General features: G+C 35.5%; 6 protein-coding genes and 2 pseudogenes across 6 annotated transcripts; 4 read left to right on the top strand and 4 right to left on the bottom strand.

Moving 5' to 3' along the window:
- The window catches only part of LOC101681833, a 9,030-nt pseudogene extending 1,922 nt beyond the window's left edge, over nucleotides 1-7,108 (bottom strand).
- LOC101676528 (olfactory receptor 5T1-like) lies at nucleotides 4,094-5,080 on the top strand. The gene has a single exon (XM_004781668.2). It carries the CDS (start codon nucleotides 4,094-4,096, stop codon nucleotides 5,078-5,080), a length of 987 nt encoding a protein of 328 aa, XP_004781725.2.
- A 17,335-nt stretch (nucleotides 7,109-24,443) lies between the features above and the next one.
- Nucleotides 24,444-25,430, top strand: LOC101676817 (olfactory receptor 5T1-like). The gene has a single exon (XM_004781669.2). It carries the CDS (start codon nucleotides 24,444-24,446, stop codon nucleotides 25,428-25,430), a length of 987 nt encoding a protein of 328 aa, XP_004781726.2.
- Nucleotides 25,431-26,963: 1,533 nt separating this feature from the next.
- LOC101677121 lies at nucleotides 26,964-27,527 on the bottom strand (annotated as a pseudogene).
- A 12,476-nt stretch (nucleotides 27,528-40,003) lies between these two features.
- On the top strand, nucleotides 40,004-41,010 carry LOC101677407 (olfactory receptor 5T1-like). The gene is given in 2 exon segments (XM_004781670.3): nucleotides 40,004-40,382; nucleotides 40,385-41,010. Coding segments are annotated over 2 exon segments (984 nt in total). The 5' UTR covers nucleotides 40,004-40,024.
- A 7,874-nt stretch (nucleotides 41,011-48,884) lies between these two features.
- On the bottom strand, nucleotides 48,885-49,859 carry LOC101682129 (olfactory receptor 5T1-like). Its single transcript, XM_004781682.2, has one exon. It carries the CDS (start codon nucleotides 49,857-49,859, stop codon nucleotides 48,885-48,887), a length of 975 nt encoding a protein of 324 aa, XP_004781739.2.
- A 5,443-nt stretch (nucleotides 49,860-55,302) lies between these two features.
- Nucleotides 55,303-56,294, top strand: LOC101682401 (olfactory receptor 5T2-like). The gene is given in 2 exon segments (XM_013050581.2): nucleotides 55,303-56,269; nucleotides 56,272-56,294. Coding segments are annotated over 2 exon segments (930 nt in total). The 5' UTR covers nucleotides 55,303-55,362.
- Nucleotides 56,295-66,453: 10,159 nt separating this feature from the next.
- Nucleotides 66,454-67,419, bottom strand: LOC101682707 (olfactory receptor 8H1-like). The gene has a single exon (XM_004781683.2). It carries the CDS (start codon nucleotides 67,417-67,419, stop codon nucleotides 66,454-66,456), a length of 966 nt encoding a protein of 321 aa, XP_004781740.1.
- Between the last annotated feature and the right edge of the window lie 4,670 nt (nucleotides 67,420-72,089).

The raw sequence follows: 72,089 nt of genomic DNA, 5'->3' as shown, positions 1-72,089 counted from the left end.
AGAGAGAGAGAGGAAGGGAAGCAGGCTCCCTGCTGAGCAGAGAGCTCAATGTGGGGCTCGATCCCAGGACCCCGAGCCGAAGGCAGAGAGGCTTTAACCCACTGAGCTACCCAGGCGCCCCTAGATTTTTTTTTTTTGAAGATTTTATTTATTTATTTGACAGATAGAGATCACAAGTAGGTAGAGAGGCAGGCAGAGAGATGAGGAGGAAGCAGGTTCCCTGATGAGCAGAGAGCCCGATGTGGGGCTTGATCCCAGGACCCTGGGATCATGACCTGAGCTGAAGGCAGAGGCTTTAACCCACTGAGCCACCCAGGTGCCCCTGGCTGTTGTTTTTGTTTTGCTTTGTTTTGTTTCAGAGTTTTTCATACATTCTGGATACATAGTTTTTATTGGATAACTAACTGTTGAGCAAATATTTTGTGTAATGTTGTGGTTTATTTCTTCAACAATGTCTGTCAAAGCAAAAGATTTTAATTGTGTTGAAATACAATTTATCACCTTTTAATTCCATGGTTCATATATTTTGAGATTTATCTAAAAATCTGGGACTAACTCATGGTCACACAGATGCCCAAGTTTCTCTAGAAAATTATAGCAATAAGATTTCAACTGAGCCAGCCAGGTGTCCTGATGTATATAGGATTTTGAGGGAAGTAAACAGCTTATATTTCCAGAAGGAGGAAACTGGATTTCAGAGAATTTAAGTCATCAACCTACTGACATAGAGCTACTTAATATCAGAGCCAAGACTACATCTATTTCATTAGCTTTCTTTTCCACTGAGGAATCATTTTAAACCAGAGGCCAAAGTGCATTTATGTAATCATTTTCATCATGTAGTTCATTATCCAGAACTATTGACTTGCTTACAATGAGAAAAACAAATCATCTTCATAGTTTTCTGTCCCAGAAAAGAATTAGTGCATTTTCCTCTTGGGACATCACTGTGAATTTAAAGAACTCAAGATGGTATGAGTCTAAATGCATTTATATTCATAGTGTATATGAACAGATGGTTCGTTTCCACAGGTAAGAGGAAGGGTTTTTGGTAACTCACAAAATATTTTGGTTACTGGACATATGAATTTCAAACTAGAATGCATGCTTTCATACTCGTATTTAAGAAAGAAGATTCTAGTTAATTAGTTAATTCAAAATAATGATAACAATTGATCATTTGGCTTTCAGGGAATACAGCAGGGAAGGCAGAGAGTACTTCCCACATATTTTGATCATTAGAGGTGTAATAAGAAATTTGCTTTAATGTTCTTGGTGAAAGATTATGGTCAATTTAGAGATAATTGAATTAATGGGCTCTATTTAAAATTTAAGGGAAGTATTACATAGAGAAAAATTATTAACCAGCTATTGTGTATATACAACTTTGAAATCAATATTTGTTTCTGATGGAGGGATAGAAATTTTTAATTTGTTTTATTAGCAAGCTAATTGATCTAGAAGCAAATTTTTTTCATGGTTTATTCAGGCTTAATTGATTAACAACAACAACAAAAAAGAATTCCAATGTGCAAGGATGCCATCTCATGGATTCTAAGTGATCACATTTCCAGATTATGGCGTCTCACAATGGATTTGTAATATGGTCAAGTGGAAATAGAACAGAGTCTGAAATCAGAGAAAACTAGGCTTAAATCCTGAATGTCTTAGAAATTATGACCTCAGTCAAGTCATATGCCCAAATAGGGAATTTTCTCATCTATAAAATGACACTGAATTATTTGGTTTGTAGATTGCTATGTAGACTGTATCAGAAAATGTGCACAAAATTCCTAACTTCTAGTAACCAGTTAAGGATCCATGGTAGCTACAATCATAGTCTTCCTCCTTACTGAGCTGAGTGCAATACTGTTTCCATGAGTGTTTGGTACTTTATATTTTTTGACCACGAGTGCTGGGGAACTGATTTTACTTCAGTCTTCCAGATTGATCACGTTTTGTTAATAATTTAGGATCTATATATTTGTCTTGTTGGCCTCTACCAAAGTGAAACAGCAAGATATAAACACAACTAGTTCTAATTTTCCTAAATACTGCTTAATGGAAATGCCTGTTTGAAAAGCAGTTTGGATGCAGCAGCTACACTCATACTTTCTATCATGACCCAGTTTCCTATAGTAAAGTAGGTAAATGCTCTAATGGGACATGATTTGGAATAAAAAATAGCTTCATTCATAGAACACTTTCTTATTCTACAGGCGAGAGCAGAGACATCAAGGATTACCAGAGTATCATATTGAGAAGTATATCAGAAGAATTTGAGTAAACAGAGTATTATTTTAGTGGCATGCCCACAAGCAAAAAGTAGTGGCTGACATGGATTTTAAAGTTTCTTATGGCACAGAATATTGTGATTCACTGGGTTTAATCTCAATAAAACAGTATTTTAATATATATTTAGTGTGGTGTAACAAACATAAGCATAACTTTAAAAAGCACTATGATTCTGTTTGGGACCCATTAATTGCAAAATGCTTTAACTTTTAAAAAATGATTTTATAATGTCTATTCATTTTATTCAAACTAAATACAATGTGGAGGCCATATTTCATGTGTATGCATTTTCACATATAATTAACACTTCAAGTTAATACAAAAGATTTTAATGCATCAGATAGACACACACTCTGCAACCATACCATTGCAGATGTAGTTGAACAAGGTATGTCTAAAAATTGGGGTCAATCTTAGTTGTTCTTTGGAGTTACAAGAAGTAACTTTTCCAAGTTCACAATGTTACCAGGTGCAAACTCTAAGGTTGTCATATGAGGTTTTATTAATTTTTTTAAAATGTTGCCCCCATTTTTTTTTTTAAGATATGAAAGGGGCGGAGCAGAGGGAGGGGGTCAAGTCGACTCTATGATGAGCTTGGAGCCTGACTGGGGCCTGAGGGTCTTGAGATCATGACTTGAGCCAAAATAGAGAGTCAGACACTTGACTGACTGAGCCTCCCAGGAACCCCTGTAATATGAGGTTTTAGATTCCAAATATAATGTTCTTAACCTTCTACAGTTGTCTTATCTTAGGCACATTAGTTACGGAAAGGTTAGAATTGTCATGTCACTAACCCTTCTCCTGTATATATCAGCAGACGACATGTGTTTTGTTGTGGATTCCTGTGGCATACTGTCTATCGGTACATATTTTGCTGTACTTATTCTTATCTGCTTAATTCCTGGTTTGTGTCCGAGTCTCTTTAGTAAATATTTTTGTATGTATTCCATGGATTTGAAAGAAAGAGAGAGAGAGGAGAAGAAAAGTTTGGGAAAGAAAGAGAGAGAATAGAAGTTTTTTTAAAGAGCAATCTATTTTTGCTTATACCCCAAAATGCATTAATCATATTTATACTATTCATTGATCTCTTTATAAACTACTTGACTACTCTAGCAATTTATTTTAGAGAGAGAGCATGTGTGTGTGTGCGTGTGCACATGTGCAAGGCAGGGGAAGGGCAGAAAGAGAACCTTTGAGCCGACTTTCCATTAAGCCCAGAGCCCCATGCAGGGCTCCATCCCAATATCCATAAGATAATGACCTGAGCTGAAACCAAGAGTTGCTTGTTAAACCTACAGAGCCATCTACTTGCCCCTAGAATTTCTCATTAAAATCCAACACAAGCTTGTGACAGAAGTGTACTTACTCACATCTGAACAGTTGCAAATATAAAAGAAAGGACTTTCATGTCCATTGTAGCCAATTCAGAACTAAGATGTGTACTTTCCACTATAATATTTTAAGACTCAAATATTCATGTTGTTTCGTCATTGTGAATTTTAAGTTTATGTGATATGCAAAAAGACAATAAAGTATTGAACAGAAAATGATATAGACAATAAACTATTTAAGTCAACAGGTTATTTTTTAACCTGATATGTGTAATCAATGACTGATTAAAATCATTTCTTCCTTTTATTTAACAGCAAAATGCAATGACTGGGGACCAACATCTTTATTGCTGCCTATTTTTATCAGTGCCAAGGAAATCATTGTACCCTGCTAAGAAACAAATATGGGGATGTAATTAGGTAGACTATTTTCATGTTGCCTTTAGCACTTATAAATAAACAGTGAAATGCCAGGGTTTCCATCAGATTTAGATTTACACAGGATTCAGATGAAAAATGTGACTGAGGTCACCATGTTTATATTGATGGGCTTCACAGATGATTTTGAGATGCAGATCTTCCTGTTTTTTCTATTTCTAGTGATCTATCTTTTCACTCTGATAGGAAATTTGGGACTGGTTATATTGGTCATTGGGGATTCTCGGCTCCACAATCCTATGTACTATTTTCTGAGTGCGTTATCATTCCTGGATGCCTGCTATTCCTCAGTTGTCACCCCAAAAATGCTGGTCAATTTCCTAGCAGAGAATAAAGCCATTTCCTACCTTGGATGTGCAGCCCAGATGCTCCTCTTTGTTACTTTTGGGACCACAGAATGCTTCCTCTTGGCTGCCATGGCTTATGACCGCTATGTGGCAATCTACAACCCTCTCCTCTATTCCGTGAGCATGTCACCCAGAGTCTACGTGCCACTCATAGTTGCTTCCTATGTTGGTGGCATTTTGAATGCTTCTGTACACACGGTGGCCACATTCAGCCTGTCCTTCTGTGCATCCAATGAAATTAGACACATCTTTTGTGACATCCCTCCACTACTTGCCATTTCTTGTTCTGACACCCACACCAACCAGCTGTTGCTCTTCTACTTTGTGGGCGCTATTGAGCTAGTCACTATCATGATTGTTCTGATCTCCTATGGTTTCATTCTGTTGGCCATTCTGAGGATGCATTCTGCTGAGGGGAGGCGGAAAGTCTTTTCTACATGTGCTTCTCACCTAACTGGAGTGACAATTTATTATGGAACCATCTTTTTCATGTATATGAGACCAAGTTCCAGCTATGCTTTGGACCATGACATGATCGTATCGATCTTTTACACAATTGTGATTCCCATGCTGAATCCCATCATCTACAGTTTAAGGAACAAAGATGTAAAAGAGGCAATGAAGACATTATTTGTGAGAAATTGGTTCCTAAGTAAAACACATTATTAGCATTGTGTTAATCTTCAAGGAATGTTGCATAACAATTTATGTCTCTATACTCAGAAACTAAATAAAATATCTTGGTTTTAGTGAATCATACTGTCTGTATATCCTAGAATATTTCCAAATAAAGCATTCATCAGCCCTCCAACATAGTATTTTACAAATATGATCATTTGTATCATCTATATACTTTTAATTTTTTTAACTTTTTTAGTAACAAATAATTGATTATTAACCGCAGGGGTACAGGGCTGTGAATCGCCGGGTTTACACACTTCATAGCACATAGCTTCCCCAATGTCCATAACCCCACCATCCTCTCCCTATGCCCTTCCCCCTGGCAACCCTCCATTTGTTTTGTGAGATTAAGACTCTCTTACAGTTTGTCTCCCTCCCGATCCCTTCTTGTTTCATTTATTCTTTTCCTTCTCCCCAATTCCCCCACATTGTCTCTCAACTTCCTCATATCAGGGAGATCATATGATAATTGTCTTTCTCTGATTGACTTATTTCACTAAGCATGATACCCTCTAGTTCCATCCACATCGACACAAATGGCAAGATTTCATTTCTTTTGAAGGTTGCATAGTATTCCATTATATATATATATATATATATATATATATATATATATATATCTCACATCTTCTTTATTCATTCATCTGTTCATGGACATCTAGGTTCTTTCCATGTTTTGACTATTGTGGACATTGCTGCTATAAACATCCAGGTGCATGTGCCCCTTCAGATCAGTACGTTTGTATTTTTAGAGTAAATGCCCAGTAGTGCAATTGCTGGGTTCATCTATTTCCTTTTACTTGTTTCAAATTGATTCATATTAAATATTTGGTGATGCAAGTGTATTGCTATTTTCAGTCACTGTGGAATTTTCTTCACTCAGTGCTACTATAGCTTATGTATTCAGGGTTCTACAGATTGACGCATCATCACACTGTTTATAGAAAGTCATTCCCACTCGTTATGAGGTTAATTCTCCATCCTGAGTTCCCTCAGCCAGACCTCCTTAAAATTGTTTCATTTGCTCTTCATGTACTTTCAGAGTAAAATCCATCAAGGCTAATGGCCATGACTTTTTCACTATTTGGCCCAACACTATGTATTTTTTTTAATTTTTTTTTAAATTTTTTATTTTTTATAACATATATGTATTTTTATTCTACTATCAAAATCTTTCCTCATTACTACTGTTCAATCACAGAAATGGTAAGATCCATTTATGAAACTCCAAAAGTTTTACTGGTAAGTATTAGATAGAGCATTTATTGATGTACTTAAGCTCAGGAAGAACAAATAAGTTGAACTTAGAGAACTGGTTAATTATATAAATATATGTGCATAGAATATATATGCACAGTATATATACACACCATAATACCCTATATATAATACACATATGCATTATATATATGTGTGTGTGTGTCTATACATATATATATATATACATTTATATATGTATATAAATGTAGTTTGTGTGGGTGTCAGAGCAAGAAATGGCAAGTAGTGGAGGGATTTTAGAAAAGTCATGTCTAATTTCATTGGATGCACAGAAGGAGAGGCTGAATGTGGCCACCGTGTGTACAGAAGCATGCAAAATGCCACCAACGTAGGAAGCAACGATGAGTGGCACGTAGACTCTGGGTGACATGCTCACAGAATAGAGGAGAGGGTTGTAGATTGCCACGTAGTGATCGTAAGCCGTGGCAGCCAAGAGGAAGCATTCTGTGGTCCCAAAAGTAACAGCAAGAAACATCTGTGTGGCACAACCAAGGAATGAAATTACTTTATTCTTTGACACAAAACCTACTAGCATATTTGGGGTAATTACTGAAGAATAGCAGGCATCCACAGATTGTGAAGCCGAGGATCCCCAATGACCAATACAACCAGTCCTAAATTTCCCATCAGGGTAAAGAGGTAGATTGTCAGAAACAGGAAGAATAAGGCCATCTGTAGTCCAGGTTTGTCAGTAAAGCCCTTCAGTACAAATGTGGTAACTCCAGTGACATTTTTCATGTTGACACTTCAGGGAACAGACTTGAAGATGTTCATAAAATTATAATCTCTTAACTAAGAAAAACAATTTGTGACTCAATATTTTAACTCAAGGGAACAGGCAGTGTATCCTTATATTTATTTTTTGGCAATATACAATTTCCCAGTGGTGGATCAGCAGACAAGGACAAGATACTCAAGTGTTCATGCCACTTACTACAAAATCAAGGGGAAAACACAGGTGTTCACTCACTGGCTGAATTCCTTTTATTGCTAAAACTATCAGGTCAACTGGTTAATTTGCCACTGCATTTTATCATCTGTTTTCAAATTCACTGTATGATTGGCTAAAAATAATTTCCTTTGACATCTATACATGTGAAACAGTATATCAACATACAGACACTGAAATAAAATCCCAGCATTCTAGACCTTTTGGTGGTTGTGTAAAATAATCTGCTACAAACTACTTATCTGTTGAATGGAAATGTTGATATTTATTTTACAATATTGAGGCAAATATTGAAAGACAAAATATGTTAATAAGATTGAATATTTAAAATTACATTAAGTGGGAGGTATGGGTGGCTCAGTTGGTTGGTTAAACGGCTGCCTTCAGCTCAGGTCATGATCCCAGAGTCCTGGAATGGAGTCCCACATCAGGCTCCTTGCTTGGCAGGAAGCCTGCTTCTCCCTCTGCCTCTAGCCTGCCACTCTGTCTGCCTGTGCTTGTGCTCTGTCTCTCTCTCTTTAACAAATAAATAAAATCTTTTAAATAAAATAAAATTACATTAAGTATAGGATGTGTTAATTAATTTGGTTCTGCAGAGTAGCAAACTTCTGAGTGATAACATTTCATGAGCTAATCTCTAAAAGTTTTCTAACTCTGTACCATCTTGAGTGTATCTGACAAAACCAATGTTTTTTTCAGGATGATGGGATGTGATTGAATTACACAATTATATGACCACTTATATTTCACTCAGATCTATTTCTCAAATACTTAACATCCCATTGTCCTGTTTTGCTTGGATAGGTGGTCATACTTAACACTTCTGGATATCTAAATTCTATATGATTTTTGACTCCTTCAAAACTGGGGTGAAAAGGGAAAGAATTATTCTGAAAATCTGTATTTCTTTAAGTATTATTCTTGTCTAGTTATTGTTTATTACCTGGTGAAAGAACAACTATATATTTATTATCTAAGTGTTACAAGTAAGCTGTTCATTAAAAAAAAAGTAAATAAAATATAACATCAGAAGTAAACAATGTTTACACAAAGACATAAAATATTCAAGAGTAAAAAAGTAGGAAAAAATGAAAAAAAGGAACAGCAGAAATATTTCTGGATAATCCAGTTGTTAAAAAATTAGGAGTCAAATTTATACCTGAATCCAGAGTTTCAATTATTAGCCAATTATTTTCACAAGTTAGAGGGTAAATTTTGTTTTTTTTTATTTAAATTCAATTAGCCAACATATAGTATATCATTAATTTCTGATGTAGAGTTCAGTAATTCACCAGATGTGTATAGCACTCTGGGCACATAACACCATGTGCCCTCCTTAATGCCCATCATTCTGTTAACCCATCTTCCCACCCACCTCCCCTCCAGCATCCCTCAGTTTGTTTCCTAAGGTTGAGTCACTCTTCAGTTCCTTCCTTCCTTCCTTCCTTCCTTCCTTCCTTCCTTCCTTTTAGTTTTTATAACATACCCATTCATATGAAATTTAAGTCAGTCTTGAGAGCGTATGCTCTACTGAAAATAAAAATGTGTACTCTATTTAAATCCATAATGTATGTCAAACCCTTATTGCAATATATTGACATGGATCCCATCAATAAGAGAAAGTGCTGTTTGGGTTAGAAATAGTGATGGAAGCAGAAGGAGGTACAACAACCTTCTGAAAAAGACAAAATCAGGAAAGCCTAAAAAAATTGTCAGTGTCAGCAGAAAACATTTTCATCAATTACTGGAAAGATTAAAGACAAAGAAAAAAATTACTGAAATAAAACATCAAGAATACAGATTTTAGGGACACCTGGGTGGCTCAGTTGGTTAAGCGGCTGCCTTCGGCTCAGGTCATGATCCCAGCGTCCTGGGATCGAGTCCCACATCGGGCTCCTTGCTTGGCGGGGAGCCTGCTTCTCCCTCTGCCTCTAGCCTGCCACTCTGTCTGCCTGTGCTCGCTCCTTCTCTCTCCCTCTCTCTCTCTGACAAATAAATAAAATCTTTAAAAAAAAAAGAATACAGATTTTAGATGAAATCTTATGTATTAAAAATAAAAATACTGATAAATCAGAACCCACAAGCTATATGCGCTAACTGAATACTTTGAGGGGCTCTATAACAAGATTCTTTTAAATGCATACTTTAATTAAAATGTCTTAATAACTTGATTGGGAAAACCATATATTTTTTTATTCTTATTTTAAAAAGCCATAAGGAACAGCATGACCTGAGTATTAACTGAACAGAGGTTGAGACTAGTGTTTATTTAGACAAAGGTTAAAAGAGTCTATGAGGTAAAACCTACAAACAAAAGAAATGAAATACAAACTTGGAAGAATTTCAGCCCCAGTACAGTTCGTGACGTCAGTTCAACCATATATCCTGTTCAAAACAACACAAGATTTAGAATCTGAAAATGTGTGTTCATCAGCCAGACTCATGATTAAAAGACAGGTGTGATGTTAGGTTTTCTTTCTAAACTTTACTCCTCTTCAAAACAGGAATACACTTGAGTGATGAAGCAGACAAAATAATGTAATAATATACAGCTGGGCAGGCTAATTAAATGTATAAAGCAAGAAATACATAAAGCAAATATAAGATGGCCATATAATTGCATGTTTGTAATCAGATGGACTTATTTTGAAACATTAGCAAGTATCGTGTCATGAAATTAATATTTTATATCATCACTGGGAAATAAACATTTCTAGAACCCTGAGCCAGCTATTTCATTCTTCAGCTACATATGATATATTCTTTTAGTTATTTTTAATACACACAAAATCATTATTGTCTCAGGATTAAAACCAATAACTCTCATTTTAATATTTTTTTCTTACTCTTTAAGTCTGGGGATTATGCCTTAGAGAGTAAAAAAGTTTTGTGAATTGTAGGATCTGCTTATACCAAAAATGCACACACCTCACCATGATTCAGTTAGCTACATTACTGTGGGCTTAAGTTTACTTGGGTATATAAGATAGGGAAAAATGATACTTTTAAGAACTTCAGCTAGATTTCTCTTGAGACAGGGATTTCCACTAGATGTCTAAATAAAATTCACACTGGATATATGTAAGTCAATATTAGAATATCTTGAAAAGAATCAGAGTTATCTAGAGAAAATGACTATGATCCTTGAAGAATTTAATACACTTCAACTGTGAAAATTAAGGTAAAGTCACGTTTAAAGATATGACTGGAATAAGAGGGCACAAGATTCCAAATTTATTTGGCTCAACATTGAAACAGTGTTTGCAGGAGAGAGAAAAGTATCAACTATGTGTTGAACACATGTAGCAGGAAGAGACTTTGGAGTGTATTACTTTATTTCAGGCTTATCACAATTCTCACAGTCAATAATTCTCAAAACCCAGATTCACTCCCACCTGCCACACAGCATACACACACTTTTCATCATTTTCCACAATCTCTGGTTACACCATAGCTTCATCCTGTAACCGACCTCCTCACATGCCACCTCCAGTAGAAGTAAATATGATTCTCGATAAATATTTAGATAATGTCTAAACATCAAGACTAGAGAAACATTATGAATTCCAGGTGGTTTTGACCTCACAAAGCAGGCAAAATAAAAAGATAATTGATTTTCTTTCTCATTATAGCTAAATATAAGCTCCCAGGTAGTGAATAGATCCAATGCTTTCTTGCTTCTAGTGACACATTTTCTGACTGTTCTTGCTTTAAACTGCTCTGTTTTCTGTGAGGAAAATGAAAACATAGATTCAATTTGGAGCACTCTTATTTAATTCTACAAACATAAATTCATTAGTTTCTATTTTCTTTGTTGTATTCCTTCGCCTGTGCAATAGGCAACCTAAAGGGTTTAGTACTAGAGATTTCATAAGATGTTTGACCTTTGATATTTTAGAGCCCACCTCTGAAAACATTCTGCAATGGACCTGAAATTTTCTTTTATCTGTGCAAAAGCAAACTCAAGGTTAGATGCACCACAAATAGGATTAACTTAGATTGCTTATATCCACTAACTCAACTGTTGTTGAAACCACAGGAGATGCCCCAAGGGGAATATGTCCCAATTATCTTCTCTTTCAAAATAGATACATGGTGATTTACTCACTAATAAAGAAAAAAATGAGTCTGGAATAATTCACTACATGTTATTATTTATTGCATACATAGAATTTTTGGTGTCTAATTTATAATAATGTTTTAGTTTTGCGTTAATGGATGATTAGTAACATTCAGTATTTTTTTCATATTGGCCAGTTGTATGTCTTTTTTGGAGAATGTCTGTTCAACTGATGTGCAACTATTTTCTCCCATTGTGTAACCTGTCCTTTCCCTCTGTTGATTGTTTTCTTTGTTGTGCTGAAGATTTTTAATTTGATGTATTCCCACTTAACTGATTTTGTTTTGTTGCCTGAATTTATGGTGTCTTATCCATGAAATTGTTACCATGCTTGATGTCATGAAGCATCACCCTCCCATTTTCTTTTAGGAGTTTGACTTTAGTGCATTGTGTAAGACAAGTGTTGGATTTTATTCTTTTGGATGTAGTTATCCCGCTTTCCCAACACAATTAGTTGAACTGACTGTTTCCCATTGTGAAGTATTGATGCTTCTGTTGAAGATCAATTGAGTATATGTGTGCAGGTTTATTTCTGGGTTCTTCACTCTGCTGCATTCCTTTCTATGTCTGTTTTTATACCAATAACATACAGATCAGTTACTTTAGCTTTGTAATATATTTTGGAATCAGTAAGGATGCTCACTCCAGCTTTGTTCCTCTTGCTCAATATTTCTTTGCTTTTTGAGGTTTTTTTTTGGTTCCTCATGAATTTTAGAAATTTTTTTCTACTTCTTTTGGTATTTTGGTATTTTGATAAGGATTGCACTGAATCTTTGGATTTCCTCAGATAGTATGAATATTTTATCAAATGCAAATCAAAACTACAGTTGGTTATAACCTCTGACCTGTTAGGGTGGCTATTATGTAAAAAAAAAAAAAAAAAAAAAAAAGAAGAAAAATGTGAAGTAAGGGAAACTTGTGCACTGTTTATAAGGAATGGAAATTGGCATAATCATTATGGAGACCAGTATAGAGAGCCCTCAAAAAATTAAAAATAAAGCTACCATTGGATCTAGTAATCATTTAATCACTTTGTGGTATGTATCCAAAGGAACTGAAATCAGGATCAGGGAAGAACAGTCCCATGTTCACTGCAACATTAATCACAATGCCCAAGATATGGAAACAACCTTAAAATATCTATTTATGAAACAATGAATACAGAAAATGTGGTATAAAGGTACAACAGAATATTATTCAAACTTCATAATGAAGGAAATTCTGTCATTTGTAGCCATATGAATGAACCTGAAAGATGTTTGCTAAGTGGATAGATCAGACACAGAGGGACCAAGCATGATTTCACTTCTGTGAGTTATTTAAAACAGAGAAACTTGTAGAATCAGGGAATATAATGGTGGTTTCTAGGGGTTGAAGGATGGGAGAAAAGGAGCGGTTATGGTCAAAGGATGCAATGTTTTAACTACTCAAGTTAACTAAGGGTAGGCATATAATTAGCAACATTGTGTACTTAAAATCTGCCTAGAGGGTAAATCTTATTCTGTTTTTACTATGAAACGAGAGCAACAAAGGGGGCTGAGGAAACCTGAAGATGTGAGGATATGTTTATGACCTTGATAGTGGTGATATTTTCACAGGTGTAGTGAACATTAAATAATCCAACATTTTACATGTCAGTTATACCTCAATAAAGTACTAAGTCTATACATGTAATAATTGCACTCGTATATATGTGTGTTTTAGTACTACCTGAGAACTCTTGAGACATGAGACATAATTTTATATAATATCTCTGATACTGAGTTAGTATTTAATCTTCTCTGAGGCTCAGTTTCCTCATCTTGGCAATGTAACCTATTTATATAACACGAAATCAGTATGTGTGGTAAACCATAAAATGTAAAATTACACTACATTTTTTGTAAGACATAGCACATGGATTTAGATGAATCCAAATCCATCCCATTCATTATAGTTCTACTCTGTTTATATTATTAAGTGCTGTGTATAAAGAGCAAAAGATAAATTTTGGACTTATTGAAATGGTTATTATTCAAGAAATAAGAAAAAATACAAAATACCATAAGCATGCAGAATAGGAGGCATAGACATTTAAAGCTCAGTATGACTCCAGAATTCATACAATATTGTGATTCCTGAATACTAATCTATGGCATATTTAGATGGCATGGTAATATATGTATATCTATCTCTACACACACACACACACACACACACACACACATTTCCTGGAACCTAAATACAGAACTTTAACATTGATAGACAAAAGAGACGTATCAAAAATTTTATTTTTCTTCAATTCTCCAGATGCTCCTGGTGAGCAGTTGGATTGGAAACAAGAGATCTAGTGAATATTTTCTCACTGTATAGATGACCTCTGGGGTAGTAAAATGTTCATTTGTTTATCTGTTCAAGAATACATCTGAGGAGTTAGTAAGTTGGGGAGAAGCAAAAAAAAAATGATGTTGGGGATGTCTACACAAAGGCAAAACAAAACTAAGAAGGTAAAGTGGGATGTTGCAGGGTGGATTGGGAGTGTTTTAGAGGTTGTGTAGTATGTCTCTATGTTGATGTTGGAAATGAATTTGAATGAAGTGATACACATGACCTTAAGAATTCCTTTTAGTGACCTTCATGTATCAACGGACAGGCAACATAAGTTATCAGACATCTGACTACATCTTCTACTATGGAAGAGAACAAAAGAAATAAATAACAAACAGAATTAGAAATTTTGGGTTTCTAGCTCCATTGGTGAGAAGACTGGAAGACGCCACTCTGTCTTATCAGCAAGTAAAAGAGCTGAACACACACACACACACACACACACACACACACACACACACACAGGATCAGTAACTCTTGTTGGATCCTTAAAGAGAAGGAAGCACAGGGCAAGCAGCAGCCTCCGAGATTGAAATATACAGGCAAAGACTGGGAGTCAAATCTTACCTGAGCGGAAAACAGCATGGGGATGAGCACCTAGAGAAGAACACCCGAACCATAACTGAAAAATTGTTGAAGGTGGAGTGTGATCATCTCTGGGAGTTAAAAATTTCAGAGGTATCCAGACAAGGTCTCCCCACTCCAATGTTGTGAGATTTACTTTCAGGACTAGGTTCCCACGGTAAATATTGAAGAAAATATTCTTTTGCTTCCAGAAGGAGAAGAGAGAAGGAACTGTTGTCAAATAATGCCAAAGCCTGTCCTCAGGAGAAATTAGTAACCTAGTGCTTAGCCTGCTGGAGTATTATCAGAACCGAAGTAAAAGGAGGGAAGGAAATACCCAACTCCAGCCTACCCTAGTCATCTAGACCCACCTAAGGGGGAAGAAAAAGACCAAGGAACAATTGTGAAGTTTATAGTCTGGTGGCACAGCCTCACAAACAGACTGAGTTCCAATCTTGAGACTATAGAGCATGTCCGCAACTCCCATACCTCACCACATCATTGCTGATGGTCCAATTACAGCAGCTCCTTTTACCCAGTACCTTATGCCTGACTATCCAAAAAAATAGTATGTTTCATACTAAAAGGCAAAATAAAGCACTTTGAAGCACAAGCAAAACCAAGTTTGGCAGGGGCATTGGAATTAAATATCAGATTGGGAATTTAAAACAGCTATGATTAACATGCTAAGTATTCTAATGGATCATGTAGAATTCAACAAAGCACAGATGAGCAACCTAAGTAGAGAAATGGCAATCTTAAGAAAGAACCAAAAAGAAATACTAGAAGGGCAAAACTCTATAAGTGAAATGAAGAATTCCTTTAATGGGCTTCCTAGAGGACTAGTTATAGCAGAAGAGAGAATCTCTGAACTTCAGGATATCTTAATAGAAACTTCAAAAATTGAAAAACAAAAAAAAACAGAGACTGAAAAAAAAAAAAAAAAACAATATCCAAAGGTTGTAGAAAAGGAAAGAAGAAAATTTGAAACCATAATAATAAAAACTTTTCTCAAATTAGTTTCAGATACCAAACCACAGATTCAGGTCCAGAGGTTCAGAGGACACCAAGTGAGATAAATGCCATAAAATTATACAGTGATATATCATTTTCAAACTATCAAGGATACAAATAAAACATAAAAATCAAGGATACAAATAAAATCAAGGATACAAATCAAGGATACAAAGGATCCAAGGATACAAATAAAACATAAAAACGAAAAATTTCTGAAAGAAGCTAGAGAAAAACACAACTCACCTATGGAGGAATACAGGTAGGAATCCTATCCAACTTCTCAGAAAACATCCAAACAAGAAGAGAAAGTAATGAAATGATAGTAGGAACAATGTACTCGATTGTATATGCTTGTGCATATAACTTATATGTATACATGCTTATGTATGATTACATTTAAGGGAAATGTATGACCAGCAGTAACAGAGAAAGGAGGAAGGAATTAAAAAGCAAAACATGTTCTTACCATGTTATTCAGCAATCACATTCCTTGGTATTTATCCCAAAGACCCAAAAAGTAGGTTCACACAGAAACTTGCACACAGATGCTCATAGCACCTTTATTTGTAATTGTCAGAATTATATCTAGAAGCATCCAGATGTCTTGTAGTAGGTGAATGGATAAATAAACTGTGGTACTGCAGACAATGAATGATTGCACAGTGCTAAAAGAAAGAAAGAAAAAAAAGAGAGAAAAGAAAGACAGAAAGACTATCAAGCCAGGAAAAGATGAGAAGGGAACAAATGTGTTTTACTAAGTGAAAGAAGCGATTCTGAAATACTAAATGCAATATGATTCTGAAAATATGATATTGTGGAAAAGGCAAAACTCTGTGACAGTAAAATGATCAGTGATTGCCAGTGGTTTGGAAAGGGAAGGTGAAGAGGCAGGGCACAGAGGAATTTTGGAGTACTTAAAACACACTGTGTGAGACTCTAATGATGGATTCATGTTATTATACATTGTTTTGAAATTCATAGAATATACAACATCAGGATTGAACCTTAAGGTGAATGGCAGACTACAGGTAGTTATGATGTGTCCATGCATCCCTGCATGGGGATAAGGGGTATTTGGGAAATCTCTGTATTTATCTAAAGAAATCCAAACATAAGTGGACCCACATAGTCCAAACCTATGTTGTTCAAGGGTTGACTGTAGTGTGAAAGAATAATTTGTGAAGGAATAAAAATAAAGTGTTTCAAAGTTAATTAAATCAGATAATAAGGTAAGGCTAGAGAACGAGACACTAATATAATAATTTAGTATCTTAGAATAATGTTAACAATTTTTAAAAAAATAAAGCTTTATCAAAATAATAACTTATATTAATAGTTAAGACATTCAATGAAACTAAAAGGCAATGTATGGAAATGGAGAAGATATTTGCAAGTGACATAACAGACAAAGGGCTGGTATCCAAGATCTATAAAGAACTTCTCAAACTCAACACCCAAAACACAAATAATCCAGTCAAGAAGTGGGTAGAAGACATGAAAAGACACTTCTCCAAAGAAGACATCCAAATGGCTAACAGGCACATGGAAAAATTGCTCTACATCACTTGTCATCAGGGAAATACAAATCAAAACCACAAAGTCAGAATGGCTAAAATTAGCAAGTCAGATGCTGATGAGGATGTGGAAAAAGGGGAACCCTCCTACACTGTTGATGGGAATGCAAGCTGGTACAGCCACTCTGGGAAACAGTATGGAGGTCCTTCAGGAAATTAAAAATAGAGCTACTCTATCACCCAGCATTTGCTCTAATGGGTATTTACCCCAAAGATGCAGATGTGGTGCAAAGAAGGGGCTTCTGCATCCTAATGTTCATAGCAGGAATGTCCACAATAGCCAAATTGTGGAAGGAACTGAGATGTCCTTCAAAAGATGATTGACTAGGGATGCCTGGGTGGCTCAGTTGGTTAAGCGGCTGCCTTCAGCTCGGGTTATGATTCCAGCGTCCTGGGATCAAGTCCCACATTGGGCTCCTTGCTCGGTGGGGAGCCTGCTTCTCTCTCTCTTCCTGCCACTCTTTCTGTGTGTGCTCTCTCTCTCTTTCTCTGGCAAATAAATAAATAAAATCTTTAAAAATAAAGATGATTGGCTTAAGAAGATGTGGTTCATATGTACAGTGGACTATTACTGAGCCATCAGAAAGGATGAATGCCTACCATTTACATTGCATGGATGGAACTGGTGGATAGTACACTAAGTGAAATAACTCAGTCAGAGAAAGACCATTATCATCTAGTTTCAACCTATGGAATACAAGAAATAGTGCAGAGGATCATAGGGAAAGGGAGGAAAAACTGAATGGGAAGAAATCAGAGAGGGAGCCAAACCATGAAAGACTAGTAACTCCAGGAAACAAACTGAGGGTTGTGGAAGGGAAGGTGGGGGATGGGGTAGCTAGGTGATGGGCATCAAGGAGGGCATGTGATGGGATGAGCCCTGGGTGTCATATGCTAATGCATCACTGAACACTACACCAAAAACTAATCATGTACTATACGTTGACTGATTGAATTTAAATTAAAAAAAAAAAAAAGGGCAGTGCTTTTTAGGGTTGTTATCTTTCATGTTTGTCTTAATTTGATAACTTTTCAGTGATTTTATTTTAATTTTTTATTAAAAACACATAATGCCAAAATATATTATTATATTACAAATGAGAAGTCTAGATATGGGAAGATTTGAAAACATGAGTAAGAGAACCCAGAAATTAACTGGAAATTAAAAAAAAAAAAAAAAAAAAAACCAAGAACGACTTAGTAAAATACAATAGTAAGTTTATTCTATTAGCTGAATTCATGCTTTTTAAAGTTTTTCCAAGCCCAACAGGGTACTTAAACACACAACCCTGTGATCAAGTTCATCCTCTACTGACTGAGCCCGTCGGGCTTTCATAGATGTTTTATATCAAATCTCATTAAAATCTTACCGATTGGCCAAAAAATATTACTTTCTGACATCCAAACACATGATATAGTATCAGTTATTACTATACTTTAAACTTGATTCATTCTGGTAGGTATATAGCATAGGACCACATTATTGTGTTAAATTGCATTTCTTTCCCTAACATCAAATTGTGTTTAACTTTTTCAAGAGCTTAATTACCACCTATGTGTCTTCTGTGGTGAAATGTTTATTCAAATATATTGCCCTTTGGCTGTTGTTTTTGTTTTGCTTTGTTTTGTTTCAGAGTTTTTCATATATTCTGGATACATAGTTTTTATTGGATAACTGTTGAGCGAATATTTTGTATAACATTATGGTTTATTTCTTCAACAATGTCTGTCAAAGCAAAAGATTTTAATTGTGTTGAAATATAATTTATCACCTTTTACTTCCATGGTTCATATATTTTGAGATTTATCTAAAAATCTGGGACTAACTCGTGGTCACACAGATGCCCAAGTTTTCCTAGGAAATTATAGCAATAAAATTTATATTAAGGTATAAGTTTCATTTTGAGAAAAGCTTTATATATGGTGAAAATGATGAGTCAATGTTTATTTGTGGCATAAAGCTATTCTATAAATTAAACGTCACTAAAAAATCCTTCCTATATAGATTTTTCCTAGCAATTTTGACAAAAACCAATTGAGCGTTTATTGGCAAATCTATTTCTTTCTTTCTTTTCTTTTTTTAAAAGATTTTATTTATTTATTTGACAGACAGAGATCACAAGCAGGCAGAGAGAGAGGAGGAAGCAGGCTCCCTGCTGAGCAGAGAGCCCAATGTGGGGCCTGATCCCAGGACACTGGGATCATGACCTGAGCCGAAGGCAGAGGCTTTAACAGAGCCACCCAGGTGCCCCAGGCAAATCTATTTCTTAACACTGTTCTGTTCCATTGACATTGATGCCTCTTTTTAATATCTCTGATTATTTAGCTTGGCGTGTATGAATATTCCAATTTAATTCTTCTTTTCAAAAATCCTCTTTTTCTAAAAGATTTTATTTATTTTTGTTTTCTTAAATAATCCTTACACCCAATGTGGGGCTCAAACCCACAATCTTGAGATGGAGTTGCAGATTCCAACTGAGCCACCCAGGTGTCCTGATGTTTATAGGATTTTTTTTTTTTTTTTTGACAGACAGATCACAAGTAGGCAGAGAGGCAGGCAGAGAGAGAGGAGGAAGCAGGATCCCCGCTGAGCAGAGAGCCCGATGTGGGGTTCGATCCCAGGACCCTGGGATCATGACCTGAGCCAAAAGCAGAGGCTTTAACCCACCTAGCCACCCAGGTGCCCCTGTTTATAGGATTTTGAGGGAAGTAAACAGCTTATATTTCCAGAAGGAGGAAACTGGATTTCAGAGAAGTTAAGTCATCAACCTAGTGACGTAGAGTTACTCAATACTAGAGCCAAGACCACGTCTACTTCATTAGCTTTCTTTTCCACTGAGGAATCATTTTAAACCAGAGGCCAAAGTGCGTTTATGTAATCATTTTCATCATGTAGTTCATTATCCAGAACTATTGACTTGCTTACAATAAAAAAAAACAAATCATCTCATAGTTTTCTGTCCCAGAAAAGAATTAGTGCATTTTCCTCTTGGGACATCACTGTGAACTTAAAGAACTCAAGATGGTATAAGAGTCTAAATGCATTTATATTCATAGTGTACATGAACAGATGGTTCATTTCCACAGGTAAGAGGAAGGGTTTTTTGTAACTCACAAAATATTTTGGTTACTGGACATTTGAATTTCAAACTAGAATGCATGCTTTCATACTTGTATTTAAGAAAGAAGATTATAGTTAATTAGTTAACTCAAAATTATGTTAACAACTAATCATTTGGCTTTCAGGGAATACAGCAGGGAAGGTAGAGAGTACTTCCCACATATTTTGATCACTAGAGGTGTAACAGGAAATTTGCTTTATTGTTCTTGGTGAAAGATTATGGTCTAAAATTTAGAGATAGTTGAATTAACGGGCTCTATTTAAAATTTAAGGGAAGTATTACATAGAGAAAAATTATTAACCAGCTATTGTGTATATACAACTTTGAAATCGATATATTTTCTTTTCTAGTGGAGGGATAGAAATTTTTAATTTATTTTATTAGTGAGCTAATTGATCTAGAAGCAATTTTTTTCGTGGTTTATTCAAGCTTAATTGATTAAAAAAAAAAAGATTCCAATGTGCAAGGATGCCATCTCATGGATTCTAAGTGATTACATTTCCAGAATTATGGCATCTCACAATGGATTTGTAATATGGTCAAGTGGAAATAGAATAGAGTCTGAAATCAGAGAAAACTAGGCTTGAATCCTGAATGTCTTAGAAATTATGACCTCGGTCAAGTCGTATGCCCAGATAGGGAATTTACTAATCTATAAAATGACATGAATTATTTGGTTTGTAGATTGCTATGTAGATTGTATCAGAAAATGTGCACAAAATTCCTAACTTCTAGTAACCAGTTAAGGATACATGGTAGTTACAATCATAGTCTTCCTTTTTACTGAGCTGAGTGCAATACTGTTTCCATGAGTGTTTGGTACTTTATAATTTTTGACCACGAGTGCTGGGGAACTGATTTTACTTCAGTCTTCCAGATTGATCACGCTTTGTTAATAATTTAGGATCTATATATTTGTCTTGTTGGCCTCTACCAAAGTGAAACAGCAAGATATAAACACAACTAGTTCTAATTTTCCTAAATACTGCTTAATGGAAATGCCTGTTTGAAAAGCAGTTTGGATGCAGCAACTACACTCATACTTTTTCTCTATCATGATCCCAGTTTCCTATAGTAAAGTAGGTAAATGCTCTAATGGGACATGATTTGGAATAAAAAATAGCTTCATTCATAGAACACTTTCTTATTCTACAGGCGAGAGCAGAGACATCAAGGATTACTAGAGTATCATATTGAGAAGTATATCAGAAGTATTTGAGTAAACAGAGTATTATTTTAGTGGCATGCCCACAAGCAAAAAGTAGTGGCTGACATGGATTTTAAAGTTTCTTACGGCACAGAATATTGGGATTCACTGGGTTTAATCTCAATAGAATAGTTATTTTAATATATATTTAGTGTGGTGTAATAAATATATGTATAACTTAAAGAAGTACTTTGATTCTGTTTGAGACCCATTAATTGCAAAATACTTTTACTTTAAAAAATGATTTTATAATGTCTATTCATTTTATTCAAACTAAATACAATGTGGAGGCCATATTTCATGTGTATGCATTTTCACATATAATTAACACTTCAAGTTAATACAAAAGATTTAATGCATCAGATAGATACACACTTTGCAACCATACCATTGCAGATTTAATTGAACAAGGTATGCCTAAAAATTGGGGTCAATCTTAGTTATTCTTTGGAGTTACAAGGAGAAGTAACTTTTCCAAGTTCACATTGTTACCAGGTGCAAACTCTAAGGTTGTCATATGAGGTTTTATTAATTTTTTAAAATGTTGCCCCCATTTTTTTTTTTTTTTTTAAGATTTGAAAGGGGCGGAGCAGAGGGACGGGGTCAAGTAGACTCTATGATGAGCTTGGAGCCTGACTGGGGCCTGAGGGTCTTGAGATCATGACTTGAGCCAAAATAAAGAGTCAGACACTTGACTGACTGAGCCTCCCAGGAACCCCTGTAATATGAGGTTTTAGATTCCAAATATAATGTTCTTAACCTTCTACAGTTGTCTTATCTTAGGCACATTAGTTACAGAAAGGTTAGAATTGTCATGTCACTAACCCTTCTCCTGTATATATCAGCAGACGACATGTGTTTTGTTGTGGATTCCTGTGGCATACTGTCTATCGGTACATATTTCAAAATATGCTTGCATGTTCTGTTTTTGCTGTACTTATTCTTATCTGCTTAATTCCTGTTTTGTGTCCGAGTCTCTTTAGTAAATATTTTTGTATGTATTCCATGGATTTGAAAGAAAGAGAGAAAGAGGAGAAGAAAAGTTTGGGAAAGAAAGAGAGAGAATAGAAGTTTTTTTAAAGATCAATCTATTTTTGCTTATACCCCAAAATGCATTAATCATATTTATACTATTCATTGATCTCTTTATAAACTACTTGACTACTCTAGCAATTCAAACTTAACTATACATTATTTTAAGGTATATGTGTGTGTTCTCATCAGAGTTATGCAAGCTATCTGGGTTTATTAAAAATTAGATTTTAAAATAATTGCATTTTATATTTGTTAACTAACAAGTTTCCTAAGAATCAAATGAGAATTTTTAAGTTTTGCAGACTCACATTTATGAAACTTCTCTATGCATTTGAAATATCTTCCATAGGAATCTCTGGAACATTTCTGGGAATATAAAGACATATGGTTTTCTTTTCTTTCTAACAGTAGCCTTACTTATTTTTTTATCTATTGATGTGTAGGTGTCTCAATATAACAAAAGTGTAGCATATTTCACTTCATGAATATAAATCATTTGTGAGTAAATTCAGCCTGGCCTTAGGTACTGTGGATTTTTTTAAACTCTTTTTAAACACATGTTGGTTATAAAATGCCAAAGGAAAGACAAAAGTCAACATGCTGAAACCTGCCCCTTAAATAGGATTGATCCAGTAATTAATTGTGTTTCAGTAACTGAGATTTCAGTCCAGATACAGGTGCCTCTTTAACATTTTTAAAATTTCCTTTATTCACACTTTACTTAATGAGAAACAGTAAGATGACATCAAGAAAACAAAAAACAGAAATCATTTTGACACAAATATAATGATTTTACTCTCAGCAAAATCTTCAGAAACCATTTCATTATTTACTATCAGGTGATGTTAATTTTACCATTTTTTGAGAAACTGTGAAATTTCTATTAAGAAACTCCATAAGCAGCTATGATTTTTTTTTTAATATCCAGGATTTCTGTTTGAGAGAAATATACTTCACAGGGAAATAAACAAAAACAAAAACAAAACAAAACAAAAGAAATTCAAGGATTTTGTAGGAATAACCACATAAATTAAAAAACACCTCACATAGTCATTAAAATAAAATTTGGAAAAACAATAATAGTATGATAGGATGTAGAGGCCAAAATGAACAACTTAATGATATATATTTTGAAGAAAAAGATTAATATCTGAAGAAAAAGAGATTTCTTTTTTTATGTTTGCAAATAAGGTGCATCTCTCTCCAGAATATTCTCTCCTATTCTATCCACCACCTCTGTAGATGGAAACTAATGGAACAGGATAAATGCTAGGAAAAAAATGATGTAAATGTTTATGGTGGAAAAGGTGGCATTGTATGATAAGTTGAGTAGTCTAACATCCCATTTTCTAGTCTTCTGGAAACGTTAAAATTAAATACTTCCACAGTATTTCTCATTTATATTTTAAAGACATATTTATTTTAGAGAGAGAGTGTGTGTGTGTGTTTGTGTGTGTGTGTGTGTGCACATGTGGAAGGCAGGGGAAGGGCAGAAAGAGAACCTTCAAGCTGACTTTCCATTGAGCCCAGAGCCCCATGCAGGGCTCCATCCCAATATCCATGAGATCACGACCTGAGCCGAAGCCAAGAGTTGCTTGTTCAACCTACAGAGCCACCTTGTCTCCACTAGAATTTCTCATTAAAATCCAACACAAGCTTGTGACAGAAGTGTACTTACTCCCATTTGAACAGTTGCAAATATTAAAGAAAGGACTTTCATGTCCATTGTAGCCAATCCAGAACTAGTATTCAGATGTGTACTTTCCACTGTAATATTTTAAGACTTAAATATTCACTTGTTTATTCATCATTGTGTATTTTAAGTTTATGTGATATGCAAAAAGACAATAAAGAATTGAACAGAAAATGATATAGACAATAAACTATTTAAGTCAACAGGTTATTTTTTAACCTGATATGTGTAATCAATGACTGATTAAAATCATTTCTTCCTTTTATTTAACAGCAAAATGCAATGACTGGGGACCAACATCTTTATTGCTGCCTATTTTTATCAGTGCCAAGGAAATCATTGTATCCTGCTAAGAAACAAATATGGGGATGGAATTAGGTAGACTATTTTCATGTTGCCTTTAGCACTTATAAATAAACAGTGAAATGCCAGGGTTTCCATCAGATTTAGATTTACACAGGATTCAGATGAAAAATGTGACTGAGGTCACCATGTTTATATTGATGGGCTTCACAGATGATTTTGAGATGCAGGTTCTCCTGTTTATTCTATTTCTAGTGATCTATCTTTTCACTCTGATAGGAAATTTGGGACTGGTTATATTGGTCATTGGGGATTCTCGGCTCCACAATCCCATGTACTATTTTCTGAGTGCGTTATCATTCCTGGATGCCTGCTATTCCTCAGTTGTCACCCCAAAAATGCTGGTCAATTTCCTAGCAGAGAATAAAGCCATTTCCTACCTTGGATGTGCAGCCCAGATGCTCCTCTTTGTGACTTTTGGGACCACAGAATGCTTCCTCTTGGCTGCCATGGCTTATGATCGCTATGTGGCTATCTACAACCCTCTCCTCTATTCCGTGAGCATGTCACCCAGAGTCTACGTGCCACTCATAGTTGCTTCCTATGTTGGTGGCATTTTGCATGCTTCTGTACACACGGTGGCCACATTCAGCCTGTCCTTCTGTGCATCCAATGAAATTAGACACGTCTTTTGTGACATCCCTCCACTACTTGCCATTTCTTGTTCTGACACCCACACCAACCAGCTGTTGCTCTTCTACTTTGTGGGCACTATTGAGCTAGTCACTATCATGATTGTTCTGATCTCCTATGGTTTCATTCTGTTGGCCATTCTGAGGATGCATTCTGCTGAGGGGAGGCGGAAAGTCTTTTCTACATGTGCTTCTCACCTAACTGGAGTGACAATTTATTATGGAACCATCTTTTTCATGTATATGAGACCAAGTTCCAGCTATGCTTTGGACCATGACATGATCGTGTCGATCTTTTACACAATTGTGATTCCCATGCTGAATCCCATCATCTACAGTTTAAGGAACAAAGATGTAAAAGAGGCGATGAAGACATTATTTGTGAGAAATTGGTTCCTAAGTAAAACACATTATTAGCATTGTGTTAATCTTCAAGGAATGTTGCATAACAATTTATGTCTCTATACTCAGAAACTAAATAAAATATCTTGGTTTTAGTGAATCATACTGTCTGTATATCCTAGAATATTTCCAAATAAAGCATTCATCAGCCCTCCAACATAGTATTTTACAAATATGATCATTTGTATCATCTATATACTTTTAATTTTCTTAAGTTTTTTAGTAACAAATAATTTATTATTAACCGCAGGGGTACAGGTCTGTGAATCACCAGTTTTACACATTTCATAGCACATACCTTCCCCAATGTCCATAACCCCACCACCCTCTCCCTATGCCCCTCCCCCGCAACCCTCCATTTGTTTTGTGAGATTAAGAGTCTCTTACAGTTTGTCTCCCTCCTGATCCCATCTTGTTTCATTTATTCTTTTGCTACCCCCTAAGCCCCCCACATTGCCTCTCAACTTCCTCATATCAGAGAGATCATATAATAATTGTCTTTCTCTGATTGACTTATTTCGCTAAGCATGATACCCTCTAGTTCCATCCATGTCGTCAAAAATGGCAAGATTTCATTTCTTTGATGGTGGCATAGTATTCCATACCACATCTTCTTTAACCATTCATCTGTGGATGGACATCTAGGTTCTTTCTATTTGTGGAAAGAACAAATAGCCATTTGGCTATTGTGGACATTGCTGCTATAAACATCTGGGTGCATGGGCCCCTTTGGATCACTACATTAGTATCTTTAGGGTAAATGGCCAGTAGTGCAATGCTGGGTTCATCTATATACTTTTACTATAGACCTCTACATACTTTTATACTTTAGTTTTCAAATTGATTCATGTTAAATATTGGTCGATGCAAGTGTATTGCTTTTGTCAGTCACTGTGGAATTTTCTTCACTCAGTGCTACTATAGCTTCTGTACTCAGGGTTCTACAGATTGACGCATCATCACACTGTTTATAGAAAGTCATTCCCACTCATTATGAGGTTACTTCTCCATCCTGAGTTCCCTCAGCCAGACCTCCTTAAAATTGTTTCATTTGCTCTTCATGTACTTTCAGAGTAAGATCCATCAAGGCTAATGGCCATGACTTTTTCACTATTTGCCATTTTTGAATATTTTTATTCCACTATCAAAATCTTTCCTTATTACTACTGTCCAATAAAAGAAATGGTAAGATCCATTTATGAAACTCCAAAAGTTTTACTAGTAAGTATTAGATAGAGCATTTATTGATGTACTTAAGCTTAGGAAGAACAAATAAGTCGAACTTAGAGAAAAGCAACAACTGGTTATTATATAAATATATGTGCATAGAATATATATGCAGACTATATATACACACCATATTACCCTATATATAATACACATATGCATTGTATATATATGTATGTATATATACTACATAAACTACATAAACATATACATAAACTACATACATATTATATATAATATATATAAACTATATAAATACTACATAAACTATAAACTACATAAACATATACATCAACTACATATATATATGCATATAGATAGATAGATAAATATAAATATGTAGTTTTTGTGGGTATCAGAACAAGAAATCTAAGTGGTGGAGGGATCTTGCACAAGACATGCCTAATTTCATTGGATGCACAGAAGAACAGACTGAACGTGGCCACTGTGTGTACAGAAGCATGCAAAATGTCACCAAGGTGGGAAGCAATGATGAGTGGCCCATAGACCCTGAGCGACATGCCCACGGATTAGAGTAGAGGGTTGTACATTGCCATGTAGCAGTCCTAATCCATGGAAGCCAAGAGGAAGCATTCTGTGGTCCCAAAGTAACAGCAAGAAACATCTGTGTGGCACAACCGAGGAACGAAATTACTTTATTCTTTGACACAAAATCTACTAGCATATTTGGGGTAATTACTGAAGAATAGCAGGCATCCACAGATTGTGAAGCCAAGGATCCCCAATGACCAATACAACCAGTCCTAAATTTCCCATCAGGGTAAAGAGGTAGATTGTCAGAAACAGGAAGAATAAGGCCAACCATCCAGGTTTGTCGGTAAAGCCCTTCAGTACAAATGTGGTAACTTCAGTGACGTTTTTCATGTTGACACTTCAGGGAACAGACTTGAAGATGTTAAAAAAATAATAATCTCTTAACTAGAAAAAGATAAAAAAACAATATATGACTCTATATTTTAACTCAAGGGAACATACAGTACAGTGTATCCTTATATTTATTTTTTGGCAATATAAAATTTCCCAGTTGTGGATCAGCAGACAAGGACAAGATACTCAAGTGTTCATGCCACTTACTGCAAAATCAAGGGGAAAATACAGGTGTTCACTCAGTGGCTGAATTCCTTTTATTGCTAAAACTATCAGGTCAACTGGTTAATTTGCCACTGCATTTTATTAGCTGTTTTCAAAGTCACTGTATAATTGGCTAAAAAATAATTTCTTTTGACATCTACACACGTGAAACAGTATATCAACGCACAGAACCTGGAATAAAATCTCAGCATTCTAGACCTTTTGGTAGTTGTGTAAAATAATCTGCTACAAACTACTCACCTGTAGAATGGAAATGTTGATATTTATTTTTCAATATTGGGACAAATATTGATACAAAATTTGGGTATTCATCCTTTCTGATGGAGGCATAATACTCCATAGTGTATATGGATCACATCTTCCTTATCCATTTATCCATTGAAGGACATCTTGGTTATTTCCACACTTTGGCAACCATGGCCATTGCTGCTATGAACATTGGTGTACAGATGGCCCTTCTTTTCACTACATCTGTATCTTTGGGGTAAATACCCAGTAGTGTAATTGCAGGGTAATAGGGAAGTTCTATTTTTAATTTCTTAAGGAATCTCCACTTGTTTTCCAAAGTGGCTGCACCAACTTGCATTCCCACCAACAGTGTAAGAGGGTTCCCCTTTCTCCACATCCTCTCCAACACACGTTGTTTCCTGTCTTGCTAATTTTAGCCATTCTAACTGGTGTAAGATGGTATCTCAATGTGGTTTTAATTTGAGTCTTCCAGATGGCAAGTGATGATGAACATTTTTTCATGTGTCTGATAGCCATTTGTATGTCTTCATTGGAGAAGCGTCTGTTCGTATCTTCTGTCCATTTTTTGACATGATTACCTGTTTTCTGTGTTGAGTTTAAGATGGGGCAACTATTGAAAGACAAAATATATTAATAAGATTGACTATTTAAAATTAAATTAAATATAGGATGTGTTACTTAGTTTGGTTCTAAGAGTAGCAACATTCTGAGTGGTAACATTTCGTGAGCTGATCTCCCAAAATTTTCTAACTCTGTAAGATCTTGAGTGTATCTGACAAAACCAATGTTTTTTTTTAAGGATGATGGGATGTAATTGAATTACACAATTATATGACCACTTATATTACACTCAGATCTATTTCTCAAATACTTAACATCCCATTGTCCTGTTTTGCTTGGATAGGTGGTCATACTTAACACTTCTGGACACCTAAATTCTATATGATTTTTGACTCCTTCAAAAACTGGGGTGAAAAGGGAAAGAATTATTCTGAAAATCTGTATGATTTTTAGGTCTTATTCTTGTCTAGTTATTGTTTAGTACCTGGTGAAAGAAAAACTGTATATTTATTATCTAAGAGTTACAAGTAAGCTGTTCATTAAAAAAAAAAAGTAAATAAAATATAACACCAGAAGTGAACAATGCTTACACGAAGACATAAAATATTCAAGAGCAAAAAATTAGGAAAAAATGAAAAAAAGGAATAGCATAAATCTTTCCTGGATAATCCAATGTTAAAAATTAGGAGTCAAACTTATACCTGAATCCAGAGTTTTAATTATTAGCCAATTATATTCACAAGTTAGAAGATAAGTTTTTTTTAATTTAAATTCAATTAGCCAACATATAGTATATCATTAATTTCTGATGTAGAGTTCAGTAATTCACCAGTTGTGTATAACACCCTGGGCACATAACACCATGTGCCCTCCTTAATGCCCATCATTCTCTTTTTTTTTTTTTTTTAAGATTTTATTTATTTATTTGACAGAGAGAGATTACAAGTAGACAGAGAGGCAGGCAGAGAGAGAGGAGGAAGCAGGCTCCCTGCTGAGCAGAGAGCCCGATGCGGGACTCGATCCCAGGACCTTGAGATCATGACCTGAGCCGAAGGCAGCGGCTTAACCCACTGAGCCACCCAGGCGCCCCCCCATCATTCTCTTAACCCATCTCCCCACTCACATCCACTCGTGTAACCTTCAGCTTGTTTCCTACAGTTGAGTCACTCTTTAGTTCCTTCCTTCCTTCCTTTCTTTTAGTTTTTATAACATACCCATTCATACGAAATTTAAGTCAGTCTTGAGAACATATGTTCTACTAAAAATAAAAATTTGTACTCTATTTAAATTCATAATGTATATCAAACCCTTATTTCAATATATAGACATGGATCCTGTGAGTAAGAGAAAGGGCCATTTGGATTAGAAATAGTGATGGAAGCAGAAGGAGGCACAACAGTCTTCTGAAAAAGACAAAATGAGGAATGCCTAAAAAAATAGTCAGTGTCAGCAGAAAACATTTTCATAGAATTACTGGAAAGATTAAAGACAAAGAAAACAAAACAAAACAAAAAAAAAACTCAAATAAAACATCAAGAATACAGATTTTAGATAAAATATTATGTATTAAAAATAAAAATACTGATAAAACAAATCAGAACCCACAAGCTATATTCTCTAACTGAATATTGTTGAGGGGCTCTAATATAAGATTCTTTTAAATGTATACTTTAATTAAAATGTCTTAATAACTTAATTGGTAAAACCAGTATTGTGAGATTTACCTTTAGGACCAGGTTCCCAGAGTAAATATTGAAGAAAATATCCTTATGCTTCCAGAAGGAGAAGAGAGAAGGAACTGTTGTCAAATAATGCCAAAGCCTCAGGAGAAATTAGGAACCTAGTGCATAGCCTGCTGGAGTATTATCAGAACCTAAGTAGCAAGGAGGGAAGGATATACCCAACTCTAGCCTACCCTAGCCATCTAGACCCACCTAAGGGGGAAGAAAAAGACCAAGGAACAATTGTGAAGTTTATAGTCTGGTGGCACAGCCTCACAAACAGACTGAGTTCCAATCTTGAGACTATAGAGCATGTCTGCAACTCCCATACCTCACCACATCATCGCTGATGGTCCATTTACAGCAACTCCTTTTGCCCAATACCTTATGCCTGACTATCCAAAAAAATAGTATGTTTCATACTAAAAGGCAAAATAAAGCACTTTGAAGGCACAAGCAGAACCAAGCTTGGCAGGGGCATTGGAATTAAATATCAGATTAGGAATTTAAAACAGCTATGATTAACATGTTAAGTATCCTAGTGGATCAAGCAGAATTCACCAAAGCACAGATGAGCAACCTAAGTAGAGAAATGGCAATCTTAAGAAAGAACCAAAAAGAAATACTAGAAGGGCAAAACACTGTAAGTGAAATGAAGAATTCCTTTAATGGACTTCCTAGAGGACTAGTTATAGCAGAAGAGAGAATCTCTGACTTGAAGATATCTCAATAGAAACTTTAGAAATTGAAAAACAAAGAGAACAGAGACTGAAAACAAACCAAAAAACAAAACAAAACAAAACAAAAAACCCAGAATATCCAAAGGTTGTAGAAAAGGAAAGAAGAAATATTTGAAACCATAATAATAAAAATTTTTCTCAAATTAGTTTCAGGTACCAAACCACAGATTCAGGTCCAGAGGTTTAGAGGACACCAAGCAAGGTAAATGCCATAAAAATTATACAGTGATACATCATTTTCAAACTACAGAAAATCAAGGATACAAATAAAACAAAAACGAAAAATTTCTGAAAGAACCTAGAGAAAAACACAACTCCCCTATGGAGGAATACAGGTAGGAATCCTATCCAACTTCTCAGAAAACATCCAACAAGAAGAGAAAGTAATGAAATGATAATAGGAACAATGTACTCGATCATATATGCTTGTGTATGTAACTTATATGTATACGTGCTTATGTATGATTACATATAAGGGAAATGTATGATCAGCAGTAACAGAGAAAGGAGGAAGGAATTAAAAAGCAAAACATGTTCTTACCATGTGATTGAGCAAGCACATTCCTTGGTATTTATCCCAAAGAGCCAAAAACGTAGGTTCACACAGAAACTTGCACACAGATACTCATAGCAGCTTTATTTGTAATTGTCAGAATTATATCTAGAAGCATCCAGATGTCTTGTAGTAGGTGAATGGATAAATAAACTGTGGTACTGCAGACAATGAATGATTGTACAGTGCTAAAAGAAAGAAAAAAGACAGAAAGACTATCAAGCCAGGAAAAGATGGGAGGGGAATAAATGTGTTTTACTAAGTGAAAGAAGCCAATCTGAAATGCTAAATGCAATATGATTCTGAAAATATGATATTGTGGAAAAGGCAAAACTCTACGACAGTAAAATGATCAGTGATTGCCAGTGGTTTGGAGAGGGAAGGTGAAGAGGCAGGACACAGAGGAATTTTGGAGTACTAAAAACACACTGTATGAGACTCTAATGATGGATTCATGTTATTATACATTGCTTTCAAGTTCACAGAATGTACAACATCAGGATTGAACCCTAAGTTGAATGGCAGACTACAGGTAGTTATGAAGTGTCCATGCATCCATGCATGGGGACAATGGGTATTTGGGAAATCTCTGTATCTATCTAAAGAAATCCAAACATAAGTGGACCCACATAGTCCAAACCATGTTGTTCAAGGGTCAACTATAGTATGAAAGAATAATTTGTGGAGGAATAAAAATAAAGTGTTTCAAAGTTAATTAAATCAGATAATAAGGTAAGGCTATAGAACAAGACACTAATATAATAATTTAGTATCTTAGAATAATGTTAACAATTTTTAAAAAATAAAGCTTTATCAAAATAATAACTTATATTGATAGGTGAGACAGTCAATGAAAGGAAAAGGCAACCTATGGAAATGGAGAAGATATTTGCAAATGACATAACAAAGGGCTGGTATCCAAGATCTATAAAGAACTTCTCAAACTAAACACCGCAAAAAACAAATAATCCAGTCATGAAGTGGGTAGAAGACATGAAAAGACACTTCTCCAAAGAAGACATCCAAATGGCTAACAGGCACATGGAAAAAATGCTCTACATCACTTGTCATCAGGGAAATACAAATCAAAACCACAAAGTCAGAATGGCTAAAATAAGCAAGTCAGATGCTGATGAGGATGTGGAAAAAAGGGAACCCTCCTACACTGTTGATCGGAATGCAAGCTGGTACAGCCACTCTGGGAAACAGTATGGAGGTACTTCAGGAAATTAAAAATAGAGCTACTCTATGACCCAGCAATTGCACTAGTGGGTATTTACCCCAAAGATGCAGATGTAGTGAAAACAAGGGGTTTCTGCATCCTAAGTTCATACCAGGAATGTCCACAATAGCCAAATTGTGAAAGGAACTGAGATGTCCTTCAAAAGATGATTGGCTAAAGAAGATGTGGTTCATATGTACAGTGGACTATTACTGAGCCATCAGAAAGGATGAATGCCTACCATTTACATTGCATGGATGGAACTGGTGGATAGTACACTAAGTGAAATAACTCAGAGAAAGACCATTATCATCTAGTTTCAACCTATGGAATACAAGAAATAGTGCAGAGGATCATAGGGAAAGGGAGGAAAAACTGAATGGGAAGAAATCAGAGAGGGAGCCAAACCATGAAAGACTAGTAACTCCAGGAAACAAACTGAGGGTTGTGGAAGGGAAGGTGGGGGATGGGGTAGTTGGGTGATGGGCATCAAGGAGGGCATGTGATGGGATGAGCCCTGGGTGTCATATGCTAATGCATCACTGAACACTACACCAAAAACTAATGATGTACTATACGTTGACTGATTGAATTTAAATTAAAAAAAAAAAAAGGGCAGTGCTTTTTGGGGTTGTTATCTTTCATGTTTGTCTTAATTTGATAACTTTTCAGTGATTTTATTTTAATTTTTTATTAAAAACACATAATGCCAAAATATATTATTATATTACAAATGAGAAGTCTAGATATGGGAAGATTTGAAAACATGAGTAAGAGAACCCAGAAATTAACTGGAAATAAAAAAATAAATAAATCAAGAATGACTTAGTAACATACAATAGTAAGTATATTCTATTTGCTGTATTTGTGCTTTTTAAAATTTTTCCAAGCCCAACAGGGGACTTGAATTCACAACCCTGTGATCAAATTCATCCTCTACTGACTGAGCCAGTCAGGCTCTCCTAGGTGTTTCATATCAAATCCCATTAAAACCTTACTGACTGGCCAAACAGTATTACTTTCTGACATTTGAATACATGACATAGTATCAGTTATTATTATACTTTAAACGACTCATTCTGGTATGTATATAGTATAGGGCCACATTATTGTGTTAAATTGCATTTCTTTCCCTAACATCAAATTGTGTTTAACTTTTTCAAGAGCTTAATTACCACCTGTGTGTCTTCTGCGGTGAAATGTTTATTAAAATATATTGTTCTTTGGCAGTTGTTTTTGTTTTCTTTTGTTTCAGAATTTCTCATATATTCTGGATACATAGTTTTTATTGGGTAACTGTTGAGCAAATATTTTCTATAACATTGTGGTTTATTTCTACAACAATGTCTGTCAAAGCAAAAGATTTTAATTGTGATGAAATACAATTTACACTTTTTTCTTCCATAGTTCATGTATTTTGAGATTTATCTAAAAATCTAGGACTAACTCATGGTCACACAGATTCCCAAGTTTACCTAGAAAATTATAGCAATATGATTTAAGATTTAAGATTTAAGCAATAAGCAATAAAATTATAGAAATAAGATTTACATTAAGGTATACGTATCACTCTGAGAAAAGTTTTATATACGGTGTAAATAAGGAGTCAATGTTTATTTGTGGCATAAAGCTATTCTACATATTAAACATCATTTAAAAAGTACTATCCTTCCTCCATAGTTTTTCTTAGCAATTTAGACAAAAACCAAATGAGCATTCTATTTGTTTTGTTTTGTTTTGTTTTGTTTTGTTAATGTTTTTTTTAATTTTTTATTTTTTATAAACATATATTTTTATCCCCAGGGGTACAGGTCTGTGAATCACCAGGTTTACACACTTCACAGCACTCACCAAAGCACATACCCTCCCCAATGTCCATAATTCCACCCCCTTCTCCCAAACCCCCTCCCCCCAGCAACCCTCAGTTTGTTTTGTGAGATTAAGAGTCACTTATGGTTTGTCTCCCTCCCAATCCCATCTTGTTTCATTTATTCTTCTCCTACCCACTTAACACTGTTCTGTTCCATTGATAATGATATCTCTTTTCAGTATCTCTGATTATTTAGCTGGCTGTGTATAAATATTCCAATTTAATTCTTCTTTTCAAAATTCTTATCTCTTTTTCTAAAAGACTTTATTTTTGTTTTCTTAAATAATCTTTACACCCAATGTGGGGCTCAACCCACAATCTTGAGATCGAGTTGTAGATTCCAACTGAGCCAGCCAGGTGTCCTGTTGTTTATAGGTTTTTGAGGGAAGTAAAGAGCTTATATTTCCGGAAGGAGGAAACTGGATTTCAGAGAAGTTAAGTCATCAATCTACTGACATGGAGTTACTTAATATCAGAGCCAAGACTACAGTTATTTCATTAGCTTTCTTTTCCACTGAGGAATCATTTTAAACTAGAGGCCAAAGTACACTTATGTAATCATTTTCATCATATAGTTCATTATCCAGAACTATTGACTTGCTTACAATGAAAAAAACAAAACAAAACAAAAACAAATCATCTTCATACTTTTCTGTCCCAGAAAAGAATTAGTGCATTTTCCTCTTGGGACATCACTGTGAACTTAAAGAACTCAAGATGGTATAAGAGTCTAAATGCATTTATATTCATAGTGTACATGAACAGATGGTTCATTTCCACAGGTAAGAGGAAAGGTTTTTTGGAACTTACAAAATATTTTGGTTGCTGGACATGTGAATTTCAAACTAGAATGCATGCTTTCATACTCGTATTTAAGAAAGAAGATTCTAGTTAATTAGTTAATTCAAAATTATGATAACAATTGATCATTTGGCTTTCAGGGAATACAGCAGGGAAGGTAGAGAGTACTTCCCACATATTTTGATCATTAGAGGTGTAATAAGAAATTTGCTTTAATGTTCTTGGTGAAAGATTATGGTCAATTTAGAGATAATTGAATTAACGGGCTCTTTAAAATTTAAGGGAAGTATTAAATAGAGAAAAATTATTAACCAGCTATTGTGTATATACAACTTTGAAATCAATATTTGTTTCTGATGGACGAATAAAAATTTTTAATTTGTTTTATTAGCAAGCTAATTGATCTAGAAGCAAAAAATTTTTTCATGATTTATTCAGGCTTAATTGAATAAAAAAAAAAAAAAAGATTCCAATGTGCAAGGTTGCCATCTCATGGGTTCTAAGTGATTACATTTCCAGAATTGTGGCATCTCAAAATGGATTTGTAATATGGTCAAGTGGAAATAGAACAGAGTCTGAAATCAGAGAAAACTAGGCTTAAATCCTGAATGTCTTAGAAATTATGACCTCAGTCAAGTCATATGCCCAGATAGGGAATTTTCTCATCTATAAAATGACACTGAATTATTTGGTTTGTAGATTGCTATGTAGACTGTATCAGAAAATGTGCACAAAATTCCTAACTTCTAGTAACCAGTTAAGGATCCATGGTAGCTACAATCATAGTCTTCCTCCTTACTGAGCTGAGTGCAGTACTGTTTCCATGAGTGTTTGGTACTTTATAATTTTTGACCACGAGTGCTGGGGAACTGATTTTATTTCAGTCTTCCAGATTGATCACGTTTTGTTAATAATTTAGGATCTATATATTTGTCTTGTTGGCCTCTACCAAAGTGAAACAGCAAGATATAAACACAACTAGTTCTAATTTTCCTAAATACTGCTTAATGGAAATGCCTGTTTGAAAAGCAGTTTGGATGCAGCAGCTACACTCATACTTTCTCTCTATCATGACCCAGTTTCCTATAGTAAAGTAGGTAAATGCTCTAATGGGACATGATTTGGAATAAAACCTAGTTTCATTCATGGAACACTTTCTTATTCTACAGGCGAGAGCAGAGACATCAAGGATTACTAGATTATCATATTGAGAAGTATATCAGGAGAATTTGAGTAAATAGAGTATTATTTTAGTGGCATGCCCACAAGCTGAATGTAGTGACTGACATGGATTTTAAAGTTTTTTTATGGCACAGAATATTGGGATTCACTGGGTTTAATCTCAATAGAACAGTATTTTAATATATATTTAGTGCCATGTAACAAATATATGTATAACTTAAAGAAGTACTTTGATTCTGTTTGGGACCCATTAATTGCAAAATGTTTTTATTTTTAAAAATTAATTTTATAATGTCTATTCATTTTATTCAAACTAAATACAATGTGGAGGCCATATTTCATGTGTATTTTCACATATAATTAACACTTCAAGTTAATACAAAAGATTTTAATGCATCAGATAGATACACACTCTGCAACCATACCATTGCAGATTTAGTTGAACAAGGTATGCCTAAAAATTGGGGTCAATCTTAGTTATTCTTTGGAGTTACAAGGAGAAGTAACTTTTCCAAGTTCACATTGTTACCGGGTACTAACTCTGAGGTTGTCATATGAGGTTTTATTAATTTTTTTAAAATGTTGCCCCCATTGTTTTGAAGATTTAAAAGAATGGATCAGAGGGAGAGAGACAAGCAGACTCCATGATGAGCTTGGAGCCTGACTAGGGACACAGGGTCTTGAGATCCTGACTTGAGCCAAAATAAAGAGTCAGACACTTGACTGACTGAGCCTCCCAGGCACCCCTGTAATTTACATTCCAAATGTAATGTTCTTAATCTCCTACAGTTGACTTGTCCTAGGTACATTAGTTACAGAAACATTATAATTGTCATGTCACTGATCCTTCTCCTGTATATATCAGCCGACATGTGTTTTGTTGTGGATGCCTGTGGCATACTGCCTGTCGGTACATATTTCAAAATGTGCTTGCATGTTCTGTTTTTACTGCACTTACTCTTATCTGCTTAATTCCTGTTTTGTATCTGAGTCTTTTTAGTAAATATTTTTGTATGTATTCCATGGATTTCAAGGAAAGAGAGAGAGAGGAGAAGAAAAGGTTGGGAAAGAAAGAGATTAAGAGAGGTTTTTGGGGGGGGTTGTTTTGTTTTTGTTTTTGTTTTTTGGGTTTTTTTTAAAAGATTTTATTTATTTATTTATTTGACAGAAAGAGATCACAAGTAGGAAGTGAGGCAGGCGGGGTTAGGGGTCGGGAAGCAGACCCCCTGCTGAGTAGACTGCCCAATGAGGGGCTCAATCCCAGGATCCTGGGACCATGCCAGGAACCAAAGGCTGAGGCTTTAACCCGCTCTGCCACCCAGGCACCCTAAAAGAAAAAGAGTTTTTTAAAGAGCAATCTATTTTTAGTTATACTCCAAAATGCATTAATCATATTTATACTATTCATTGATCTCTTTATAAACTACTTTACTACTATAGCAATTCAAACTTAACTATGCATTATTTTAAGGTATATATGTGTGTTCTCATCAGAGTTATGCAAGCTATCTGGGTTTATAAGAAATCAGATTTTAAAATAATTGCATTTTTTATTTGTTAACTAACAATTTTCCTAAGAATCAAATGGGCATTTTTAGGTTTTGTAGACTCACATTTATGAAACTACTCTGTGCATTTGAAATATCTTCCATGGGGATATCTGGAACACATCTGAGAATATAAAGACATATGGTTTTCTTTTCTTTCTAACAGTGGCCTTATTTCTTTATTATCTACTGATGTGTAGGTGTCTCAATATAACAAAAGTGTAGCATATTTCACTTCATGAATATAAATCATTTGTGAGTTAATTCAGCCTGGCCTTAGGTACTGTGGATTTTTTTAAACTCTTTTTAAACACATGTTGGTTATAAAAAGCCAAAGGAACAACAAAAATCAACATGCTGAAATCTGCCTCTTAAATATGATTGATCCAGTAATCAATTGTGTTTCAATAACTGAGATTTACAGGTGCCTCTTTAACATTTTTAAAATTTCCTTTATTCACACTCCACTTAATGAGAAACAGTAAGATGACATCAAGAAAACAAAAGACAGAAATCATTTTGAGACAAATATAGTGATTTTACTCTCAGCAAAAAATTCAGAAACCATTTTATTATCTACTATCAGGTGATGTTAATTTCACAGTTATTTGAGAAACTGACTTTTCTATTAAGAAACTCCATAAGCAGCTATAATTAAAAAAAAAAAAATCCAGGATTTCTATTTGAGAGAAATATATCTAAAAAAATAATGCAAGGATTTTGTAAGAATAATCACATAAGTTGAAAAACACTTGACATTGTCATTAAGATAAAATTTGGGGAAAAAAAAGGTATGGTAAGATGCAAAGGCCAAAATGAACAACTTAATGATATGTATTTTGAAGAAAAAGAAAAAAAAATCTGAAGAAAAAGACATTTCATTTTTTATGCTTGCTAATAAGGTGCATCTCTCCCCAGAATATTCTCTGCTATCCTATTCACCACTTCTGTAGATGGAAACTAATGGAACAGGATAATTGCCAGGAAAAAAAAATGAAGTAAATGTTTTTGGTGGAAAAGGTGGCATTGTATGATGAGATGAGATGTCTAATTTATTCCATTTCCTAGTCTTCTGGAAACACATTAAAATTAAATAATTTCAACAGTATTTGTCCTTTATTTTTTAAAGATTTATTTATTTTAGAGAGAGAAGAGTGTGTGTCTGTGTGTGTGTGTGTGCGCACGCTCCCTAGTGCAAGGAAGGGAAAGGGCAGAAAGAGAACCTTTGAGTCGACTTTCCATTGAGCCCAGAGCCCCATGCAGGGCTCCATCCCAATATCCATGAGATCATGACCTGAGCCAAAGCCCAAGAGTTGGGCCACCTTGTTGCCCCTAGAATTTCTCATTAAAATCCAACACAAGCTTGTGACAGAAGTGTACTTACTCCCACTTGAACGGTTGCAAATATTAAAGAAAGGACTTTCATGTCCATTGTAGCCAATCCAGAACTAGTATTCAGATGTGTACTTTCCACGATAATATTTTAAGACTCAAATATTCCCTTGTTTATTCATCATTGTGCATTTTAAGTTTATGTGATATGCAAAAAGACAATAAAGAATTGAACAGAAAATGATATAGACAATAAACTATTTAAGTCAACAGGTTATTTTTTAACCTGATATGTGTAATCAATGACTGATTAAAATCATTTCTTCCTTTTATTAAACAGCAAAATGCAATGACTGGGGACCAACATCTTTATTGCTGCCTATATTTTCAGTGCCAAGGAAATCATTATACCCTGCTAAGAAACAAATATGGGGATGTAATTAGGTAGACTATTTTCATGTTGCCTTTGGCACTTATAAATAAACAGTGAAATGCCAGGGTTTCCATCAGATTTAGATTTATATAGGATTCAGATGAAAAACGTGACTGAGGTCACCATGTTTATATTGATGGGCTTCACAGATGATTTTGAGATGCAGATCTTCCTGTTTTTTCTATTTCTAGCAATCTATCTTTTCACTCTGATAGGAAATTTGGGACTGGTTGTATTGGTCATTGGGGATTCTCGCCTCCACAATCCCATGTACTATTTTCTGAGTGTGTTATCATTCCTGGATGCCTGCTATTCCTCAGTTGTCACCCCAAAAATGCTGGTCAATTTCCTAGCAGAGAATAAAGCCATTTCCTACCTTGGATGTGCAGCCCAGATGCTTCTCTTTGTTACTTTTGGGACACAGAATGCTTCCTCTTGGCTGCCATGGCTTATGATCGCTATGTGGCAATCTACAACCCTCTCCTCTATTCCGTGAGCATGTCACCCAGAGTCTACGTGCCACTCATCGTTGCTTCCTACGTTGGTGGCATTTTGCATGCTTCTGTACACACGGTGGCCACATTCAGCCTGTCCTTCTGTGCATCCAATGAAATTAGACACGTCTTTTGTGACATCCCTCCACTACTTGCCATTTCTTGTTCTGACACCCACACCAACCAGCTGTTGCTCTTCTACTTTGTGGGCGCTATTGAGCTAGTCACTATCATGATTGTTCTGATCTCCTATGGTTTCATTCTGTTGGCCATTCTGAGGATGCATTCTGCTGAGGGGAGGCGGAAAGTCTTTTCTACATGTGGTTCTCACCTAACTGGAGTGACAATTTATCATGGAACCATCCTTTTCATATATATGAGACCAAGTTCCAGCTATGCTTTGGACCATGACATGATCGTGTCGATCTTTTACACAATTGTGATTCCCATGCTGAATCCCATTATCTACAGTTTAAGGAACAAAGATGTAAAAGAGGCGATGAAGAAATTGTTTGTGAGAAATTGGTTTCTAAGTAAAACACATTATTAGCACTGAATTAATCTTCAAGGACGGTTGTATAAAAGTTCATGTCTCTATGTTCAGAAACTAAAGAAAATGTCTTGGTTTTAGTGAATCATACTGTCTGTATATCCTAGAATATTTCCAAATAAAGCATTCATCAGCCCTCCAACATTGTATTTTACAAATATGATCATTTGTATCATCTATATACTTTTAATTTTCTTAAGTTTTTTAGTAACAAATAATTTATTATTAACCGCAGGGGTACAGGTCAGTGAATCACCAGTTTTACACATTTCATAGCACATACCTTCCCCAATGTCCATAACCCTACCACCCTCTCCCTATGCCCCTCCCCCGGCAACCCTCCATTTGTTTTGTGAAATTAAGAGTCTCTTACAGTTTCTCTCCCTCCTGATCCCATTTTGCTTTATTTATTCTTTTGCTACCCCCCAAACCCCCCACGTTGCCTCTCAACTTCCTCATATCAGGGAGATCATATGATAATTGTCTTTCTCTGACCTACTTATTTCGCTAAGCATAATACCCTCTAGTTCCATCCACATCAACGCAAATGGCAAGATTTCATTTCTTTGATGGTGGCATAGTACTCCATCGTATCTATATATACCACATCTTCTTTATCCAGTCATCTGTGGATGGACATCTAGGTTCTTTCTATTTGTGGAAAGAACAAATAGCCATTTGACTATTGTGGACATTGCTGCTATAAACATCCGGGTGCATGTGCCCCTTTGGATCACAACGTTTGTTTGTATCTTTAGGGTAAATGCCCAGTAGTGCAATTGTTGGGTTCATCTATATACTTTTACTGTGTTTCAAATTGATTCATATTAAATATTTGGTGATGCAAGTGTATTGCTATTGTCAGTCACTGTGGAATTTTCTTCACTCAGTGCTACTATAGCTTCTGTACTCAGGGTTCTACGGATTGGTGCATCATCACACTGTTTATAGAAAGTCATTCCCACTCGTTATGAGGTTACTTCTCCATCCTGAGTTCCCTCAGCCAGACCTCCTTAAAATTGTTTCATTTGTTCTCCATGTACTTTCAGAGTAAGATCCATCAAGGCTAATGGACATGACTTTTTCACTATTTGGCCAACACTATGTATTTTTATTCCATTATCAAAATCTTTCCTTATTACTGTCCAATAACAGAAATTATAAGATCCATTTATGAAACTCCAAAAGTTTTACTGATAAGTATTAGAACATTTATTGATGTAGTTAGGCTCAGAAAAATCAAATAAAAGTAGACCTTAGAGAAAAGCAACAACTGGTTAATTATATAAATCTATGTGCATAAAATATATATGCACACTATATATACACCATATTACCCTATATATAATACCATATGGGTATTATATATAGGGATATATATATGTGTGTGTGTGTGTATATATATATATATATATATAGTTTGTGTGGGTGTCAGAACAAGAAATCCAAGTGGTGGAGGGATCTTGCAAAGGACGTGCTTAATTTTGTTGGGTGCACAGAAGGACAGACTGAACATGGCCACTGTGTGTACAGAAACATGCAAAATGCCACTGATGCAGGAAGAAACAATGAGTGGCACACAGACTCTGGGCAACATGCCCACGGAATAGAGGAGAGGTTTTAGATTGCCACATAGTCATCGTAAGCCATGGCAGCCAAGAGAAAGCATTCTGTGGTCCCAAAAGTAACAAAGAGAATCATCTGGGTTGCATATCCAAGGTAGGAAATGATTTTATTCTCTGCTAGGAAATTGATGAGCATTTTTGTAGTAACAACTGAAGAATAACTGGCATCCAAGAATGATAAAACACTCGGAAAATTTTACATGGGATGGTGAAGCTAGGCCTCCCCAAGGACAAATATAACCAGTCCCAATACATTGCCCTATAATGTACAGTGTAAACAACCTGACATGAGCTGGCTGATCACACCAGGTAATGGTGCCATGTTGGCCCTTAAGGATTGGTCTCTGCTCCTGGTAGACTGGTTGCTCAGGCATGGGTTCAGACTAGTCAGCCCTTGTGAATGGAGGTCTATGTTACTGACCCTACACAAACCTTCATCCTTGCTGCCACAGTCACTTCATGAGCCCATTACTTGGTAAGAGGGATGGCTAGTGAAATAAGATGAATGATATCCATAGAATGAGTCCTCCCATCTACTTGATTATGAAAATCCTTCTCTGCTGAGGTCAATCTTTGGTGGGCATTGACAAGGGACCCAAATATCCTCAATGTTTAACACAGAGTGGGAAGTCTATCCACATACCTCTTGACCAGCCCTCTTGACACCAATTTTTCCCTCATGTATCTTCCAGGTCCCTGACTGTCCAACCAAACGACTGGCTATAGAACATCAATCAAAATGTAGTTTCACATCTGGTTATTTCTCTTTACAAGCAGAATAAACATCTGGATATACAGCTCACAGTTCTTCCCACTGGAAGGATATCTTTTCACTGCAGTCTTTCAGGGATGTCACAAAAAGAGGCTATCTTGACGCAGCTGTCTACTTCTAGGTGGTGTTTGCATGTCATGCAGAAGCATTTGTAAACCAGGCCTAATTCTTCTCGACCTCTGTCAAATAATCATAGGGAACTCCACGGAAGCCATAGATTCAGGCTATAAGAGAGAATTGTGGAGCCTTGGCGTGTAGGCTACTTTTTCACCTAACTTACTCGGACCTTCAAGGCCTGCTCAGACACAACTTCATATATAACCATTTCATGATGGTGTATGCCCGAATTTATGACTCTTGGGGTCAGAAAACACCCAGCTTTGAATGCAGAAACTCAGCTTTTGTGGTAATTTAGTGGCTATGGTAAAGTGTTCAGTCTCTCCTAAGACCTAGTGGCAGGTTAAAAGCTGTTTTACAAAGAAAAGTAGTTATCTATAGAGGCTGGGAAGGCTTTGCCGCACAATACTAAGGGTCTGTGATTTCCCCAAAGGGGCTGACTGAAAGCTCCAAACAGTGTCCTTCTCTGCCACTGCCACTCCAAGCACCAGAGGACCTGATGGATCATATACTTGACTTGGAAGAGAAGGTTCACAGCAGCCTTAACCTATAGCAGAGCCTTTTCCTTATCATTAACCCTTCAAAACGATCAACTTTTGAGATCAGTTAGGACATGGCTGGAGTAACACAACTAAATGAATATATTACCTTTAAAAATGAGGTCCACTAGTGTGACATTTTTGCTTGTGAAAGTGACCAGATGCAACAAATTTCCCTTGATCTTAACATGCCTTATACCACTGAAATGCAGAAAGCCCCTGAATTTTCATCAGATTAATTTTCCACTCATGTCACACGAATGTCTTACCAGTAAGTCTAGAGTAGTTACTACTTCTTGCTCATTAGGTCTACTTAATGCAATGTCATCAATGTTGTGGATCCAGGCGATATCTTGTGGAAGGAAAAAGCACACAAATCTGTATGAATCAAATTATGACATAGGCCGTAGAACTGTTGTACTCTGAGGTAGGACAGTGAAGTTTGTTGGTTTCACTAGCTCAGAGAAAACTAATTTTTTTGGTAAGCCTTATGAAAATATATGAAAGAAAACACAGTTGACAGATCAATAGCTGCACACCAAGTACCAGGGTATGTGTTAATTTACTCAGGCAATGAAGCCACATCTGTCCAAGAGCAACAATGGAAATGGTCATGTAGTAAAGCTTATGGTAATTCTCTGTCATTCTCAAAGATCCATCAGTTTTTTCTGCATAGGCTAAATAGGAGATTTAAGTGAGGATGTAATAGAATCAACCCTCTTGCATCCTTCAAGTGTTTGATGGTGAAACTAATCTCTCATTACCCTTCAAAATGCAGTATTGATTCTGGTTTACTATTTTTCATGGGAGAGGCAGATATGATTGCTCTTACTTGGGATTTTTCCATCATGATAACCCTTACTCCACAGGTCAGGGAACCAATGTGGAGATTCTGCCAAGGACTGAGTTGTTCTGTTCCAAGTAGACATTCTGGAACTGGAGGAATAACTCAGGATGGTGCAGGGATATGCAGCATTCACTGTGACATGGGCCAGAAGTAAAACTCCACTGGTCACCTGACCTCTCCAACACCCTACCCCAACTGTTGGGCCACAAACTCACAAACACACAGCAATGTCTTGGGTCTTCTGGAATCATCATCAGTTCAGAACTAGCGCCCAGTATTTCTCAAAGATTGTTTATTTCCTTTTCACAAGTACATAGTTACCCTGGTAAATGCCCCCCAAGCCTTTGGGGAAGGCTTGGAGGAAATTAAAATTTAAATTCTTGGTAGTATACCTTGGTCCTTTTTCAGGGTCACTGGCCTCCCTTCATTAAGGGGTTCTAGAACTCTAAGCTGCCTCAGTTCACAGATTAACTGAGGGACAATGGCTCTGATTTTATGATTCAAGTTAGATTTTGTGACAAGTTAAACTAGTCATTTAACCTAGAACTTTTCTGCTTATAAGGATAAGTCAGAATGCAGCATTTCTCCTCTATTTCACTTCTGGGAATACCATGTTCAACTTGCCACTGCCATTCCTTTAAATCAGTAAGGCTATTCTGTTTGCCGCTTTGAGTCTGCCATCCTATGGGGCAACCTAGGGTGAGGTGAACACATCTACTGGGGCTCTGCCACTCCAGAGTGAATGTTTCCTATGCAAATAGAAATGTAGCAACACATATCCCAAACAGGAAAGTTCTCATACAGGAGGTGCAAAGAGAGATGGAAAGAAACCCTCTAAGTTTAGGAAACTTAATACACCTGTATTAAATACTTTCAGTTAAGAAAACATTACTTAGGATATAAAGGCTTAAACTAAACATTCAATAAGATTGTTTTTGTAGGTGAGTATATATAAAGATTTGACTTTGACAAGTTTCTCTCTTTATAAGTGTAGGGGCAGCATTTATGAGAACTTCTATTTGTTAATGAAAAGTAAGATCTGAATTAAGAAATTTTTTTTTAAAAATTGCTTTCTATTTGGAAATGACTAACAAATTTTTAAAAAACTCTCCAACTATTCCATGAAGTATTTTTAGACGTTACTAAGCTACTCCTAAGTTTAAAAAAATGGGAAAAAACAGAAATATTGATGATGAGAATATGAAATAATAAAATATGTGTGATTCCACTCACACACTCTTCATTGGAAAATTGAACCTAAATGAGACAGCTAGGAAAGAATAGCAAAGTAGACTAATAAAAAGAGCAAATGTTTTATTTCTTTTTTTTTTTACATGTTTTTATTTAAATTCTAGCTAGATAACATATATGTAAAACTAGTTTCAGGAAAAGGATTTAGTGATGTATAACTTACATATAACACACGTGCCCTCCTTAATTCCATCTCCATCTAGCTCATCCCCTTTCCAGCTCCCTCCCTCACACCTTGAGTTGGGTTCTCTGTAGTTAGCTATAGTTCTGGTTTACTTTCTTCCCTCTTTCTCTCTCTCTTTTTTCCTTCCTCTATGTTCATCTGCTTTGTTTCTTAAATTCCACATGGGAATGAAATCATAGGGTATTTGTCTTTCTTAACTGACTTAATTCACTTAGCTACTATAATCTAGCTCCATTTGTGTTGTTACAAATGGCAAGATTTCATTCTTTTTTATGGCTGAATAATATTTGTGTGTGTGTGTGTGTGTGTGTGTGTGTGTGTGTTATACCACATGTTCTTTATCCATTGATCAGTGGAAGGAGATTTGGGTTCTTTCTATAGTTTGGCTACTACAGATAATGCTGCTGCTATGTACATCAGGGTACATGTGCCCTTTAAATCTATATTTTTCAATTCTTAGGCTGAATATCTAGTAGTACAATTGTTGGGTCATAGGGTAGTTCTATTTTTTTTTTTTTTTTTTTACTTTTTGAGGAACCTATTTTAAGGGAAAAATAAACTAGAAAATTTAAAAAACTAACTACTATTTAAATAGAACATTCTATATCTTGTTTCACGTGCATCTTTTCATTGAGTTAAAAAATGCTTTTGACCATTTCTTATGTAAAATATTTATTCACTTAGGGAATATTTATTGGGCAACAATTTGTTTCAGACAATATTTCAAATATATGTGTCTGGAAAATAGATCAGATAATAAATCAAATATAAATTAAGTGTATATTGTATGAAAGAGTGACAAGTGCAATGGCTATATTCAAGAAAGAATATGAGGATAGTCAATGGAAATAAATTGTAATTATTATAATGTAGTCAATGAAATCCTCACTAAGAAAAGGCATTTTAAAAAAGGAGTCATGAATGGCAGCTGAGTAAACAGTCCAAATAGAAGAAAAGAAATGAAGAAAAATTGGGGGTGGTGGAGTATATAATGTTGTAGGAGATTATCTGTATTTGTGTAGTTAAGGTATTATTTAAACCCAACAATCCCATTTTAGAGAAATATCCCTACATTGTGTTCTATGTTTTAAGGAGATCATCCTATTGGAAACAAAGGGATTTAACACTTAAAAATAATAACACATAAAAATAATAATAATGGTGGGGCAGCTGGGTGGCTCAGTCAGTTAAGCATCTGCCTTCCATTTAGTTCATGATCCCCGGGTCCTGAGATTGAGCCCCACGCTTCTCCCTCTCCTTCCCACTTGTGCTTTCTCTTGCTATCTCTTTTTCTTTCTCTCAAATAAATAAAATCTTTTTAAAAAATGGTGATAATGAAAGGAAGGAGGGAGGGATGAAAAACCAAAACCATTTACAATTAATTAACTTTGAAGGACACATGTCCTTGCAATGAAAATGAGGTCTGTTGGAAGCAGGACTAAACACAAGTATAATCAGGATGCTTCTCTGTACCTCAGTTCTTGGGTCTGGGCACTGAGGACTGGTGGCATCTCTAATTGCATCTCAAGGTGGTAATGGTCAAAAGAAAGCAGAGCAAAAGCTGAGTCTGTAACGGGTTATGAGGAAAACTCACCAAGATGGGCTGAGGATTAGCTTAGCTTCTACCAGTTGGCTGTGTCTTACTCGCCAAATTGTGTCTGTCTATCATTCTTGAGTTTAAGTATAATCTTGATATATTCTAATGCCTAGTATCTGTATTTTGGGATGAAGTAAAAATGGATTCAACGTCCATGTTCTCAATGAAATAAGAAAAAGAGGAGAGATGCACCCTCACAAGCAGGGTGGTAATGACACCCGAGATTTAAATATATTATCTGTGGCTCCTGCTACCACTGCACAGATTAAAGGATAGAGCAGAATGCTTTCATGAGGAGACAGATATAAGAGAATTTAGGGAAATGGATTGGGATTCTGTGAGCTGGAGTTTTGCTATCAGTTAGGTGGTATTTGCTCAAGATAGTCAGATATAATTATAAAATTATTAAGAACTGCAACTATGGGAGATAATCAAGTTTGATGTATATTGAGGGTGAAAATTAATACTATGCATTTTAAAGTAAAGATCACATGTATATGTAACTCTGCATGTATAAATATACTTATATATGATAAATATGGGTGTATATGTAAATATATTTATATATAGATATATGCAGTATATCTATCTATCTATCTATCTATCTACAAGTGTCCACATTATACTTTCAGAACACAGAGTCACAGAGAGGAATGGCCACATAGATATAGAAAGAAAAGACTGCAATTAAAAAAAAAAAAAAAAAGACTTCCCCTTGCAAGTGAAAGGGAGAGGCCTCAAAAGAAATTCACTCTGCCTTCACCTTCAGAATTATAGATTTTATAACAATGATAAATAAATTTCTTTTGTTAAGCCAGTACTCTGTGGCACTTTGGTAGGGCAATCTGAGCAAAATAATACAATCACTATCATTTTAATATTAAGACAATAAATATTATTCTTACCTTTTCTTAATTTTGTGGTCAGTGTGAACAATATACTTTATTTAGGTAACCAAATTTTACCAAACATTTTTTTCATTGCCTCTTTTACATCTTTGTTCCTTAAACTATAGATGATGGGATTCAGCATGGGAATCACAATTGTGTAAAAGATCGACACAATCATGTCATGGTCCAGAGTGTAGCTGGAACTCGGTCTCACATACATGAAGAGGATGGTTCCATGATACACTGACACTCCGGTTAAGTGAGAACCACACGTAGAAAAGACTTTCTGCCTCCCCTCAGCAGAATGCATCCTCAGAATGGCCAACAGAATGAAACCATAAGAGATCAGAACAATCATGATAGTGACTATCTCAATAGCGCCCACAAAGTAGAAGAGCAACAGCTGGTTGGTGTGGGTGTCAGAACAAGAAATGGCAAGTAGTGGAGGGATGTCACAAAAGACGTGTCTAATTTCATTGGATGCACAGAAGGACAGGCTGAATGTGGCCACCGTGTGTACAGAAGCATGCAAAATGCCACCAACGTAGGAAGCAACGATGAGTGGCACGTAGACTCTGGGTGACATGCTCACGGAATAGAGGAGAGGGTTGTAGATTGCCACATAGCGATCATAAGCCATGGCAGCCAAGAGGAAGCATTCTGTGGTCCCAAAAGTAACAAAGAGAAGCATCTGGGCTGCACATCCAAGGTAGGAAATGGCTTTATTCTCTGCTAGGAAATTGACCAGCATTTTTGGGGTGACAACTGAGGAATAGCAGGCATCCAGGAATGATAACACACTCAGAAAATAGTACATGGGATTGTGGAGGCGAGAATCCCCAATGACCAATATAACCAGTCCCAAATTTCCTATCAGAGTGAAAAGATAGATTGCTAGAAATAGAAAAAACAGGAAGATCTGCATCTCAAAATCATCTGTGAAACCTATCAATATAAACATGGTGACCTCAGTCACGTTTTTCATCTGACTCCTGTGTAAATCTAAATCTGATGGAAATCCTGGCATTTTAATGTTTATAGGTTTTAAAGGTAGTTTTTTTTTTAAATTTAGTAGAACACACCCTATTTATCCTTATGTTTGTTTCTTATAAAAGTATGTTGAAATCCTTGGCAGTGAAGGAATATGCGGTGATGGGCTTGGAAGTTGGGTTCAAGTGAATTCATTACCCTGTATAAATAAATTAAAGAAATTATGTTATTAAGTTGTTGGTTAAATTTGTCATGTTAAAAGTTATGCCAATAAATGATTTGATTTCCAGTTAGTTTCTGTCAAAATTCTCCCACTTGGTTTCACATTCCATCACCTCAAAATCCTCAAAGATGAATGACTATAGGAATGAAAGAAAAACCTGAAAGTAATATAATAAAAATTACATACCTGAGTACTAGCCCTAGATTTTGTACAACACATGTGAGATTCCTTTTGTGTGTGTGCACAATTGTTAAAATGGGAGCAACCATATCTATATCACAAAATTGGGATGCATTTAAATCAGAAAAATAATGTGAAACTATTTAATTTTGAAATATTCCCAAATGAGTACAATATGGGATGTTAGACTTAATTTCAGCTTGTCATATGGGGTGGCCCTTTCTGACCATCCTAATACACTTTGGTATCAGGCACCTTAAAAATACATCCATGTCATTGCATTGTACTTTGGGCATATCAGTAAGTGACACTATGTTTATTTACATCACCCCTGAAGATTTTGTCCATAATAATTTTCTTATAATTTTTAATTTCTCTGATTTTATCTGTAGTGCAAGAAGGTAGCTTGTAGATGAAGGCATTAAAGGTAATCAACATCTTGTCCCAACAGAGCAATTATCTACTTCACTCCAGGGAACTAGAGGGATGAAAGCCAAAAAACATGGAGTTTACTTCTTCCAAAATGCACTTCAAAAAGGCTTTTGCCAACTCATATTTAAATAAATTAAACTTGATTGTGTTGTTTTTTTTTCCAGCTAATTTCAGTTTAAGAAATAAGGCCTAGATAGAAAAAAATGCGGACCATCAATGTTAACAAAATAGACCGATCTGGATGATTAAAATTGTCAATTTTTCATCTGTAATGCAGTTAGAAAACATAAAGTAAGGTACATGCATGAGAACAATGTTATAAATGCTAAGCTGGAGAAGGGAGGCTATGATAGCAGCAAAAACACATGATATTAACCACTAATACTAAACTAATACTAAAGGTTAGAAATTTTGTGTACATTATCTTAGATAAGCTACATAGCTACCTGCACAGTAAATAATTCAGCATCCTTTTATAGATGAGAAAACTGAGAAACATCCAAGCCTGTAACCTGCCCAAGGTCATATAGTCAGGAGCAAAGCGAGATGCAAGACCAGGTTTGTCTGTTCCATACGATAAACTATTTTCCCTTGACCATGTTGCAAATTCATTGTGATAGGCCATAATTCTGGAAGTGTTATCTCCTAGAAACGATACAAAATAACATCTTCATGTCTTTGAAGTATTTTATAAAGCTATCACGTTAAGCAGACCATGATTAAAAAAACAAAACAAAACAAAACAAAACTGAAGTGACTTCTTGTTCAAGCAGCTGACCAGCAAAACAAATTTAAAATCAATGTATATCCTTCCATTTGAAAACAAAAACAAAAAATTATGATCCCAAAATGGTATATATTTATTGGTTGGTTGATATTTCTCCATATTTAACAGTTCTCCTAAATTTGTAATATAATCCCTTACTTCTACTACCTTATTCCAACTATTATCTTTCATCAAGAAAATGACATGACATGTCTAAACTACAACCTATTGACCTAAATATGTAGGTAGTCTTTCTTATGATCTCAGCTGTTATCTGGACTTCCTTTATGCAATTTTAATTCAACTCTAAATTAACTAGAAATTTCTGCCTCAGATTTAAATATTAAAACATAAAAACTAACCAGAGATTCAAGGTTATGACTTCTGAAATATTTTGTAAGTCATAAGAAACTCTTTCCTCTTACCTGTGGAAATGAACTGCTTACTCAGTTAAGTTGCCTGTGAACACTAAGTATTTGGGCTTTTATACCAAGTTCTCAAGCTCTTTTTGAAGTCCACAGGGATGCTTCAAGTAGAAAGTACACTAATTATCCTCTGGAACAGAAAAGTCACATAATTTCATGTTTGTTTGTTTTTTTAATATTAAATTAATGGTTCTAGAACAATGAACTACAAGGTAAAATGATTACATGAATACCCTTTGGCCTCTGCTATAAAATAATCCTTAGTGCAGAAAGAATGGCATGGAGATGGAAAATAATCTAATGCTACAGGACATAATCTTGACTCAAACACTAAATAGCTTTGTGCCATGGGGTTTATGACTTAAATTCTCTAAAATTCACTTCTTTCTTCCTGAGAGTATAACCCATTTACTTGTCTCAAAATTATCATTTAATATTTATTTATTTATTTATTTGACTTGTTTTAACTTATTTTTCATTTAACTTTTAAAGTGCTGTACTTCTTAGTGGCACGAGAGATATATTGAAGCTCACTGAGAGTTTACCAAGGAGAAAGGACATGCATACCTAACAGGAAGTACTGAAAGCAGAAAGTTTACTGATGGGACAGTAGACAGATGACTTTAATATTCTATGTAATAAAACAGAATATTAGAGATCTGGCAGAGATAAAGGTCAAACTTTCTGTGTTGATCAGGGTCTTGCGAACCTTATATAGTCATCTATAAACTAGTTCCTGGTTATGTACTTAAATAAATTATTCAAAAATTTGTTGAAAATACATGAATGCCTAAGCTCAACACCTAGGGAGTCTACGTTAATACATAGGGAATGTTGGTCATAGAATTTGAATTTATGAAAGAAGAAAGGAAAGAAAGAAAGAAAGAAGAAAGTTAGTTGACATGGATAGAGCTGAATTGTAAATAAAGGATGTATTAATTAAATGTAATCCTAAGTGATCTATATATGCAATGCAGTCCTAGTTAAAACTAAGAAAAAATGCAGAAATTCACAAGGGAATTCTAGAATTCTACAATAGAGAATATTTTATCACCTGTAACATGATTGTTGTTACACAGATGTATATGTTTATTGACATCCATGTAACTGGCACATATAAATGGTAGATATTCTGTATTTATATCCAAAAAAGCAATAACCCCAACTTAAAAAAAATGAACTATTACCACAGGTTAGCCTTTGTTTCATCCTATGGTTATCCTTGCTGGGAAAATAGTGACTGAAAGATATAAGAGGCTCTTTGGGTTCTGGCCATGTTCTATTTCCTGGGCTTGTTTACAGGGGTATGTTTAATTAAAAAATTCATCAAGCTGGGATGCCTGGGTTGTTCAGTAAGTTGGGTGTCTGATTCTTGATTTTTGGCTCATCAGATCATGATCACATGATCCCTCCCTTGTTGAAACTCCCCTTCCTAGTGTATTTGACCTATCCAGTTGACAAGCTTCTCAGTATTTTCTTTTTCTAGGTGAAGGGCTATCCTTTTCAAAGGGAGAATATGCTGCATGTTTCTGAGATCTTTTTCAGACTCTGACAGATCCTTCCTGACAGTGATGAAGGATGGGTAAAAGCAAGGACTATCCAAAAAATTTAAAGAAAAATAAAAATTCTACCTGGCATCTCAATAGACATAGGTTTACAAATGTTAAATATTTCTATTTTGGTCCTAGTTGTGTGTGTGTGTGTGTGTGTGTGTGTGTGTGTGTGAATTGCATCTGTATATATTTGTTTTTCAATCAATCAATAGATATTTTTATTTAATCTGAATAAATGCTAGAGTAGCATCTAGGATTCACAAAGCTACATGATTTACCAAGTCCCACAGAGCTTTAAACTTTTAATGTCTCCTCCACATTTCTATGGGATTTTTGGACTTTTCCTTTTACCTTGAAGAATAATCTTCCAAGAAGCTCAAAATGTATACCTATAGATGGATATATTAAAACCACATATTTTATAATTTGAACGGAGTAAAGGTGTAATACATTTGGTTGACTCTAATAAAATGGCTCCTATTGCCAAAAGGAGGAAACCAGTTCTCAGAGAAGTTAGTTCTAACCAAGTATCAGAGCTATTATATAAAAGTATGTCTCTGAGCTAAAGATTTCTTATCTAGCGTCAATGTATACATATTTAAATCATTATTTTAAACCAGGAATCGAATAACTATTTATTTTATAAAACATTAACATGGTACATTATTCCAGACCTCTTACTTTTTCATTACTGAGTAAATTCTTGTGTTGTTATTTTTCACCAAAGATAATTGGGGCATATTCCTGTATGGGCATCTCCCGTGGGGTTTATAAACAGCCAAGTAAGTGGATATAAGCGATCTAAATGAACCTTATTCATAATGTACCTAAACCTGCCTTTGCTATTCTGTGGGTAAGAGAAATTTTCAGATAATTTGCTGCATATTTGAGATGTGAAACCTAAGACAACAAAGTTAAATATACTATGAAATCCCCCATACTAAAGCCTCGTTGCCTATTCCATAGGTGAATAGAATGCATTCATTACAAACTAGATTTATGAAGAGTCTGTCTAAGAAATGGAAAACAACACTTCCTGGAATAAAACAAAGGTAATGGAAAATAAGGAATTTCTGTTTGTAAAAGTAATAAGAAGGCTCCAAGCATATTTGTGTGTTCATTTTCCTCATATCAGAAGACAGACCAGCTCAAAGTGAAAATAAGATAAAACTTATAGATAAAGAGTCAAAAAACATTTGACTTATTCACCGCTCAGGGGGCTTATATGTTGATATAATAAGGAAAATAGTAATTTTTTAAAGATTATTTTGCTAGCCACTTCTGATTGCTCCTTATGTTCATGTTTCTCTAGTCTTAATGACTTAAAAATACTCAAATACATAAAAAATCGTGTTTTTTTTTTTTTAATTTCAGGGGAGGTGCTGGGGAGGGAAGTCAATTGCAGAATGAAGCTATGGTATAGTAAGAATCAATGAAGAAAAGTGAAAAGTGCATGCTCTCTGAGGGAGACCTGGGATTGAATTTTGCCATAATTCTGCAGATGAGTAGCTTGTAACAATTTTACAGAATTTCTGACAGGTTTAGAATTCTGGTGTGAATTGCAATGTTGTGTTCACTGATATACTATCTTGTGTTTGTATGTTATAAGAAAAATTATACTTACCTGTTCATTTTGTGTTTTAATGTGATTTAAAAGGAAAATAGCTAATAGAATTCATTGGTAAATTAAACATTTGATCTCATAGTGTTAAAAATGATGTAAGTTGAGCCAGTGAATAAAAATTCAAATCTTCCATTTAATTCTGCAGTGAGTGCCATCAACCTTAGACCCACCATCTTGTCACTGTCTTCTGATCAGCTGCTTGGAAATTATGCATTACCATAAAATAAATATGAGATGGAGTTCACTTTCCTTGACTTGCACAACTGCTCACTTTTGTCATATTAATATGAATTATGAATTTATTAATATCTTCAAGTTTGTTCCATAAGGTACCAACATGAAGAATTTCACTGAAGTCACCATATTTATACTGAAGGGCTTCACAGAGAAGCCTGAGCTACAGATAATCTTGTTCTTCTTGTTTCTAGCAGTCTATCTCTTTACTATGATGGGAAACTTACTTTTAGTTTTATTGGTCATTGGGGATTGCCGGCTCCACAACCCCATGTACTATTTTCTGAGTGTGTTATCATCTGTGGATGCCTGTTTTTCCTCAGTAATTACCCCAAATATGTTAGTAGATTTTATGTCAAAGAATAACGTCATTTCAGTCCCTGGATGTGCAGCCCAGATGCTCCTCTTTGTTACTTTTGGGACCACAGAATGCTTCCTCTTGGCTGCCATGGCTTATGACCGCTACGTGGCAATCTACAACCCTCTCCTCTATTCTGTGATCATGTCACCCAGAGTCTACGTGCCACTCATAGTTGCTTCCTATGTTGGTGGCATTTTGAATGCTTCTGTACACACGGTGGCCACATTCAGCCTCTCCTTCTGTGCATCCAATGAAATTAGACACGTCTTTTGTGACATCCCTCCACTACTTGCCATTTCTTGTTCTGACACCCACACCAACCAGCTGTTGCTCTTCTACTTTGTGGGCGCTATTGAGATAGTCACTATCATGATTGTTCTGATCTCTTATGGTTTCATTCTGTTGGCCATTCTGAGGATGCATTCTGCTGAGGGGAGGCGGAAAGTCTTTTCTACATGTGGTTCTCACCTAACTGGAGTGACAATTTATTATGGAACTATCCTTTTCATGTATATGAGACCAAGTTCCAGCTATGCTTTGGACCATGACATGATCGTGTCGATCTTTTACACAATTGTGATTCCCATGCTGAATCCCATCATCTACAGTTTAAGGAACAAAGATGTAAAAGAGGCAATGAAAAGAGTGTTTCAAAAAATTGGTTTATTAATTAATGATATTTTTCACACTAACCCATTAAATTGAATCAATGAAGCATGAAGTACATTGTGTCCAGTTAAAGAAGTTGTGATAAAAATATTTTGTTTCTGTTTATTAGTGTCTTTCTAGTCTTCTTATTTGAAAAATAAAGATAATAAATAAAGGTTATTTATGTTCTATATGTTCTATATATGTAACAGCACCATGCATCTAGTACATAGTGCTATTTCTTCTATAGACAAGATTCATAGGTTCAGGATTCAAAAGATTCCAATGGAAGTAGAACCACTCACTGTATCACCCAGTGACCCGCACACATAATTTTGCTTCCTGTTCCTATAATCTTGCAGCTTCAGGAACGGAGATTAAAAGAGGTAATGAAAAATAATTTAAAGAGAAATTATTTCATAAATTAAGGATATTATTATCTTTAAGTAAAACCAAAAAGTTTATCCCTGCTTTTAAGAGCCTTGGTACATGAAATGAAAGAATACACTGATTTTTTTTTTTTCACTTTGCCAACTGCATCATTTGGCTTTCAGAGTATAATTTAGAGAGTACTGAAAATCTTCTTTAAGTCATTAGCAGAAAGAAGAGAGAGAGGAATACATTTAAAATGGTTTCCACCAGATTTGCTAATTTATTCCTTTTACTGAAACACATAGAGTTGTCAGGTTTTGAGCATGGATGATAAATAAGATGAAGACAAAATAAAAAGCAAAAAAAAAAAAAAGAGAGAGAGGAGAGAGAGAGAGAGAAGAAAGGAAGGCAGGAAGGCAGGAAGGAAGGAAGGAAGGAAGGAGATTAGTTTTACCATTTATAGCTATGCTGATTCTGAGATTCCATTACATTTTCAAGATGCAGAACTAGAATCCCAATAAATATTGTACTGATACATGTGTTGTTATCTAGAAAGGAGATATTTGAAATTACAGCACTGGATGAGACTTAAAACAGTATATAAGTAGGTGAAGGGTTTAAGAGTACACTTATCTTGGGGTGCCTGGGTGGCTCAGTGGCGTAAGCCTCTGCCTTCGGCTCAGGTCATGATCTCAGGGTCCTGGGATCAAGCCCCACATTGGGCTATCTAATCAGCAGGGAACCTACTACCTGTCCCTCACCACCGCTTGCTTCTCTGCCTACTTGTGATCTCTCTCTGCCAAATAAATAAACTCTTAAAAAAAAAAAAAGATTCACATTAAGACAAAAAAGAGTACACTTATCTTGACAAGCACTGAGTAATATATGTAACTGCTGAATTACTCTATGGTACACCTAAAGTTAAAACAACACTATGTTAGAGGCACTGTAATTACAATTTTAAATAAAAAATACATGTATAAAATTTCCACTTTCATTTAAGATGTAGAGAGCTGCAATAATGTTTTTTAAAAATCCAGATAATCTACAAATTTTAACTTTTCATAACTCTGTCAAAGAGCAGAGTTTGAAAACACCAAAGTAATCTGAATTACTTGGGGAGACAAGCTCCTCCAGGGAGAGAGGAGATAAATTAATTGTTTTCACCTTCAGCAAAAGGTGGGAGAAAGATGTGGCCACCGTGCAAGAAGGTAGAAAGAAATTAGCTAAATTAAGCATACATTCATATATATATGTGTGTGTGTATACATATATATATGTGTGTGTGTATATGTATATACATATACACACACATTTAACATATACATACATATATTTTACATACATACACACATAACATATGTTAAATTCCAGTAATTTTGGCTGTTGGGAAGAGCAGAGAAGCCTAGAAAGTGGATTTACCTTCACTCTAAGTGTTCTCTGCTGTTCCCAGCCAAGAATAGTAAGAATAGCTCATAAGAATAGTAATAAAGGCAGCTTTTCAAAAACAGGTATTCCCAGAGATTTAAATTACTAGGTTAAAAGGTCTAGTCGTCAGGGCACCTGAGTGGCTCAAGTGGTTAATGATCTGACTCTCAATTTCGGCTCAGGTCACGATCTCAGGGTTGTGAGAACCAGCCCACAACCAGCTCCACACTCAGCACCAAGCTGCTTGAGATCCTCTCCCTATCCTTCTGCTTCTCCCCATGTTCATCTTTCTTCTTTCTAAAATAAATAATCTTTTTTTTTTTTTAAAGATTTTTCTTCTTTCTAAAGATAAAGAGAATCTTAAAGAATGCGGGACTCGATCCCATGAGAGAAGGCAGCGGCTTAACCCACTGAGCCATCCAGGCGCCCCTAAAATAAATAATCTTAAAAAAATAAGATCTTTGGAGAGAGTAAACAATATATACGTGAGTCTATATTTCGTCAACAGACAGAAACCACAAAGAAGTGTCCAATGATGGACATTCAACACACACCCAGACTCTCTCAGTATTAGAGACAAGCAATTCCTTTATCAGGTCATCAGTAGATCAAAAAAAATGAGGAAAAAAATCGGAAAACTTGATGATAAACAATAGGAATTAAGCAAACAATGAGAAAAAAATGAGAAAATATGTATATAACAATTGTGACATAATATCAAACAGTCTAATATACAGAACAAAAAATAGAGAAGGAATTAATCAGAAGAAATGTTTGAAAATATAATGGCCAAGACTTCTAAAATTAACAAAAGGAAATATCAAACCATGAGTCAAAAAGTAGACCCTAGAAAGGAAAAGTACAAAAAGCAAACAAATCAACCAATGAAACACACCTAGACTCATTAGTATCACTGATTAATAATAAAGATAAATAGAAAATTATGAAAGCACTCAGAGGAACATGCATGTCACATACAGAAGAGAAAATATAAGGATATAGCAGATGCCATAAGAAATGACTCACACCAGATATAATGAAGAAATACTTAAAGGAGTGAAATATAGTCACTATTAATCCCAAATTTAATATCCATAGAAATGTTTGGAATATATTAAAAAAAATAAAAACAAGGGGCACTTGGCTGGCTCAGCTGGTTAAGTGTCTGCCTTCTTTAGCTCAGGTCATTATCCCAAGGTCTTGGGATAGAGCCCCGCCTTGGCCTCCCTGCTCAGCAGGGAGGCTACTTCTCCCTCTCCCTACTTGTGCTCTCTCTCTATCTCTCTGTCAACTAAATAAATAAAATCTTTTAAAAGATGTATAAACAAAATAGACTTTTTCAGGAAATAAATATACACACACTGAAATAATTTATATCAAGCAAACTTGTGCTTCAACAATTATCCAGCCAAAAGAAGTATAACAGAAGAAATTATGTGTCTACACAAAGAAATGAATAAAACTAAAAATATCTAAAATAAAGATAAATGTAACATATATTGGATATTTAATTATAATTTCTTTAAAGAGTAAATGAAGTAAAACTATGTTGATGCATTAATTATTGGATATACGACAAAAATAGAATAAAAAATAGAGAAAAATTGGCTCTAAGCTTCTGACATTAAAAGTTATGTTGTATGTTATTCTAGGTTAACTGTATTATATTAAATATACATATTAAAATTCCCATGGCCACCATTGAAAAGAGAGAAGATACTCATTACCAATATCAGGAATGAAAAAAGGGCTGTCACTTGGTCCCCAGAAATATTAAAAGGATAGTAATAGAATATTACAAAGAACTCTTTATTAATAATTTTGAAAATTAAATGAAATGTACAGTTGCTTAAAGGTGATCTTATCAGAGGAAATGGGTGACCTGAATAGTCCTATGTCTTTTAAGTAAATTGAAGTACTCCTTAGAAGTCTGTATGAAAAAAAAAACAAATCAGGGAATTGTTTCCCCAAAATGAAAACCTCCCCTTTCTCTCAGGCTGCAATGGGCAGAGTATTAGGTGACCCCTCTTTAATAATGCTGAAGAGGACCAGATCTGGGGACACCAATGCAACAATATAGAAGAAACCTTGGAGGCATCCAGAGACCCTAGCCCCCTAAACTCTGCAACATTGTTACAACAGAGGGTACTTGTTTCTTCTTTGTTGAGACACTGTTTCTGAATCCTTTGTTAGACACCATACTCTGTGCCTTGACTATTGCAGGTTCTTTCTCCCAAAACAATTCCATAGTCAGATAAATTGTTCTTTCTTCTTTCAGAATCACTCTTTCTGTAAGTAGGACTGTGCCTGCATATTTGAGAAAATTTAGCTAGTCAAAATCACGTGGTCTTCCATTAGCAATTTTAGCGTATCAGAAACATGCACATTTTAACACCCCTGGTGTTTTATTTAATGCTCTTTTACTATGATGATGAATTCTCTGTTTTCACCTCTGATAATAGTGGTATTCTCAGCCAGAGTGATGTTGAAGAATGTTGAGTTCCAGCGTGAATTTTTTTTTTAACATGGAGTGGCCATGAACCAGTTACGTAATCTCTTTGTGCTCCAGGTTTACTGTCTGCAAAATTCTCCCTTCAGAAACATTTATTAAGGCAGTATTCTGGGTGATGGGATACAACACTATACACAGTAAGTAAAAATCCTGGCTTATGATATAGGGGTAGTAGGAGAGGAATACAAGTAACAAAGGATACAAGCTAAATATATAAAATGGTGGTTGGGGTGCCTGAGTGGCTCAGTTGGTTAAGAGTCTGACCCTTGAACTCAGCTCATGTCTTGATCTCAGGGTCGTGAGTTCAAGTCCCACATTGGGCTCCACGCTAGGCATGGTGCATATATATATATATATATATATATATATATATATGTGTGTACAAATATATATATTTATTAGCTGGAGAGATACTGTTATTGGAAACAAATGAAGCACAGAAAAGGGCAAGAAGGAGGTAAAATTTTAAATCAGGTGGTAAGGGATATTCTTATTAAGAAAGAAATATCGCATTTGCATTTGAAAAAAGTTTTAATACACATTTGCTTATGAAAAGGAAGTTTCAGGATCAAGAGATGAAAGGGATAATTCTAGGCACTTTGAGACTAATGTGCACAGGGAGAGCTAGGAGTGCATACATTTTTTTTTTTAAGATTTTAAAGATTTATTTATTTTGGAGAGAGAGCAAGCACAAGCAGGGGGAGGAGCAGAGGGAAAGGGGTAAAGAGATAGAGAAGAAGTAGACACTTTGTTGAGCACAGAGCCTGATGTGGGGCTCCATCCCACAACCCTGAGATCATGATCTGAGCTGAAATTAAGAGTTGGATGCTTAAAGGTGCCCCAGGAGGACATGTTATTGAAACAAAGTAAATATGATGAACAATATGATGTTCAACAATACTATGACCAGGAATGAGTTATTGGATTTGTAGAAGTGTTTTACCCAATTTACTGTTTTACCACTCTAGCTTTTATACTGAGATTAGATTCAAGAGAGCTAAGGTCAAGGGGCTGCAGCTGTGCTTCTGAGACTGTGGTCCTTTGGGCCAGTGTGGTGAAAGAGAACGTGCTGAGAGATAGACTCTGGATATATTTTGTTTTTAGGGTCCACATAGGATGCCATTGGAGTGGATGTCAGGAATGTGACATAACAAGGCAATTATGGATTATTCTTACATCTTTGTCTGAAGGAATAGAAAGATTACTTTCCACTATATGAGATTAACATTTGGATATTGCTAGTACCTATCTTGTGAGGATAAATTATGTTAATGTATACGTATATATGCCTCTGAGTATTGTCTAGCACATTATTGATATCATATAGATACTATATTTGTTAATTATTTGGAAGCAGACACAGCTTTTCCTATTTTTTTCATGCTCTAGTCTACTCTTATTTTCTTTATCATATTTGTAATAAATAACATTTTTGTATGGCAAGAAGAATATATCTTAAATTATGTCTGGCCACATCCTATGTACAATATGGTATGCACTAATATAACAATTTCATAGGGTAAACACAAATAGTCTAAATCTTCTATATCATGCATAGATTATATTACATATTTTTAATAACATACACACTTCTTAAATTATATTATAAAGAAGATGTGGTAACCCTACTTTAATTACAATTTATTTTAATTTAATTAGCATCTGTTCAACTTAAGTGCTATCTACAAAATCACAGAATCTCTTAGCCATTTTTGCCAACTCAAACCAACAGGATACATTTCATAATCATAAAAGTATACATCAACAGAAAAACAAGTGAAAACATAGTTTATAGAAAAGAAAAATGAAAAGGCCTATAAATACATTAAATGAAATAGTGAAGATGCAAAATGAATGGCCAACTATAAAAACATATTATTAAGCAATAAATATTTATCATATACTTATTACTAATTACAAACAAAAACAAGTAACAATAACAATAAAGAGTCTAGACCACATGGATACCAAAGCAAAAATGAGTCATGATAATATTAAGTGGAATGATATATGAGAATGGAAATTTTAAAATAAACTAAATGGAGGAAAATAATGCATATTTAAAATTTGAATAGTTTTGTTGACATTTTCAGTTAGTGAAAAACTTTTAAACTTGTAACTTATAAAAGAGAAATTGTACTGTTGCATTTTATTTTAAACCTTTAGAAAGTATTTAGGAAAAATAGTAAACTATAGCTACATTTCAGAAATAAAATTTCTGTATGACTGGTTGAAATGAAAACAAATTACAAGAGTTTAAGCAAAAAAATCAAATTCTTGGAAAATGGAAGAATACACTTTTAACATCTACACAGCAGAAAATGAAAACTAGCTCAGATTATGTAGAGGAAAAAAGGAAAAATAAAGGAAATTTCAGCAGTTTGACTACAGTTAATGGGTTGCTACAAATTCTGAATTCACTATCATTTCCCAGTTTTACAACTCGTCTCTGTTAAAAAGATCAGAACAAATGAGTCAAACATTTAACTCAAAATTTATTTTTAGTGACCGTAGCAAACTTATAAAACTTAGGAGATCATCATCAAGACAGCATGGTACTGGCACAAAAACAGACACATAGATCAATGGAACAGAATAGAGAGCCCAGAAATAGACCCTCAACTCTATGGTCAACTAATCTTCGACAAAGCAGGAAAGAATGTCCAATGGAAAAAAAACAGCCTCTTCAATAAATGGTGCTGGGAAAATTGGACAGCCACATGCAGAAAAATGAAATTGGACCATTTCCTTACACCACACACAAAAATAGACTCAAAATGGATGAAGGACCTCAATGTGAGAAAGGAATCCATCAAAATCCTTGAGGAGAACACAGGCAGCAACCTATTCGACCTCTGCCGCAGCAACATCTTCCTAGGAACAACGCCAAAGACAAGGGAAGCAAGGGCAAAAATGAACTATTGGGATTTCATCAAGATCAAAAGCTTTTGCACAGCAAAGGAAACAGTTAACAAAATCAAAAGACAACTGACAGAATGGGAGAAGATATTTGCAAACGACATATCAGATAAAGGACTAGTGTCCAGAATCTATAAAGAACTTAGCAAACTCAACACCCAAAGAACAAATAATCCAATCAAGAAATGGGCAGAGTGAACAGACAAGCTCTGCAAAGAAGACATCCAGATGGCCACAGACACATGAAAAAGTGCTCCATATCACTCGGCATCAGGGAAATACAAATCAAAACCACAATGAGATATCACCTCACACCAGTCAGAATGGCTAAAATCAACAAGTCAGGAAATGACACATGCTGGCGAGGATGCGGAGAAAGGGGAACCCTCCTACACTGTTGGTGGGAATGCAAGCTGGTGCAGCCATTCTGGAAAACAGCATGGAGGTTCCCCAAAATGTTGAAAATAGAACTGCCCTATGACCCAGCAATCGCACTATTGGATATTTACACTAAAGATACAAACGTAGTGATCCAAAGGGGCACGTGCACCCGAATGTTTATAGCAGCAATGTCCACAATAGCCATACTATGGAAAGAACCTAGATGTCTATCAACAGATGAATGGATCAAGAAGATGTGGTATATATACACAATGGAATACTATGCAGCCATCAAAAGAAATGAAATCTTGCCATTTGCGACAACATGGATGGAACTAGAGCGTATCATGCTTAGTGAAATAAGTCAAGCAGAGAAAGACAACTATCATATGATCTCCCTGATATGAGGAAGTAGTGATGCAACATGGGGGCTTAAGTGGGTAGGAGAAGAATAAATGAAACAAAATGGGATTGGGAGGGAGACAAACCATAAGTGACTCTTAATCCCACAAAACAAACTGAGGGTTGCTGGAGGGAGGGGGTTTGGGAGAAGGGGGTGGGATTATGGACATTGGGGAGGGTATGTGCTTTGGTGAGTGCTGTGAAGTGTGTAAATCTGGTGATTCACAGACCTATACCCCTGGGGATAAAAATATATGTTTATAAAAAATAAAATTAAAAAAAAAAAAACTTAGGAGAAACCTGTAATATAAACACACACACACACATACACACACACACGAAAAAGCAGCTGTTTCCTGAAGTTTATTGACAAGTTACAGAAAGGTAAGTTTTTAAGAAAAATATTTAGCAGATAGCCACCAAAGATATACCACTGCATACAGATTTTTAAATTGATGCATTTACATGTCAGATTCAAAGCCTTTCAAGAGGAGAGTTCTTCATTCTTTTTCCCAAATATTTATACACATTCATCTCATATTTCAGTGACAAAGGCATTATCAAAAGTTAAGCTTGTAAGTGTATACAGAAAGCTGCTGAAAAGCACATAGAAAATGACAGAAATTTTACTTATGTAAGTAATATACGCATATGTGTTCATGACTGTAGATCCAGAGGAACACACACCAAGCTGTAATGACTGCTATGGCGTTTCTATCCCCTTCTTCTTGTTCATGGTGTCCATGGGTAGCATGTTTCCCAACGTTAACAGACACCATTTTAAATTCAAAATTGTGAAGAGTTGAGTTTTTCCTTAGTTGCTTGTCAAATAAATTCGCCAAAAGTAATTTATAAAACACAAGGGAATATTCTCTTTTTTAAAGATTACTTATTTATGCATTTATATATTTATTTATTTTGGGAGTGGGGAGAGCTGAAGGAGAGGGAGAATTTAAAGCAGACTCCGCAGTGAATGTGGAACCCAATGCAGGGCTCCATCCCATGACCCTGAGATCATGACCTGAGCTGAAATCAAGACTGTGTACTTAACCAAATAAGCCACCCAGGTGCCCCACAAGTGATTTTTTTTTTTTTTTAAGAAAAAGCCATTGTGCGTTAAAAATAGTACAGGAAGGGCAATGGGTGGCTCAGTTGGGTAAGTATCTGTCTTCAGCTCAGGTCATGATCTCAGGGTCTTGGGATAGAAACCTGCACTGGGCTTCCTACTCAGCTGGGAGTCTGCTTCTTCCTCTCCCTCTGCCTCTCCTCTGCTTATGTGCTCTCTCTCTCTCTCTCTTTTTCTGTCCATCAAAAAATAAATAAAATCTTTAAAAAAATATTGCAGGAAAGTAAGCCTTCTAATGATACTGACCAGCATCTTTTAGAACTCCCTTGAATGCTTTACATCCATTATATGATTTAATCTTTATAATTAAGTCATTGGCCCTAGACTTATTATTATCTTGTGCAGTTGAGGAAACTGAGGCTGATCCATTAAGGATTATACAGCTGAATGTTAGTAGATTTAAAATCCAAATCCTTGATTCCATAGCAATTTCTGGTAATTGCTGTATTTTTTTCTCCATATAGTAAATGAACTAGCTGAAACAGCTATCATTGTACCCCAAATGGAGCTCTTTTCCATAATAAAATTGCCCTGAAGTTAGACTGTTAATGGGAATTTGTGTGAAATTGTTTAAAAGAAGACAACTATATTGTCTCATTTTGCATATCAGTTGCTCTTAAAAACACATATATTATTTTAAAAAGATTTATTTATTTACTTATTTATTATTATTTATTTATTGAGAGAGGCAGAAGGAGAGGGAGAGAGAGAATTTCAAGCATACTCCACACTGAGCATGGAGCCCAATGAAGGGCTGGATCCCATGACCTTGAGATCATGACCTGAGCCAAAACTACGAGTCTGAGGCTTAGCCCACTGAGCTAGCCAGGTGCCCCCAAACACATATATTTAGATCACAGGTTTAAAACATACCTAATGGCTTTCTATTATAACTTGGAATTTCTAAAGACATCTTCCTGGAAATATCCAAGATCATATTTGGTGAAATAAAGAATGGTTCGATGGAAATACAAACAAATTAAAGGATTCAGTTGGTTTTGGAGACAAAGGAAATACACTATAGAGAGGATGATTCAGGATGAGCTTAAAAGTTTAGCATTGCTTGTTTCAAGTGCCCAGAGCCCTCTCCCTTTTGCATGACTCTAATGAAAGCATTTTTCACTTCTTTGTTCCTAAGGCTATAAATGAGTGGATTCAGCATGGGGATCACAATAGTGTAAAAAACAGAAGCCACTTGATCCTTTCCCAAGGAGTAAGAACTACTTGGCTTTAAATAAGTAAAAATCATAGTGCCGTAAAAGATAGTGACTCCTAGGAGATGAGAGGCACACGTAGAGAAGGCTCTTCGCTTTCCTGATGTGGAAGTAATTTTCAGGATAGTCGACAGAATGGACACATAGGACACAGATATCGTGATAAGAGACACCATTAGGGTGGAGCCAGCGACAATAAATATCATGATTTCTATGTCATTTGTGTCCGTGCAAGACAGGGCTAAAACTGGGGATGTGTCACAGAAAAAGTGATGGATTACATTGGAGTCACAGAAATGCAATCTGCTCATGCAAAGTACGTTAACAAAGGAGTCCGCAAAGCCAATCGAATAGGACGCAAAGACGAGGGAACCACAGAATCTCGTGGACATAACCACTGGGTAGTGCAGAGGATTGCAGATAGCAACATAGCGATCATAGGCCATGGAGGAGAGAAGGAAACATTCTGTGGCCCCCAAGAAAACGAAAAAGTACATCTGGGTGAAGCAGCTCACATAGGAAATATACTTGGTGGAGGTCAGTAAGTTCTCTAAGGTTTTCGGTAGGATGACAGTTGAGTAATTAAGGTCCAGAAATGAGAGGTGACTGAGGAAAAAGTACATGGGGGTGTGCAGCTGGAGATCCAGGCGGATTATCAGTATCATCCCTGCATTGCCCAGCATGGTAACCAGGTATATGAGCAGAAACAGCACGAAGAGGACTCGCTGGACCTCTTCAGAATCTGTCAACCCCAGAAGGATGAAGTCAGGCACCTGTGTGTTATTCTTTCTACCCATAGTGCCAGCTGCTGTGCACTGTGAAGAAATCAAATTTGATACTTAGCAGGAATGACTTCAAAAGGGTTTGTGTTTATAGGAACCACATGCCATATTTATAACTATGTTTCTAGAAACTCGTGATGAGTGGTTTAAAGACCATGACTGAAAAACAATCTTAACTGGATTGCCAACTATAAAAGTAGACATAAATTAACATTTAAATGCAATATAATTAAAGCTACTATATCAAATAATTAAAATGAGACTGATCCAGTTCTAAATACTTATTAATGCATTTAGTTCTTATGAGACTCTTCTTCCATAAGTGTCACTGTTAGCCACAATTTTTAAGACAAGAAAAAGGGCACAGTTTGAGTAACTTATCCAGAGTCAGTGCTACACAGTGTTAGCACTCTGATTCTACCGAGATAGCCTGTCTCCAGAGAGCATGCATATAATACTATATTCCTGCTTACAATAAATTTCAGCAAACCTGGAAAAAAGTTGGGTATACAACAAATGGTGATATAAAAACAAGTTTTAATTATTGTGTCTTTTTTTCAATATTATTTAATGCAAATTACAGATTTCAAATTTAGGGGACTTTAGTAAGATATAGTAAAATTATCGACCACATGTTAGTTTTAATTTTTAAAAGATAAGATATTTTCTTAACCTGATTATTCAAAATTAACTATGTTCTTTATTTATAGACTCTGATTCCATTAACTCTATATTTCTGATTTCACAAATCCTGGCATTATTTGGGGTGAGGTCTAAATGAGAGGTATATGCATACTATTCTGATAATGTTCCCATTAAATTCAATCCTAACTGAAGACCTCTAACTTTGAGAGAAAAATACTTACTGTGAACCAAATTTGGAGGAAAAAAAACCTTTCCAATATTATCTGCTTAGAAGTTTGTCAACCTCAAGTTTTTCCCACAAATCAAATTTGGTAACCATTTGAGTTGAAAATTTCTGTGATATAATACTTCTTTTTTCTGAGATAAGTTCTTTTTAAATTTTAGTGTATTCATTTTCTTTTATTGTGAGACAAAAATTAATCAACCTAGAAATCTTGTTCAGGTGTTGGTCAAATGGAAAATTTGCCAGGAAATTATTTCTAAAAAGAATACCAGGAAGCTAGAGTGAACATAAGCAGAGCAGAGTATGTCTTGCCCTGATAATTCCAGGGCACCTCATATACTGGGGACTGACGATAATCTGATGTATGGTCATCCCTGTGGACCAATTTCCAAGGAAGATTGCTTGGCATGTTTCCAAGAACAAAAGTTCAAGGACTAAATGTGGCTATGTTCGGTTTGAGAAAATAATTGCCTTTTCCCTTAGAAGCCACACAGTGAAAAGCCTGATGGTTTGATTTTCCTTCGTGATGCTCTAAATTTTTGACTGGGGTAGTGAAGAAGCTATTTCAGTTTTTCTTGCTTTCAAATTCATCAATTGCTATCTAAGTTTTATCATTTTATTCCCTCTATTCCTTTTGTAGGGAAGGAAAAACAATCTTTACTTTTCTAGATTCTTGTTTTAGGCATACCTCTTCTCCCATAATGAATTACATAGTAACAAAAGAAAAACAAAAGTTTAATAAGCTGAAAGATTCTTTTTTACATGGGAGATTGCAAGCAGAAAGAGTTAGGTGTCCCCCAAAAAAGAGATAAGACAAAGCTTTCTTAACATGAGAAAAATCATTTTAGGTCCTGGCCATCTTGTGATATATGCCTGACCAGCACTTCTTAACTAAAGCATATTCTTGGGTTATTTTTGCAGAATTTAAACCTCTTTGAGCACTCAAATACTGAACCAATTGGAGCCAGAGAATTGATGACACTAACCTTTGCCTGCTCTCTCCAGACTTTGATCAGCCAGGACCTGGACTCTCTCACCTTAAGATGACTTCCCCAACCCCCTCCCATTCTATGCTGAATTCCCTATTGTGTAAGCCCCTTCCTGAATATGCACACACCTTTAGCTTCAAATATCTCTGGTTTGTTGTTTGAGGAAGCATTGCTTTGGGAAATATTATTATATTTATAGAACCTTAGCAGGGGGAAACAAAAAAAATACACAAAAAATAGTGATAGAACATGTTAGGAAGGGAATGTACTATAAAAAACTAAAATGTGGAACAGCTTAGGGAATGGAGAGTCCTGGTGTAGGGGCATGAGGAAGCAATCAGAAATCGTGTGGGTAAGGTAGGCTTCAATGAAAAATTGGCATTTGAGTGAAGATTTGAAAGAAGGAAGATTTAATCATATTGGTACATGGGAGAACAGTGTTTCAGACAAAAGGAACATCTGTACAAAGGCTCTATGCATTGGATGGACCTTGCAGTTGGAGGAATAGCAAGGACTATGTGGTAAGTATCATTCTGTGCTGGGGGCTGGGGTGACCAGAGAAATGCCAGTGAAGTATCTGTATGCCAATGGTGACAAGCGCTATGGAGAAAAGCAAAGGGAAGAGAGTGCTTGAAGACAGTTGGACTTACTCTCTTAATCTTTTTTTTTTTTTTTTTTCAGGTAGAGGGTCACACTGAAAGAAGTGAAGTAGACCCAAAAATATCTGCAGAAGTGAGGTTCAGACAAATGGAATAGTAAAAATAATGTACTGCAAAATTCATTTCTTCTTCCAGAAGCTGGGGTCCATCTTGTCAGTTCAGATGGAAGAATGAACACAGGAGGGTCTATGAACCCCAAGCATAGGACCAGTCAAGGAACACGTAAGCCTAAGCTCAAAGGATAAGGATGCTTGTCCTTCAAAGGAACCTAGAGGACAAGGAGTGAGCCAGCATTACCCTAGAGATAGAATCATCAGATGTACCTAATGAACTCTCTGATATAAAGAATAAAGAAATATTTTCAGATTCCAAGTCTCTTGAAATGGAAGAGACCTCCAGAGGATACAAGGAAGTGATACCAGGACATTTGCTAGGATGACCTCATGGGTTTCCAGTCAATGCCTTCACCTACTCAGGAGACTGCCCCAGATTTTGCCCTTAAAAATCCTCACTTGCAAGGCATAAGGTGTTCAGGACTTCGGAGAATTAGCTCGCCATTCTCCTTGGTTTTGCCCCTTCAATAAATAGCCTATCTTTCTCTACTGCAAAGGCTTAGTGTCTGTTTTTATTGGTTTAACTGTGCATTAATTGAACAAACTCTCCCTTGGTTTAGTTACATTCCTAATGTTTCACATCATTTTATTTTGGTACTAATTGTGTTAAAAACCACACTGGAGTTTGTACTTTTTTCTCCAAATTTTTATTTAAATTCCAGTTAATGGGACGCCTGGGTGGCTCAGCTGGTTAAGCGGCTGCCTTCGGCTCAGGTCATGATCCCAGCATTCTGGGATCGAGTCCCACATCGGGCTTGTTGCTTGGCGGGGAGCCTGCTTCTCCCTCTGCCTCTACCTGCCACTCTGTCTGCCTGTGCTTGCTCTCTCTCTCTCTCTCTCTCTCTCTGACAAATTATAAAAAAATCAAATATAAATTCCAGTTAGTTAACACACAGTGTAATGTTGTTTTCTGGTGTAGAATTTAGTGAATTTAGTGATTCACCACTTACATACAACACCCAGTACTCATCACAAGTGCCCTCCTTCATCCCCTTCACCTATTTAGCCCATCTCCCACCCACCTCCCCTCCAGTAACCCTCAGTTTGTTCTCTATAGTTAAGAAAAAAAAAAAGAATAATTTTACAATTTTTTGATTTGCTATAAAAGGTATGTTAAATGTGGTAAAATAGAATGCATGGTCAAGGAATACACAGGTTTAACAGGTATATGACAAAGGCACCACAGGTTTAACAGCTTGAAAAAAAAAAAAAAAGAATACTCAGTAATACTCAGCATCTTTATATTGAGCCCTGATGCAGCAAACATATTTTAAATTGAATAATTTTCCAGCGTATTTTTTAAAGAAGAGGATAACTGGCAAATTAAACATACTATGATCACTTCTGGGACATAGTCCTAGAGATTATGGAGTTGGTTTTCTGGATTGGTCAATGGCAAAAGTTCTGGGAGAGTCTAGCAGAAGGAAAGACTGAAGAAAAGACAAAGATACGCACGACCCTTGTGAAAAGATGTATATTACAGAGTCCAGAAAGAAGGTACGAAATGCATCTGGAGGAAAGAATGATGACCAGCAAGAAACATGAAGAACATATTGAAAAACATAAATGGGCATTTAATCATAATTTTGGGCAAATAAAATATATTTCTACTTCTTACAATGAGCAAGAAAAGTGTGTTCTATTTTGCTCTTAGACAGAGATCACTGAGAAAATATTAATAATATAACAAAGCAATTAGATACATAGCTTTATTCATGTTAAACAAATATTAAATCTTGAAATTATTTACAGCAGAATACACATGCAATGTAAGATAAAAATAACATACAATTAGACTATATGTGCTAATATACATAATGTGCAAAAGCTACAAAATCATAAAAAATTGAGCATTGTATTTAGAATGCATGGATGAAAATCTTTGGTGGCAAAAGGAAGAAGGGAAATATAATCAGTTTAAGAGTTCTCAATGATGAAAAATCTTCATAAGGGCCAATCTGAATCTGACACTATGCTTAAAAGGAAAAAAATTCTCACAAAGGCTTAATAAAAGGTGATTTTAATGAGATAGTAGCCTCAGTAGGTCCATATCTAA

This window comes from Mustela putorius, unplaced genomic scaffold (genome assembly GCF_011764305.1).
Source record: "Mustela putorius furo isolate JIRA1106 unplaced genomic scaffold, ASM1176430v1.1 tig00000127_pilon_pilon_pilon, whole genome shotgun sequence".
NCBI classification, from domain to species: Eukaryota; Metazoa; Chordata; class Mammalia; order Carnivora; family Mustelidae; genus Mustela; species Mustela putorius.
The sequence above is the reverse complement of the archived record's forward strand: the minus strand, read 5'-3'. Positions and strand labels throughout refer to the sequence as shown.

Bases quoted from the DNA above. Each gene is read 5' to 3' on its own strand.
- LOC101676528 (XM_004781668.2), top strand. From the start codon at position 4,094: ATGCCAGGGTTTCCATCAGATTTAGATTTACACAGGATTCAGATGAAA.
- LOC101676817 (XM_004781669.2), top strand. From the start codon at position 24,444: ATGCCAGGGTTTCCATCAGATTTAGATTTACACAGGATTCAGATGAAA.
- LOC101682707 (XM_004781683.2), bottom strand. From the start codon at position 67,419: ATGGGTAGAAAGAATAACACACAGGTGCCTGACTTCATCCTTCTGGGG.
- LOC101682129 (XM_004781682.2), bottom strand. From the start codon at position 49,859: ATGCCAGGATTTCCATCAGATTTAGATTTACACAGGAGTCAGATGAAA.